The following is a 72089-nucleotide window of genomic DNA, read 5'->3' on the forward strand; positions in this document are numbered from 1 at the left end:
CCGGTTTGCTGGTGCTGCGGGGAACCGGGCCACCTGCAGCAACAGTGTGCCGCGATGGAGGTGGGGGCGGTGGTGTGGATCCCCGACGCGCCAGAGGCTGCCCTCGATCAGGCCGGAGCGTATCGCATACCGGTAAGTGTACAAGGGGCGACATATCAGGCGTTGCTGGATTCGGGTTGCAATCAGACCTCGATCCGCCAAAGCCTGGTGCAAGACGAGGCATTGGGGGGAGCACAAGGGGTGAAGGTGTTGTTTGTGCACGGGGATATTCACAGCTACCCCTTGGTGTCGGTCCACATACATTTCAGAGGGGACAAATCCATAGTGAAGGCGGCGGTTAATCCTTGCCTTACCCACTCTTTGATCCTGGGGACTGATTGGCCGGGATTTTGGGGGTTGATGGCACACCTAGTAAAGAGTGGGTCCTGCCAATTATCAGGGGAGGGTCCCGGTGTCGCTTTGGCTGGAGCTGTGGTCGCAGAGCCGTCTACGTCATCTCCGTGACAGAGTGAGGAGCCCCCGGCCCCTCCTCTTTCTGTTGGGGAATCCCTCGCGGATTTCCCACTGGAACAATCACGGGACGAAACTCTGTGACACGCGTTTGACCAAGTGAGAGTAATCGATGGTCAAACGCTCCAGCCGAACGCCACCCCGTCCTTCCCCTATTTTTCCATTTTAAAGGATAGGTTATACTGAGTGATGCAGGACACTCAGATGAAGGAGCGTGTCACCCAGTTGTTAGTTCCAAAGAGCTGCCGGGAATTGGTATTCCAGGCGGCTCACTTTAATCCCATGGCGGGACACCTCGGGCAGGATAAAACACTCGCCTGGATAATGGCCCGATTCTATTGGCCAGGGATTCGCGGTGACGTCCGTAAGTGGTGTACGGCGTGCCGCGAATGCCAGTTAGTAAATCCAGCGGCCATTCCAAAAGCGCCCTTGCGCCCCCTACCATTAATCGAGACCCCGTTTGAAAGAATTGGGATGGATCTCGTCGGGCCATTAGATCGGTCAACATGAGGGTACCGCTTTATATTGGTTTTGGTGGACTATGCAACGCGATACCCAGAAGCAGTGCCCCTTTGCAATATCTCCGCACGTAGTATTGCAGAGGCCCTCTTCCACGTCATCTCCCGGGTCGGAATCCCGAAAGAGATTCTGACTGACCAAGGCACCTTGTTTATGTCACGAACACTGAGCGAACTGTATGGGCTACTGGGTATTAAGCCGATCCGCACCAGCGTGTATCACCCACAGACGGACGGTTTAGTGGAACGGTTCAATCGCGCCCTCAAGAATATTATCAAAAAATTCGTAAGTGAGGACGCACGTAACTGGGATAAGTGGCTCGAACGCTTGCTGTTTGCAGTGCGAGAGGTCCCCCAAGCCTCCACGGGGTTCTCCCCGTTTGAATTATTGTATGGGCGTAAGCCGCACGGCATCTTAGATGTACTGCGGGAAAATTGGGAGGAGGGACCTTCACAGAGCAAAAATGAAATTCAACACGTTATGGATCTGCATGCAAAACTCCACACGCTCACCCACCTAACTCAGGAGAATTTGCGGCAGGCCCAGGAACGGCAAACCCGCCTGTACAACAAGGGCACGTGCCTTAGAGAGTTCACTCCGGGAGATAAGGTACTCGTCCTGTTGCCCACGTCGAGCTCCAAATTAATCGTCAAGTGGCAAGGGCCCTTTGAGGTCACACGGCGAGTCGGGGATGTCGACTATGAGGTTAGGAGAACGGACAGGGAGGGGGTGCTACAGATCTACCACCTCAATCTGCTGAAGCGCTGGAATGAGGAGGTCCCCGTGGCGTTGGTGTCGGTAGTTCCGGAGAAGGCGGAGCTGGGGCCGGAGGTCCAAAAAGGGTCATTGGCATCTCGCACCTCTCCGGTCCCCTGTGGAGACCACCTCTCCCCGACCCAACTCACGGAGGTCGCCCAGTTGCAGGCCGAGTTTTCGGATGTGTTCTTGCCCCTGCCCGGTCGCACCAACCTCATAGAACACCACATAGAGATGCCCCCAGGGGTGGTAGTGCGTAGCCGTCCTTATAGACTACCCGAACACAAAAAAAAGGTGGTTCGGGAAGAACTTCAGGCCATGCTCGAAATGGGCATTGTCGAGGAGTCCCACAGTGACTGGAGCAGCCCGGAGGTCTTGGTTCCCAAGGCCGACGGCTCTGTCCGGTTCTGTGTGGACTATAGAAAAGTCAACGCGGTGTCTAAATTCGACGCGTACCCAATGCCTCGTATTGATGAGCTGCTCGATCGACTAGGCACGGCTCGCTTTTACTCGACACTGGATTTGACAAAGGGATATTGGCAGATCCCCTTGACTCCATTATCCCGCGAAAAAACGGCCTTTTCCACACCGTTTGGCTTACACCAGTTCGTCACACTTCCGTTTGGGCTGTTTGGGGCGCCTGCTACGTTTCAGCGGCTGATGGACCGAGTCCTCCGGCCCCACGCCACCTATGTGGCCGCTTACTTGGACAACATCATCATTTATAGTAATGACTGGCAGCGGCACCTGCGACACCTGAGGGCCGTCCTTAGGTCGCTGAGGCGGGCGGGGCTCACGGCCAACCCGAAGAAGTGTGCGATTGGGCGGGTGGAAGTACGGTATCTGGGCTTCCACTTGGGTCACCGGCAGGTGCGTCCCCAAATTAATAAGACAGCAGCGATTGCGGCCTGCCCGAGGCCCAAGACCAAAAAGGGGGTGAGACAGTTCCTGGGGCTGGCTGGCTATTATCGTAGGTTTATTCCTAATTATTCGGACGTCACCAGCCCGCTGACTGACCTCACTAAAAAGGGGGCGCCAGATCCGGTCCAGTGGACGGAGCAGTGCCAGTGGGCTTTCTCTGAGGTAAAGGCTGCACTGTGTGGGGGGCCACTTTTGCACTCCCCTGACTTTTCTCTCCCTTTTTTGTTACAGACGGATGCGTCGGACAGAGGGCTGGGGGCCGTTTTGTCCCAGCAGGTGGGGGGAGAGGATCGCCCAGTATTATACATCAGCCGGAAGCTGTCAGTGCATGAGGGGTGCTACAGCACCATCGAGAAAGAGTGCCTGGCGATCAAGTGGGCGGTTCTCGCCCTCCGTTACTACCTGCTGGGGCGCTCTTTCACCCTCTGTTCAGACCACGCGCCCCTCCAGTGGCTCCACCGCATGAAGGATGCCAACGCGCGGATCACCCGTTGGTATCTAGCGCTCCAACCTTTCAACTTCAAGGTGATCCACAGGCCGGGGGCGCAGATGGTCGTGGCGGACTTCCTCTCCCGTCAAGGGGGGGGGGAGTCGGCTGCGGGCCGGACGGGCGCCCGGCCTGAGTCGGGCGGTGGGGGTATGTGGCAGCGGGGGTGTGGTCAAGCTCTGGTCTGTGACAGGAGGGCGGAGTTGGGGGAAGGTAAGTGGCAGAATCGCTTCACCTGAGTGTAATTAACCTGTGTTTTGTGTGTGTTCTCCCCAGTAAACCGCGCCCTATTTAAGGAGGGAGAGTGAGAGCAGAGGGGAGTTGTTGCCGAGAGGAGATTACGGCGTGATTGTGTGTGTGAATCTCCGAGGCTGGGTTGAGTGTTAGACTGAAAAGTTTAGCAATAAAAACCATAAATTGCACCCTGATCTCTGTCCTGCTGTCTTCTGTGCTCCACCCACACGTTGTTCGCGCTACACTGTTCTTGAGCCTGCTGGTTTTGGCCCGGAGACTCCGCAGTCTCCTCCCTGACAGCAGCAGGCTGAAGAGGCTGTGAGATGGGTGGGTGGGGTCACCTGCAATCCTGATGGCTTTGCGGGTGAGGCGGGAGTTATAAATATCCATTCAAGAAGGGAGAGAGACACCAATGATCCTCTCAGCTGCTCTCACGATGCGCTGCAGAGACTTGCAGCAGGACACGGTACAGGCGCCATACCACACAGTGATGCAGTTGGTCAGAATGTTCTAGATGGTGCCTCTGTAGAAAGTGTGCATGATGGGGGCCGGGGCTCTTGCTCTCCTCAGTTTGCGGAGGAAGTACAGACACTGTTGGGCTTTTTTGGCCAGTCATGCAGTGTTGTTGCTCCAGGACAGGTCTTCAGAGATGTGCACACCCAGAAACTTGGTGCTGCTCACCCTCTCCACTGCAGCACCGTCGATAGATAGTGGAGCATGCTGGGTGTGCTCTCTCCTGAAGTCCACAAAAATCTCCTTCATCTTCTCCACATTCAGATGGAGATTGTTGTCCTTGCACCACATGGCCATGTGGCTCACCTCACTACTGTAGATTGTCTCATCACCATTGTTGATGAGACCCACCACAGTCGTGTCATCTGAAAACTTGATGAAGAGATTTGAGCTGGATGTTGGTGTGCAGTCGTGGGTCAGCAGAGTGAAGAGGAGGGGGCTTAGCACACATCCTTGGGGGGCCCCCGTGTTCAGTGTGATGGTGCTGGAGGAGTTGGTGCCGACCCGTACAGTCTGTGGTCTCCCCGTCAGGAAGTCCAGCAGCCAGTTGGGTGAGGGCTGAGTGGAGGGCAGTGGAGATGGCGTCATCGGTCGAACGGTTGGACTGATATGCAAACTGGAAAAGGTCCAGAGCGGGGGGGAGGGCAGACTTGATATGCCGCATGACTAGCCGCTCGAAGCACTTCATGAGGATGGGAGTGAGTGCAACAGGGCGGTAGTCATTGAAGCAGGAGGGAGACAGCTTCTTCAGGACCGGGATGATGGTGGTGATTTTGAGGCATGTGGGGACAACAGCCTGGCTCAACGAGATGTTGAAGATGTCTGTAAAGACATCTGTGAGCTCCTTGGCCCAGTCTCTCAGGACATGACCAGGAATGTTATCAGGACCCGGGGCTTTTCGTGCATTTGTTGTCCTGAGAGCTCTCCTCACGCTGTCTGGGGACAGCATCAACACCTGGTCACCGGGAGGTGGTGGGGTCTTCTGTGCCGTGGTGCTGTTGTCTGCCTCAAAGCGAGCGAAGAAGTCGTTCAACTGATTTCAGCAGAGACGTGGAGTTGTCACAGGTCTGCGGCGAGGGCTTGTAGTCTGTGATGGTCTGAATCCCCCGCCACAGGTTCCTGGTGTCTCTGCTGTTGTTGAAATGGTCAGCAATGTGCCTGGAATACTGTCTCTTGGCCACCCTAATGCCTCGTGACAGATTAGCCCTAGCTGTCCTCAGGCCCACCTTGTCCCCAGTTCTGAAGGCGGCGTTCTGAGCCCACAGGAGCGTATGGACTTCCCCTGTCAGCCATGACTTCTGATTGGCCGGAATGGAGATGATTCTGGTGACCGTAACATCATCCATGCACTTCCTCATGTAGGCAGTGACGGTCTCCGTGTACTCCTGGAGATCTGTGATGTTGCTGTAGGTGGCCACCTGTCTGAACATGCTCCAGTCAGTGGTGGAAAAACAGTCCTGGAGTGCCTCTGAGGACCCCTCTAGCCACACACGTATCTGTTTTGTAGCTGGTTTGGTGACTTTAACCAGTGGCCTGTATGCTGGCATTAGCATAACAGTGGAGTGATCTGAGGCCCCAAGGTGGGGGAGGAGTAGGGCTTTGCAGGCGTCTTTATGCATGGTGTAAACATTGTCCAGAGTATTGTTTCCATGTGTGGGAAAGTTGATATGTCCATAGAGTTTTGGAAACACGCTTTTGGGGTTTGCATGATTGAAATCCCCAGCCAGGATGAGGAAAGCATCTGGGTGGGCTGTCTGCTGCTCACTGATGTGCTGATAGAGTTCATTCAGTGCTTCACTCCTGTTGTTATTGGAGCCGGGAGGGATGTATAATGCTACCAGCAATATGGCTGTAAATTCCCTTGGCAGGTAGAATGACCGGCACTTAATAATCATAAACTCCACCAGTGGTGAGCAGTATTTGCAGACCACGACAGCATCACGGCACCAGACATCACTGATGTAAACACAGAGTCCTCCGCCGCAAGTCTTCCCCCCTCGACTAGTGCTCTGTCTGACCGGTAGCATGTTAGCCGGGCTAGCTGAATGACACAGTCTGGGATGCTGTCATGAAGCCATGTTTCCACAAACACAAGGACATAGCACTCACTCACAGACTTAAAAGATGAGCGGAGCAGGCAGACATAATCCAGCTTATTGTCCAGCAAGCGTATGTTGGCCAGAGTGATGGTGGGGATAGCCGGACGGTGAGGGCTAGCTGCTAGCCTAGCTCGGATACCTCCGCGCTTGCCTCTCTTCTGCTTCCACATGTTCCGCCTGTGGCGCTTCCACTGCGGGCTGGATGCAGGAGTGGGGGTCAGTGATTGATTGAGCAGGCCTCAGGAGCAAACCATAGCTACATAGCACTTCCGCGTCCGCTGGATTTATATCCGTGAATATAGTTCTGCGGATGTCGAGCAGAAATTCACGGGAGTATGTGCGCCTTGAGACTGATGGACGCGACAAAGACGAACAGATACACACTGTTTTAAAACACAAAAAACATGAAAACACTGTTCTGTCAGGACAGAGAGGAGCTGCTGCATGTGTGCGTGCCGCCAAAATCTGGTCTTTCTTCAGCCCACATACAAACCCTGTGTAATGGGCTGCCTGTTACCACCCGCTCATTCAGGAAATGGTCTCCGGAGACCAGCGAGTCTCTTAGGGACTGTTTCAAGTGTACGGACTGGAGTGTGCTGCTGGAGCCACAGGATAACAACAGAGATGTGAACATTGACAGAAAAGTGGACATCATAATGGACTACAGTCACTTCTGTAGGGATACTGTGGTTTCAGTAAGGACTGTTCACTGCTTTCCCAATAATAAACCTTGGCTCACCAGTAACATCAAGGAGCTCCTTAACCAGAAAAAAACAGGCATTCAGGGAGGGGGATAAGGAGAAGCTCAGGTGTGTGCAGTGGGAACTGAAAAGGAGCTTGAAGCAGGCAAAAGTGGATTATAAAAGGAAAGTGGAGAGTAAGATGAAGCAGAATAACACCAAAGAGGTGTGGAGAGGAATGAAGAATATTACTGGCTACTCAAAGAAGAACAGCCAGGTCTTGAATTCAACCTGTTTTATCACAGGGTTGATGGAATGGCCAATGCCCGCCCTGCTTTATCATCTGTCCTCCTTCCCACCACTTCAGCTGCTGCTTCTACTTCACTGACTCTTGTATACAATGGCTCTCCCACCATCACTTCAGATGCTGCTCCTGCTCCACTGTCCACTCTACTGTCTCCTGTATGCAACAGCTCCCCTACCAATGCAGCTGCAACACCCACCACTTCTGGTTACCTGCCCCCATCCTTCACAGTTGATGAGGTAAGGGTGGAGCTTGGGAGACTGCGTCCAGGGAAAGCAGCAGGCCCAAATGGTGTGTGTCCAAGACTCCTGAAGGACTGTGCAGCCCAGCGAGCTGAGCCCCTCTGGTGGCTCTTCAACATGAGTCTATGACTAGGCAACATTCCAGTGCAGTGGAAAACATCCTGTCTCGTACCGGTGCCCAAAGTAGGGCGACCAGTTGAGATAAACGATTACTGCCCAGTGGCCTTAGCATCCCATATTATGAAGACCCTGTAGTGTCTGGTTCTCCACCTCATGAGGCCAGAGGTCACTCATGTATAGAGAGAAGTGATAAAACTAAAAGAAGCTGTGCTACAAGCCTGGAAACCCATTAGAAAAATACAACAGTTTGGTGATGTCACAGGGTCACCGGCTTGATGCAGTTATTGCAAGCAAGGGTAATGCAACCAAATATTAAGTGTTAATTACTTTAATTTACCTAAAGACCATGAGTTTGTATACTTTGGCACACCAGTGGTGTCATGTTCTTGTCTGTTTAATACATCTATATGTAAATATCAGGAAATGAAAGCTGAAATATATATTAAGGACTGTTTTATATATATATAAATAAAGCAATATTTGGGAACATCAAGTGGAGTAGAAAAAGGCTGTTCATGAAAGTATGTTTATTAATGCAGAGTCTGTTTGGAATATTTGCAGAGTGATAATTAATTTAATGCACTTTCTAAACCATGGATAAAACAGAGCATAAATAAATGGATTAATGGTTGAATTAAGATAAATTATGAAAATGATTGTATGAAAAGTTTCTTGCTGGATTTCAATAACATCACCTAATAAGCTGTAAATAAAATATGGAAGTAAACACACCAGAAATACAGAAACTAAAATACCGAGGACTTTAGCTGCTTTTCTCTCAGATTTCATCGAGTGCGATGTGATTTTCTGTGTTTTAGACCGTGTGTGATTATTAAGCTCTCTGATTGCAGTGGCATGTTTCTTAGCAATCACAAAAACCCGAGTATACAATATGATTATGACAGAAAGTGGAAAGATGAATGGAAATACAAGATCAATTACGAACCAAACCTCATTTAGAAAGTAAAAACACTCTCCAGGACACAGTAAAAGATTCATGAAGTTTCCATTGAAATATAAGAGTGCCAAGTTATAGACCATCAATACACCCCAGTCAAAAACAATTACAACACGAGTGATCCTCACAGAGACATGGTTCATGTAGAGAAAGGGGTTTGAGAGAGCCAAATATCGATCCACAGCAATCAGAGCAATATTATAGATGGACACGACTGTGAGGAATCCATTAATCAATAAAAAACTGGTACAGAAATCTCTCCCAAATATCCAGCATGACTCGATTATCCAGATCAACATTGGCGGCATTAGAAAAGCACCAACGAAGAAATCCGACACGGCCAGAGAGAGCACGAGTGTGTTTGTTGGTGTGTGAAGCTGCTTGAAGTGAAAAACAGAGATGATGACAAGCAGATTTCCACACACTGTTAGAAGAACCACACCAGCTGAACACACGTACAGTAAGATATAAACTGCAGGAGATACAGATCTCTCTGGACAGGAGAAATTCACACAGCGATCAGATTGGTTAAACTCCATCAGATTTATGAATACAGCATTTCACTAATGCCTACAGAGCTAAAAGAAACCCCTCATGTATCACATGCTATGACTGTAAACCAGTGTGTAAGGTCACAGTTGAATAACTTATGGGTCACGCAGCTCTGGTGCTTTTATAGTATAGAAATAGATTACGCCCCCTGAGTTTGAGTGACAGCATAATACATATGAGGGAATATCATACCTTGCTTGAACAAATAGGCATAGTAGGCATTGTCAGGGTTGGGAGGTTACTTTAAAATATATTCCAATACAATTACTAATTCCCTGGTTAAAATTGTGGTCAGTAACCTCATCCAAGTATCACAATATTCATGTCATTTGATGAGTTTTTGTCCCCTTTTCTGCTTTAAAGACACAATACTGGTGAAATTTCCTCCCAGTGAAAGCATTTCTTTCACTCCAGGCCATGATAATGAATTGGTTCCTGTAAGATTAGCTGTGGTTTCACTCAAGACCAGAGTGGTGTGACAATAAAGTCGGAGTATACATGCATTCAGCTTGTGTAACAGCAGAAAATCGTGAATACTTTGGAGATAGCCATGTGTATGTCTGTGTTGTGAAAAGCCATGTCCACAGAAGTATACTCCGCCCCAAGACTCATGAAGTTTTGTAATGCATGTGTGCATGTTCACTGGCAGTATACTGTTCATTTTAAAACCTATTTTGAAATTGTAATTCTGCTAATAATCTCCATTTTTACTAAATGTGTCTATAGCTTCAGCAAAACACAGTTATGTTTTTATATCTTAATTAAAAAACACCAAATTATATGTTATGCAGGTTGTGGACACATACTGTACAGTGGTGCTTGAAAGTTTGTGAACCCTTGAGAATTTTCTATATTTCTGCATAAATATGACCTAAAACATCATCAGATTTTCATACAAGTCCTAAAAGTAGATCAAGAAAACCCAGTTAAACAAATGAGACAAAAATATTATACTTGGTCATTTATTTATTGAGGAAAATGATCCAATATTACATATCTGTGACTGGCAAAAGTATGTGAACCTCTAGGATTAGCAGTTAATTTGAAGGTGAAATTCGAGTCAGATGTTTTCAATCAATGGGATGACAATCAGGTGTGAGTGGGCACCCTGTTTTATTTAAAGGACAGGGATCTATCAAAGTCTGATCTTCACAGCACATGTTTCTGGAAGTGTATCATGGCACGAACAAAGGAGATTTCTGAGGACCTCAGAAAAAGCATTGTTGATGCTCATCAGGCTGGAAAAGGTTCCAAAACCATCTCTAAAGAGTTTGGACTCCACCAATCCACAGTCAGACAGATTGTGTACAAATGGAGGAAATTCAAGACCATTGTTACCTTCCCCAGGAGTGGTCGACCAACAAAGATCACTCCAAGAGCAAAGCGTGTAATATTTGGCGAGGTCACAAAGGACCCAGGGTAACTTCTAAGCAACTGAAGGCCTCTCTCACATTGGCTAATGTTAATGTTCATGAGTCCACCAACAGGAGAACACTGAACAACAATGGTGTGCATGGTAGGGTTGAAAGTAGAAAGCCACTGCTCTCCAAAAAGAACATTGCTGCTCATCTGCAGTTTGCTAAAGATCATGTGGACAAGCCCGAATGCTATTGGAAAAATGTTTTGTGGATGGATGAGACCAAAATAGAACTTTTTGGTTTAAATGAGAAGCATTATGTTTGGAGAAAGGAAAACACTGCATTCCAGCATAAGAACCTTATCCCATCTGTGAAACATGGTGGTGGCAGTATCGTGGTTTGCGCCTGTTTTGCTGCATCTGGACCAGGATGGCTTGCCATCATTGATGGAACAATGAATTCTGAATTATACCAGCAAATTCTGAAGGAAAATGTCAGGACATCTGTCCATGAACTGAATCTCAAGAGAAGGTGGGTCATGCAGCAAGACAACGACCCTAAGCACACAAGTCGTTCTACCAAAGAATGGTTAAAGAAGAATAAAGTTAATGTTTTGGAATGGCCAAGTCAAAGTCCTGACCTTAATCCAATGGAAATGTTGTGGAAGGACCTGAAGCGAGCAGTTCATGTGAGGAAACCCACCAACATCCCAGAGTTGAAGCTGTTCTGTACGGAGGAATGGGCTAAAATTCCTCCAAGCCGGTGTGCAGGACTGATCAACAGTTACTGCAAACGTTTAGTTGCAGTTATTGCTGCACAAGGGGGTCACACCAGATACTGAAAGCAAAGGTTCACATACTTTTGCCACTCACAGATATGTAATATTGGATCATTTTCCTCAATAAATAAATGACCAAGTATCATATTTTTGTCTCATTTGTTTAACTGGGTTCTCTTTATCTACTTTTAGGACTTGTGTGAAAATCTGATGATGTTTTAGGTCATATTTATGCAGAAATATAGAAAATTCTAAAGGGTTCACAAACTTTCAAGCACCACTCTCTCTCTCTCTCTCTCTCTCTATATATATATATATATATATATATATATATATATATGTCATGGTCCTACCTGTGGGTTTCCTCTTGTCAGGTAACATCTCCACTCCTCTCCACTCAGCATTACCGGCCATGCCCGCATACACTTCCTCTTAACTCTCAGTGGCTGTCATTGGCTGTTGCCCATCACCTGCTCCTCCTCTGTATTTAAGCTGCTGTCCTCCCTAGCTTCAGTGTCAGATCGTCTTCTAGACGTCGACTCCGTCAACTCTTCAGTCCTGGTAACCTGACCCTGCATTTCTGTCCCTTATCTTGCTACCTGATCTGTGACTCTGTGTTCCAGCCTGTTCCCTACTCCTGCCTGTTGTGCTGTCTTGTCTGTCTGCTGAGGGACTGCTCGCTGGGAGACTGCCTGAACACCTAGTGCTATCAGCTTACAGCCTCACTGCTCTGACAACACTTGATCCTGTCTGATCTCTGCTGCTAAGCAGGGTTGAGCCTGGCTAATGCTTGGATGGGAGACTGCAGACATCACCACCATGCTCCCACCAGCCATCCCTGCCTCTCAGTCCTCCAGCCACTGAACTTCACACATGCACATCTTCCCAACTCCCTTTCCCCCTGTTATCAATAAAACTCAAACATTTAACTTGCGTTCTTGGGTCCTCGTCTGTTTCCCCTGACAGAACGATCTGACCATCATGGACCCAGCGCCCTCCCCAACCAGCATGGTGACTGAGCCTGAAGTGACTGCCCTGCAGCGACTGGAACGTACAGAGGGAGAAATAAACCGGATGGCTGGCGACATTGCATCTCTGTGCCAGCTTGACCACCAACAACGACAGCAGTTCAACCAACAGCAGCAGCTTCAGCTAACCCAGGTCCTGCAAGTTTTCACCAACCTCACCACCCCACCTGCTCTGGCTCCCGGTGACCTGGAACCGAAGATCGGTAATCTGGAACGTTTTAATGGTGACCCAAACCAGGTCCGGCCATTCCTGACCAGCTGCTGTATCCAGTTCTCTCTGCAGCCCAGGACCTTCTCGATGGAGGGAGCCAAGATGGGGTATGTCATCACTCACCTGACCGGCCGGGCTTGGCTGTGGGGGACAGCTGAATTCGACCGGCAGACCCCGGCCTGTGTCTTCTTCAGTGCCTTCGCCGAGGAGATGTTAAAGGTGTTCGACCTGGGCTTGTCAAGAACAGAGGCGTCATGAGCACTGATGAGTATCCATCAGGGCAACCGGACAGTGGCGGACTACTCCATCGACTTCCGCACCCTGGCGAGGCGCAGTTCGTGGAACATGGAGGCGCTGGTGGACGCCTTCCTCCACAGTTTGGCGGACTACGTCAAGGACGAGCTCGTTTCCCATGAGCAACCCCCGACTCTCGATGAGGCCATTGCCCTCGCTGTACGCATCGATCACTGTATCCAGATCCGCAGATGAGAGAAGGGGCGTCCTAGTCAACCTGCCACCCGCACTCGGGGTGAGTCTTCCGCTGCCCAGTTCCCGCCTGTCATGCCCCAAAGCCAACATAATCAGTCTGAGCCCATGGAGATCGGCCGCACCTCCTTCACCCCCGAGGAGTGGCAGTGCCGCCTAACCTCCATCCGTAAACCCCTGCTCTGCCTTCAGCTTCCCGACACCGCTTGTGCCCTGGCCACCCTGGTGGACTCTGGAGCCGAAGCTAACCTCATGGACACTGAGCTCGCACGGCAGCTGGGTGTGGGGTGCCACCATCTTACTCCACCCGTTCCTGTACAAGTGCTGGGTGGACATTGTCTCGGCACTGTTACACACATCACAGCCCCCGTGACAATGCTGCTGTCAGGTAACCACCAAGAGTCCATCCAATTCCACCTCCTACACTCACCCAGCCAACCACTCATCCTTGGATACCCGTGGCTCCGTCTACACAACCCCCAACTCGACTGGGAGACTGGCACCATACGAGAGTGGGGAAGGGGCTGCCATCAGACCTGCTTGAAGGGAGCTGTCCTGCCAACCAACCAGGAGACCACCAGCTCAACCCCTGACATATCCAAGGTTCCTGTCTGCTATCACCACCTGAGGGAGGTGTTCAACAAGTCCAAGGCCACATCGTTGCCCCCACACCGACCATACGACTGCGCCATCAACCTCCTGCCAGGCACCGCACCCCCTAAGGGCTGTCTCTACTCCCTGTCAGCCCCGGAAAGAAAGGCCATGGAAGACTACATAAACGACTCTCTGGCTGCCAGCCTAATCCGTCCATCATTCTCTCCTGCCGGAGCTGGATTTTTCTTCATGGGGAAGAAGGATGGTTCTCTTCGCCCATGCATAGATTACCGGGCTTTGAACGACATTACAGTTAAGAACCGCTACCCTCTGCCACTACTCTCCTCCGCCTTTGAACTACTGCAAGGGGCCACAGTGTTCACCAAGCTAGATCTCTGGAACGCTTACCATCTGGTGCGAGTGAGAGAAGGCGATGAGTGGAAGACTGCGTTCAACACCCCGACAGGACACTATGAATATCTGATCATGCCATTCGGTCTCACCAATGCCCCAGCAGTGTTCCAGGCACTGGTAAACAACATCCTCAGAGACATGCTCAATAAGTTCGTTTTCGTTTACTTGGACGACATTTTGATCTTCTCTAAAACCCTGTCTGAACACACCCACCACGTACAGTTGGTCCTGCGCCGCCTGCTTGAGAATTCGTTGTTTGTGAAAGCAGAGAAGTGCGAGTTCCACGCTCAGTCTGTCTCGTTCCTGGGATATGTGGTTACCGAGGGCAGCATACAAATGGACCCTGCGAAGGTGTTGGCAGTGACGTCGTGGCTGGTTTCAGAGAGCTGTAAGAAGCTGCAGCAGTTCCTGGGGTTCGCCAGCTTCTATAGGAGGTTCATCCGGGGCTACAGCACCATGGCAGCCCCACTCACCGCACTGACCAGCATCAAACAGCCCTTCAAATGGATGGCAGCAGCTGACAAAGCCTTCGAAACCCTCAAGGCCCATTTCACTTCAGCTCCCATCCTCCGGATGCCTGACACCGAGCGGCAGTTTGTGGTGGAGGTCGATGCTTCGGATGTGGGAGTCGGGGCTGTGCTTTCCCAGCGGGCAGCTGAGGATGGAAAAATGCACCCCTGCGCCTTCTACTCTCGAAGACTGACCCCAGCAGAGAGCAATTATGACATCGGCAATCGCGAGCTACTGGCGGTCAAGCTTGCCCTCGAGGAGTGGCGCCACTGGTTGGAGGGGTCTAAGGTTCCGTTTGTGGTCTGGACAGACCACAAAAACCTGGAATATATCTGGACAGCCAGGAGGCTAAACTCCCGCCAGCGCCAGTGGTCACTATTCTTCACCCGCTTCAACTTTGTCCTTTCCTACCGTCCTGGCTCCTGCAACATCAAACCGGATGCACTCTCCCGGATGTTTCAGAGGGATGAGGCTTCCAAGGAGGAGTTAACACCCATCCTCCCAAGCCCCTGTGTCATTGCTGCCCTGACCTGGGACATCGAGGAGCAGGTTCGAGAGGCCATCAGGGACCAGCCAGGCCCCAGCGCTTGCCCCTCCAACCGTCTCTACGTCCCAGCCGACCTGAGGTCTCAGGTGATTCAATGGGGACACGACTCCAGCCTGGCCTGTCACTCCGGGGTCACACGCTCTCTCCATCTGCTGTCTCAGCGATTCTGGTGGCCATCGATGAGGAGGGACATCCAGGATTTTGTGAGAGCCTGCCACACTTGCAACCAGCACAAGTCCCCCAGTCAGCCCCCAGCCGGGTTACTCCAGCCCCTGCCAGTACCCATGCATCCCTGGTCCCATGTCTCCCTGGACTTTGTTACTGGTCTTCCTCCATCGGAAGGTAATACGGTCATCCTCACCATCGTGGACCGTGTAGGTGTAATTAATGATTTTGTGTATTTAGGATTGGATAAGTGATCAATCTTTAATAATTACATGAAATCAGTCTCATTAAATTTGAAGGTTAATAAGTAAAATGAATCAATCCTATTGAATCATTTAATTTGACTCATTTGAATTGAATCATACCATAGAATCAGTCTCATTTGAATTGTTTGAAGTGAATCATTCAATGAATCGAATCAGTGAATCATTTAGTGAATCAGTGAATCATTTAGTGAATCAGTGAATCATTTAGTGAATCATACCATTAATCCTGGTAAATTACCAGACAGCTAAAATGGTATCTTCCAAATTATTATTGATCACTTACCATATTACAAATTATCTACACCTTTCCTTGAATTCTTTGCGATTGGGCCACCTCAAAAGTATTAGAACAGTAGATGAATACACACAGCTTTGATAATAAATGAATTTATTATACAAAGATCAAAAATGGATAATCAGTTGGAATATATACAGTGAGGTGTGTGTATGTGAATGTGTGTGTGTGTGTGTGTAAGAGAGGGAGAGAGAGAGAGAGAGAGAGAGAGAGAGAGAGACACCTTGGGTCTCTCTTGAAGTTGGAATGTGTCCGTGCAAGGACGAGCCAGGGTGTGTGGAATGTTTATCTGCAATCTTGGTATGTGTGTGTGCATGGGGGGAAGGCCCTATGGCCTAGCTAAAGTGTGTTTGTTATCTGCAATCTTGGAGGAGGTGAATCCTCATGATTTAGTGAGCACGTGTTTTCTAAGTAACAAAGGAATTCCACACTCATAACATTATCAAACTCACTGAAATATTAATAAGGTCAAAATGTATAATAAGAATGAAATTGAGGGTTTTAGTAAGGAATGAGAGAGAGAGAGAGAGAGAGACATGCACAAACTTATGGATTAACCAATTTTAAATCAACAAACAAATGACAGAGAACCAAAATTCAGTGTACACTTCATTTAACTTCATATAACTTCACATTAAGTGTATAACTAATTCCTAAGACTTAAACTTCTGCCCAATGCCTTTCTTACTGCAAAAGTCTCGCCTTTTGTAGGAAGCACAGTCTTACTGGAGAAGTGGATCTCAGAGAGGAAGTTTGTGCTTCGGTGAGGAAGAGAGAAGTTTTCTCTGGAGATCTTCGTAGTTGATGAGACGAACAGTCTTTGTTCAGTACCGTGCATGGATTTAAAAGAAAGAAACTGCTTTCGCTCGCAGTTGCGTACGCTTTAAAAGAAAAATAATACTTGCAAACCAGTTTAAAAACTCGCTTGAGTTGATGATCGTGTGTTTCCGAAATCTAACTTGATCAGGGTTAGATAGAGAAGAAAATGCGCGGTTTAGACGTCTGATGGTGAGTACTCTTCTTCTGGTCAGTCTCGCTTGGAGTCCGACGTGAAAGAGCGAAAATGGCTGGATTCCAACTCTTTTTCTTGGAATGCTGAAAGATGTGATGTAAGTAATCCTGCCCAGGCGTGACGTAGTCAACGCGGAAGTTGGCTGGGAGTTGTAGTTCTTAGACACAAGATGGCGGCATGATACCTACAACCGCTTCAGTAAGATGACCCACTTTGTGCCTCTCCCTAAACTGCCAACTGCTAAGGAGACTGCCCGGGTCATCTTAGAACACGTCTTTCGGGTCCACGGCCTGCCTAAGGATATCGTTTCCGACCGGGGCCCACAGTTCTCCGCCAGTTTCTGGAGGGAATTCTGTCACCTCCTCGGGGCCACTGCCAGTCTGTCGTCCGGGTTTCACCCACAGTCTAATGGCCAAATGGAGCGCATGAATCAGGAACTGGAGAAGGCACTTAGGTGTGTGGCTTCACGCAACCCCCACACCTGGGCTCAACATCTGCTCTGGGTGGAATATGCCCACAACTCCCTCACCAGCTCTGCCACCGGACTCTCCCCCTTCCAGTGTGTGTATGGGTATCAACCACCTCTGTTTACCAGCCAGGAGGGAGAAGCCACCTGCCCGTCTGCTCTCGCCTACGCCCACCGCTGCCGCCACACGTGGGCCCAGGCCCGCACCGCACTCCTGAAGTCCAGTACCAGCTATGCTACTGGGGCTAACCGGCGGAGGACCCCGGCACCCGTTTACCATGTCGGCCAGAAGGTATGGTTGTTGGCTCGAGATCTACCACTACGGGTGGAGTCACGCAAATTGGCGCCTCACTACATCGGACCCTTTCCCGTACAGAAGGTCATCACTCCCACGGCAGTTCGGCTGCTACTGCCCAAGACCATGAGGATACATCCCACCTTCCACGTCTCCAAACTCAAACCGGTGCACGAGAGCCCCCTGGTCCCGGCAACACCGCCGCCTCCTCCTCCACGCTTCATTGATGGTGGACCAGTCCACACGGTCCGGCGACTGCTCCGCTCGCAATGTAGGGGTATCCAATACTTGGTAGACTGGGAGGGTTATGGTCCTGAGGAGAGGGCATGGATCCCTGCTGGAAGGATTCTGGATCCGGCCCTCATTGCCGACTTCCATCGGCTACACCTTGACCAGCCCTCCATCCGACGGGGTTGACGTAGGGGTTCTCACCATGCGGATCCACTTCCGGACCCTGCCCCTGCTCCAGTGCCCGAGCCTGACACTGAACCGAATCCTGGGCGGGGGCCCTTGGATGACGAGTCTTCCGACAGTGAAGATGGTGCGGAGGCTATGGACACTGACTGGTCAGAGGAATTCTGACCCTCCACCGGTATTCCCCCTCCTCCCACCCGTCTTGGTGGATCTGTGGTTAGGGACTTCTGGAGCCATCCCTTGAGGGGGGGGTTCTGTCATGGTCCTACCTGTGGGTTTCCTCTCATCAGGTAATATCTCCACTCCTCTCCACTCAGCATTACCGGCCACGCCTGCATACACTTCCTCTTATTAACTCTCAGTGGCTGTCATTGGCTGTTGCCCATCACCTGCTCCTCCTCTGTGTGTATTTAAACTGCTGTCCTCCCTAGCTTCAGTGTCAGATCGTCTTCTAGACGTCGACTCCGTCAACTCTTCAGTCCTGGTAACCTGACCCTGCATTTCTGTCCCTTATCTTGCTACCTGATCTGTAACTCTGTGTTCCAGCCTGTTCCCTACTCCTGCCTGTTGTGCTGTCTTGTCTGTCTGCTGAGGGACTGCTCGCTGGGAGACTGCCTGAACACCTAGTGCTGTCAGCTTACAGCCTCACTGCTCTGATAACACCTGATCCTGTCTGATTGCTGCTGCTAAGCAGGGTTGAGCCTGGTCAGTGCTTGGATGGGAGACCGCAGACATCACCACCATGCTCCCACCAGCTATCCCTGCCTCTCAGTCCTCCAGCCACTGAACTTCGCACATCCTCCCAACTCCCTTTCCCCTGTTATCAATAAAACTCAAACATTTAACTTGCGCTCTTGGGTCCTTGTCTGTTTCCCCTGACATATATATATATAACTATTATTGTTGTGAGAACCAGTAAGTATGCAAATCTGTCGAACAATAAAACAAAGTGCTTATCCTGAGAAAACCTGCCTTATAGATTAAGAATAAGTGTGGAAAAGGATGACAAACACATTTTTAGAATAAATCATTGTGTGATGGTAAGTGTGTGTCTGTGTCTCTTCATGCAAACTGCCACACAACCATCTGAAATACCATCCAAAACCACTTCAGCTACAGCAAAGGAACATGCCGTGATCTTAGACACAGTATTTGACGCAGTATGATCATACGTAGGAGCCATGATCAGGATATTATCTTGATACTCTTTAATGCAGTAGTATATTGATTTTACATCACAAGATTTTTAAAATTAAAAAGATTACAAACACAATTAATTGACTGTGTTTGTAACAGGCTTCTTGTACTTGAGTCCAGGACTCAGACTCGAGTCTGATTCATGCCCAAATTTTAAGGACTCGTGACTTGACCACTGATGACTCGGACTCGTAAACTGGATATGAGGACTCAGATTTTTTCTTCATTTTTTTGTAACATGCCATAATTTGGCATATTTATATCTGCATTCATTTTTATACAAATTTTGTGCAAGATAATGCACATTCACCTCTTCATACGTCATGTTCAGGAACAAACTAACGTTAATGTGCTAAAATGCCTGGAGAGACAGCCCTAGGATTGTCCGCTTTGCTTATACAGACTTCTCGTGCAGTGGGAAAAAATGCACTGCTATGTGTTCCATATGTAGAACAACTATCGAGGAGATGACGGGGACAACCTCGAACTTCAATTGTCATTTGGCAAGACTCCACCCAGAGAAGGAAGTGACACACTGTGGATGACACATTGCTCTGTTGATAGTGGGGCTTGCTTGCTGACCGATGAACTGACTAGTGTTAACCCTCTCTTGTTATTTGCCCTGTTGATAATGAGCACAGCTTGTATCAGACTCAATTCAAAATTTTCTTGAATGACTTGGACTTGACTCAGACTTGAACGCTGGGGACCTGAGACTAAACTCATACTCAAGGTTTAGTGACTCGACTACAATACTGATGACTACTGTGCTCTGACTAGGATGTTGCTTCTTGGTCTGGGTCTCAGAATAACACTCGTGTCTTTCATGTTTGCCTCTCTCTGCCATTGCTGGCAGTTGTGTAGACATTGAACCTGAGTTCGTGGTAATGCTGTCTCCAGCTGAGTTCACAACCGTATCTGCTTTGTGCCCTGAACTTACCATGTTGCAAATACAGATTACTCATGGTGCACCCATATGATGCCTGCAATAGAAGTTCGGTGTACAAGGCCATCATGTGCTCTGAAGCCTGCGCCTCGTTGTTCCATGCTGTTTGCGACACACAGTCACTTTAGCACACGAGGGCCCTCAAGGTATTGTGAGGACTAAACAGAGATATCATGATTTGTACTGGTGGCCAGGTATGGCCATAGCACACATCAAACGATGCCAGTTTTGTGACAAAACAGCTACTCCTGCTGCTGATTCTCTACAAGTGGTGCTGATCCCATCTCACCCATGGGAGAAGTTGGCTATGGATGTAGTTGGTCCATTTGAAACAGCCCCATGGGACTCTAGATATGCACCTCACACTGATGGATTAGTACAGTTAGTGGCCAGAAGTGGCCTCACTGCCCCAATTACTACTCTTAAGGTGATCAGCTTCATCACGTCAGTCTTTAGCAAATTCAGTAAGCTGAGAACTAGTGACAATGGATGTCAGCTCACATCTGCAGAGTTCATCACAGTTATAGTTTATTAATACTGAAGTAAATAATAGTGGTTTTGAGAAACTTAATATAAAGTATTATTTCTTGCCAATAATTACGGTCAAGCATTCACATAAGGGGAATGATGCCATAACCAGTTTGGCTTTTGTGCTTCATTCAGCTGTTTATTCATAGCACATTCACAAAAGAACAATCCGTGTGCAGTATTTTGCAAGTTAAAATCATTTTTGTGCACTTCTGGAACCAAGAGTAAAACAGAGCATAGATTACAGGATTAATGGATGAATTCAGATAAAACAGAATTAAAATATTATTTACAATGACGGAAGACGATGCTGTAGTGCTCATTAAAGTGCAGATGTAATATGGCACCAAACATGCCAGAAACACAGAAACCAGAATACCCAGCACTTTAGCAGCCTTTCTTTCAGATTTCATTGCATCCGTTACATTTTTGGAGACAGTGAGGTTGTGATTAAGTTCTCGTATAGCGTTTGCATGCCTCCTCGCAATAACAAAGATCTGGAGGTATAAAATAAGCATCAAACCACAAGGAACGATAAGGATGAAAACAAGGTCGATTAACGAGCCGACTTCACTCAAAGCATTGACCAGACATTCACCGGGACATAGTAGTAAATCAGTGAAGTTTCCGTTCATGTAAAAAAACACAAAGTTGTACAAAAATGAAGACACCCATAACAACCATATCAGTGTGTGAACAACTGTAGATGTGACATCTGTCAGGTACAGAAATGGATTGCTTAAAGCCACGTAACGATCCAGAGCGATCAGAACTATGTTTCCTACAGACACACTCGTGAGCTGGAAAGTCATAAAATTAAACAGGAGGCAAAAAATTTGTCCAAACATCCAACATGACTCGATCAGCCACGTGAAGTGGAACGGCATCACAAAGAGGCCGACCAAGAAATCTGATACAGCCAGAGAGAGCACGAGCATGTTGGTCGGTGTGTGAAGCTTCCTGAAGTAACACACAGCGATGATGACGAGCAGATTTCCACACACTGTTAGAAGAACCACAGCAGCTGAACACACGTACAGTAAAATATAAACTGCAGGAAATACAGATCTCTCTGGACAGGAAAAATTCACACAATGACTGGACTGATTCAACTCGGTCAGATTCATTGATCTAACTCACAGGCATAAACAAAAACCAAACGAATAAATAAATAAATAAATAAATAAATAATCTGCCAAGTCGTGCAACACTTTCGTTACCATCTGTATACACCTGCTGTCTCACATTTATATACTCTGTACTTGTAAACACCACCCCAAATTTACATCTTACTGACATCATCATGTTTACATCACCTGGGAATACAATTAGAGATGTGAGAACATTAACATCATTGTTTTTGCTCCAGAATTTTGAAATATGGCATAAAATGGTACATAAATTACATTGATAGCTAATTTTATGACCAATAAAAGGTAGACTGCCTTTCAGATTTTTCAAGTATAGGGCATTAAAAGAATTTTTCCTGACATCCAATTATTTTTGTTTAGTGGACTGAAAGCTACTGAATTTGAAATCACAGACTTCCAATTTTATTACTTTAAAAAAATAATAATAAATAGAACAATTAATGGTGGCGGCACGGTGGTGTAGTGGTTAGCGCTGTCGCCTCACAGCAAGAAGGTCCGGGTCCGAGCCCCGTGGCCAGCAAGGGCCTCCCCGTGTCCGCGTGGGTTTCCTCCGGGTGCTCCGGTTTCCTCCACAGTCCAAAAACATGCAGGTTAGGTTAACTGGTGACTCTAAATTGACCACAGGTGTGAATGTGAATGGTTGTCTGTGTCTATCTGTCAGCCCTGTGATGACCTGGTGACTTGTCCAGGGTGTACCCCGCCTTTCGCCCGTAGTCAGCTGGGATAGGATCCAGCTTGCCTGCAACCCTGTAGAATAGGATAAAGCGGCTACAGATAATGAGATGAGAAGAATTAATGAATTCAGGGCCATGTGGCCTTAAATTCTCTGCGATTTTTTCACCATGACCCAATTCAAGATACTATGTCATGCCTCACATCACGTGGTGGGCTTTCCTCGTTCGCTCAAGGCATTGTGGGATACAAATTTGAAACAGGAAAGAAAAATAGAAGACGTGAGTGTGCGAATGAAACGTGAAAGACCGACTGCAGTAACGGAAAACGAGAAGAAAAGACGTTATGTTCTATACAAAGGAAAGGAAACGCAGGACCAAACTAATAAATAAATATTGGCGGTCAGCGAGCACCTCAGTGTGATCAGCTGTTCGTTTAGCGACAGAATGATGGAACTGTCAGTGCACGCTCAAAGGGAAACCTGTAGATGGCAATAATGCAACATTGTGGATGCCAACTGCCATAAAACCCAAAAGAAGGTAAACCTGCGCATGCGCACACGGACTTCCTCTGTCTGCTTGACTGTGCCAAGCGAGCGAGTTCATGCTTATTATTTGCTTTATTCCCCTCAAATTAAATAACTTCCCAGCCACAGAATGGCCTGATATTTTGTGAGATATTACAGAAGTAGAAGTCTACCTTCTTCTGAAAAGACCAAACAATTTATATCTTATCGACATTCGCCTCACTGAGACAGCACCGACCTTGGTTTAGGCCGTTGCTGAGGCAACATTTCCACCTGAAGGTCACTGCCAGGAGACACACTTGCATTCCTTCTCTAACTTTCCGCGGTCACCATTTTTACCCCCAGTGTGACAAGCGGGTGCGTGACCAGCGCCTTCATGGCTGCAGGAGCGGACGGCTGCTTGCTTGCGCTGGATTACCTCCTCCCCTCCCCCTGATTCCCCCCCTCAAGTCCCTTGTTTAAAAGTGTACTTGTGTTGTTGTGTGCTTATGCAAAGGTTTTTTAAATGTTCCCACACTGTACTCCTGACAGGAGCATAGTGGAGGAGTGCTCTTTTTTTCCTTATCTCTCATGCGTTTCCTTTTTATCTTCATCCCTGTCTTCCTGTCCTGTCTACCCTATGTCAATTGTATGTTGTATATGTACGGACAGGTTGACGGCTAATTTCGCTGGTACATGTGACTAGTGACAATAAAGGGCATCATCATCAGAAGTAAACATGTATCACAATGACCACATTTCAGACAGAACTAAAGTTCACAGATTTTATGAAATTGAAAGGCTGTCTAGCTTCAAGTATGACTAGAACCCCCAACAATCATATTGACCAGGACTGCAAGATGAGAAATAGCCTTAGCTCTAGCAAAAAAAAAAAAAAAATTACAGGGTAAGAAAAACGGCTGATGATCTTTGGTGTACAGTTACAGAATTTGATTCGTAATTGTCCAAAGTCAGCATTACTTATAAGAGCCATACAGTGGCATGCAAAAGTTTGGGCACCCTTGCTGAAAATGTCTGTTACTGTGAATAGTTAAGTGAGCAGAAGATAAAATGATCACCAAAAAGGCATAAAGGTAAAGACAAGACATTTCTTTAATATTTTCCACAAGATTACATTTTAATTTCCATCATTTACAGGCATAAAATACCAAAAAATGAAAAGGACCTGAAGCAAAATTTTGGGCACCTGACATGGTCAGTACTTAGTAACACCCCCTTTGGCAAGTATCACAGCTTGTAGACACTTTTTGTAGCCAGCTAATAAATCTTTCAGTTCTTACCTGGGGGATTTTTGCACATTCGTCCTTGCAAAAGGCTTCCATCTACAAGTTTCTTGGGCTGTCTTGCATGCACTGCTCTTTTGAGATCTATCCACAGATTTTCAATGATGTTTAGGTCAGGGGACTGTGAGGGCCCGGGCGAAACCTTCAGCTTGGGCCTCTTGAGGTATTCCATTGTAGATTTTGAGGTGTGTTTTGGATTATCGTCTTATTGTAGGACCCATCCTTTTTTTAAACTTCAACTTTTTTACAGATGGTGTGATGTTTGCTTCCTGAATTTGCTGGTATTTATTCAAATCCATGATTCCCTCGACCAGTGAAATGTGCCCTGCGCCACTGGCTGCAACACATCCCCAAAGCATGATCGATCCTCACCCGTGCTTCAGAGTTGGAGAAGTATTCTTTTCCTGGAATTTGGTACCCTTTTTTCTCCAAGCATACCTTTGCACATTGTGGCCAAAAAGTTATATTTTGATTTCATCAGTCCACAGGACTTGTTTCCAAAATGCATCAGGCTTGCTTAGATGTGCACTTGCAAACTTCAGACACTGAATTTTGTGGCTCGGACGCAGGAACGGTTTTCTTCTGATGAGACTCTCATGAAGGTCATATTTGTTCAGGTGTCACTGCATAGTAGAACAGCGCACCACCACTCCAGGGTCTGCTAAATCTTTCTGAAGGTCTTTTGCAGTCAAACAGGGGTTTTTATTTGCCTTTCTAGCAATCCAACGAGCAGTTCAGAAAGTTATCATCTTCCAGGCCTCACCTTGATCTCCACTGTTTCTGTTAACTGCCATTTCTTAATAACATTACAACCTGAGGAAACAGCTACCTGAAAACACTTTGCTACGTCCTTGTAGCCTTCTCCTGCTTTGTGAGCATCAATTATTTTATTATTCAGAATGTGAGGGAGTTGCTTAGAGGAGCCCATGGCTGTTGATTTTAGGGACAAGTTTGAGGAATCAGAGAATTTATACAGCTTTGAAATCTGCATCATATGACCTTTCCTAATGAAGAATTTGAACAAGCCACAGCTCAATAAGCTAATTAAGGTCTGGAATCTTGGTAAAAGTTACCTGAGAACTCAAATGTATTGGGGTGCCCAAACTTTTGCATGGTGTTCCTTTTCTTTTTTCACTCTCCAATTGTACAAAAAAAAAATCCTGCATAAAACACTGAAAAGAAATGTGTCATCTTTACCTTTATGCCTTTTGGTGATCAGTTCATCTTCTGCTCACTTAACTATTCACAGGAACATTTTCAGTAAGGGTGCCCGAACTTTTGCATGCCACTGTACATCATTCCAACAATAGGTCACATTTGTTAGAAAACATGTTAATGGCAGAAGTGATAAAATAAATCAAAGCTTCACTGCAATACTGCAGATCCAAAAATTCAAATAATGGGGGTCACAGGAAGTTTTTCTACTGCATTTTGGAGATAATTTACCAATTTCTCAATAGTAAAGTTGTGTGTAATGCAAAAAATGTTCCACTGGATTTACAAAGTTTCAGAAAAGCTGATTTTCTTTGTACTCATGCAATGCTGAACACCGTTGAACACTCCCTGTTGAGTGTGAATTGTCGTCTCTGTGTGTCAGCCTTGTGATGATCTGGTGACTTGTCCAGGGTGCGCCCTGCCTCTTGCCCATAGTGAGCTGGGACAGGCTCCACCTTACCCACAACCTTGCATAGGAAAAGTGGCTATGGATAACGGATGGACTACCGAGTGAATATCATGGTTTCCATTAGCTGGTAATCCCTGGTTTTTGGCAGTTTACTGTTAGCAAAAAACACTCCAATGAATTTAAAATAATATACATATATTCTGGTGAAAATCTCGTCTCATCTTCTTCTGCTTTATCCGGGGCCGGGTCGGAGGTCTGGTGAAAATAGTCTGGTAATAATGCTCATACACAGGTTATGGGGGAGTCTAACTTTTGGAACAGCTTCCAAATTGCTTTGTGGAGGCAGAGGTAGGATCGAGTGCTGGTCTGAGAACAGAGAGAAGCAGGAATGACAGATTTGATTATTGAGCGTGTTGAAGTGAATGGTGGAAGGCATGAAAAAGGAGAGGAAAGAGTACCTAGAGCCAGAGAAAAGGTGGAAGTCATGATCCAGGGCCGTGTGTGGCATGAAAACCATGGTGTGTGCACGTGTCTCTCTCAGAGTGAGACCATAGACTGACACATCAGACAAGGGGCTGGTGCCATTTTGTCCCAGGTGGAGGAGGGGAGAAGCCAAGTACAGCACTATAGGGGAGGAGTGTCTGGCCATCAAGTGGGTGGTCCTCACTCTGTTACTACCTGCTGGGATACTCCTTCACACTTTGTTCTGATCATGTCCCACTCTAGTGGCTCCACCACATGAAGGATGCCAACGGATGGATCACCTGTTGGTATCTGGGCCTTCAGTTCCTCAAGTTTGAGGTGATCCACAAGCCAGGGGCACAGATGGCTGTACTCCACGTCCTCCCTCACCAAGGAAGGGCGCGGTCTTGTTGCATGCAAATTTACACACTTGGTAGTATAACTAGGTTATGAACAAACCCCCCCCAAAATTGTATTTTAACAAATTCCCAGTTTCTTGTGTAAACACTCATGGATTTAAACACAAATCCATTCCTATTAGGCTTGATAAATGAAGCCTGTTACTGATCGCACGATCACAAACTCACACGAAAAACTTTGCTTTAAACCAATTTATTGTACAAATCATGGAAAGTAATAGATTTTATTTAATAAAACTGAAAATATGCAAGAATGAATATCAATATTATTGAAAAACTGCAACTCCGTACTGCATGTTAAAATAATTCAAAAATGCTTAAGGCTGTGTTTTAAAATTCTAAACAAATAACATGAATAAAATCTCTATAAAAAACAATTACAGTAAATCGAATTCATAATGTGCAAATGATTCACACCAAATCCTTTTTTTTTTTTTTTAAGTGATGCGATTTGTTACAATAAGCATAATTAAAATGGCGGTCTGACGATTGAACAAACTTTTTGGCAAGAGAATTTAAATCCCAATAAGAAATGAAATGACTTTTTGACTCGTGTGTGTGTTCAATGTCTGAATGGACTGTGGGAAATGGCACATGATGTTTGTCTCTCAAAAAAGCTGCATATTTACATTTTCTAAATGGAATGCATCTCATCTCTAGCCGCTTTATCCTGTTCTACAGGGTCGCAGGCAAGCTGGAGCCTATCCCAGCTGACTATGGGCGAAAGGCAGGGTTCACCCTGGACAAGTCGCCAGGTCATCGCAAGACTGGCACACAACCATTCACACCTACGTTCAATTTAGAGTCACCAGTTAACCTAACCTGCATGTCTTTGGACTGTGGGGGAAACCGGAGCACCCGGAGGAAACCCACGCGGACACGGGGAGAACATGCAAACTCCGCACAGAAAGGCCCTCGCCGGCCACGGGGCTCGAACCCGGACCTTCTTGCTGTGAGGCGACAGCGCTAACCACTACACCACCGTGCCGCCCAATGGAATGCATGCGAGTGTAAATTTCCTTCTAAAATCAGAAGGGGGAGGGATATGGAATCAATTTTGTGCCAAAATGTTCATACAATACTTTTGAAATAAACAAAAACGACAAATCAAAATACAAAAAGTAGTCAATTTTTTTAGACTGGCAAACAAATTATTCGTGTAATCGTGCAAAATATCAGTCTGTTACTCTTCAGAAACCTTTTTTTTTTTGTTCCGCGTCTTTCTCAGTTTTGTTTGACGCAATTTATTTTGGTTGCGATTCCAGCTCTCTCGTTTGCGCTCCCTGACTTTTTGCTTGCAGTTTTGGCACAAACTTCCCGTGTGGGCGGGCTGTCCAGGAGCGCATTCCCATTGGGTAACTTGTGTTTGACTGACAGCTACGCTCAGCCATTTCCTACTCGGATTCTGGCGGACTGTTTGACGAGTGAGCGATCCATTGACGGTAAACAAGGATCGAGTGGACTTCAGTGGCGACTATGATACTGAATTAATTCAACAAAGTGCAAGTACGGGACAAATGTGTTGTATGTGTTGCAGTAGTACACAAGTTCACTCGATCCTTGTTTACCGTCAATGGATTGGTCACTCGTCAAACAGTCCGCCAGAATCCGAGTAGGGAATGGCTGAGCGCAGCTGTCAGTCAAACACAAGTTACCCAATGGGAATGCATTCCTGGACAGCCTGCCCACACGTGAAGTTTGTGCCATAACCGCAAGCAAAAAAAAAAAAAAAAAAAAATCAGGGAGCGCAAACGAGAAAGCTGGAATCGCAACCAAAATAAATTACGTCAAACAAAACTGAGAAAGACGCGGAACAAAAATAAAAGGTTTCTAAAGAGTAATAGACTGATATTTTGCACGATTACACGAATAATGTGTTTGCCAGTCTAAAAAAATTGACTTAATTTTTTTTTTTTAATTTTGATTTATCGTTTTTGTTTGATATTTCAAAAGTATTGTATGAACATTTTGGCACAAAGTTGATTCCATAGAGGGAGTGTTTCAAATTTAGCCTTTTCCAGACAAAATGTGAACAAAACCAAATTACACATTTCTTTTTTATATTTCATATTACATACATTTTTAAAATACTTACACCCATATCCATTGTTAAGTATCAAAAGGCTGAAGAGGTCCCTAAAGAAAATGCCTGGCAGAATTACAGTAAAACGACAACTTTAGTAGAAGTCATGTATTATTAATTATTATTATGAACTTGCATTAGCTGTAGTGTTGCAAAGGGCTATTTAATAAAAGATTAACTTGAAGATAAATTGATACATTTCTAGAGGAGTCATACTAAAAAGTTGACATTTCATATAAGGCGCGTTTTATTCCCCCCATTTGCTAAAAAGTATACTAGCGGTTTTCTACTCACTGAAACCCAAAAACTATAGCGCAAAATGGGCAGAGAAAATTTTACAGCATTGCCTCGGTCAAATGGACAGTCGTATAGAATTTTTCCCCCCCCAAAGTCAGAGGCTAACAGCGTATCAATTTGCATACTTCTGTTAGTACACTTCCACAATGTGCACAAAAACGTACCTACTTGTGTAGCATGTGAATTTAGACAGGGTAGTGGTCTCTCAAATGGACCACAGTAAGTTGTGCACTTCTCGCAAAATTCTCTGTTGAAAATTATCTGCCTGCTCACGTCTTTAAAAAAAAAAAAAAAATTAAGTTTCCTCGTTTGAGTTCCACAAATGTGGACATTACGATGACGTGCCCTCCTCCAACCGGCTGGAAACTCAGTGCACCACATGTTGCCATACTTTTCAGTGTGAACACACTTATGCACTCAAAATAGCAAGTACAGAAATGTGCGAATTAGGACACAGTGAAACCGTTTCAAACCAAAGCCTTTTCTCCTCAAAACGTCACATCTTAATATAAATTTGATTACATTTCAAATTGATCAAGAACATTTGTAAATAATTGAAATACACATTCCTTAAACTCATCTCAAGTTCCAGTTTCTTAGCACTAGTAATTTTTTTTTTTAATATACAATTATACAAGGTTCCCTTGGTGTTAACTTAAATTAGCAATTAAAGGCTAATGGCAGAATCAATCATCCACCAACAGCACTGGTATTCATTACCAATTGGTGAAATTTGCATGAAGCACAAGGTACATTGAAATTAAAGCAAGAATGGTGGAATCAATTTTAACAGTCAGCAATTAGCATGAAGATACCAAAGTTTTAATCATTAATGAAGAATAATAGCCTGAATCTACTAGCAAAACGCACGTCATTAGAAGATCCGTTTAATAAAAATTTAAATATGTTGAACTAAATTTGGAGTGTGTTAATTGTAAAGATTCTCATGTGTCAAAACATATGGCGTTAATATTAAAGCAGAAAAGCTAGCATGATATGTTGAACAAATGCTAGAACTTGTGATTTTTTTTTCTCTGTTTAGGAACACTACCACAAAGCAGAGCCTTGAAATAAAAAAAAAAAAAAAAAAAGTTACAGATAGTATCCACCAACTAGCGTGACTTCCTAGCTTAGTAAGTAGTGCTACTTGCTAGTTTCCAAGTTAATTCATTAATCACATGGAATTAATAAAAAAAAAAAAAATTACTTGGCATTCCAGAAGTATAGGAATGAGATTTATTAAATGTTGAATAAGTTAAAATTGTCGCGATCTGGAGACTCAAACATCAAATAATGGCTAATCATTGCTTAGAAAGATTACATTTTCTTCTATATAGTGGGTGATGTCACCATGACCTCACTCTTGTGAACATTTTTTTTTTTTTTAATTAAACCAACCTTTTACATAAACCAGAATAACTGGGGGGGAAGCCCAGGGAAGAAACTCCGTTTGGTTTTGCAGTGTTCACCTGTGACGATTCAAGTGAATTTAGAAGAAGAAGTTTTATCCTTTAAGCGAACCCCAGATGATGAGGGACACGATCACAATCAACACGGCCAGGATTACAATCAGGATGCACATCTTTTTACGAGACTTTTGCTGTGGAAAAACAAATAAAATGATTAATATACAAACTGTTAACTGATTGCTTCAGTGACCAAATTTAAGACTGCTTCATTATGCCAATTAAAATTAAAAGCTAGGATCAACCAATTAAGTTATGCTAGCATTAGCCAGGGATGAAAAAATAACAAAGGAAACAAACAAAAAAAAACCCCCCACAAATCAAAAAGTTGCTTTAAAACCATCACATCATACCAATTACACAAATCATGCCAATAGTATACTACAAGGACGAGTTGTGAAATGTACCATCAATGTTTCTTACCTGTTGAGATCAACACTTATCCTGCCATAGTGTTTTCTGGTCATGTAGTGGAAGTTCATTATGTCTATCTATTATAGATATTTTAAGTTTGATTCTTAGACAAGGATTTTTTAAACTTGTTACCTTGTTAACAGTTTCGGCGAGAATCTTCCGCCTTCTTCATTCACACTTTCTGAAGAAGGCGGAAGATTCTCGCCAAAACTTAACAAGGTAACAAGTTTAAAAAATCCTTGTCTAAGAAACGAACTTAAAATATATATATTTATATATTTATTTATTTTCTGGTCATTTGGTTCTTCTGTCTTTTGCCCCAATTACTCAGACTGTGCATCTCCTGACTACTGCCTGTACCCTGACTTTGATCTTCCTTCACATTTTGGATTCATTTGCCAGTTTTAATAACACTCTGAATCTGCAAATCACCACTACCACCTGACAAAATACTTTGCCAGCACATGGAGGATTTTGAGATTGGGGACAGGCCCTGGCCCCTCATGGTCACCTTGTCAGTAAGCAGAGATAGCCATGATCAACACCCAGCTAGTGCAACTCTCCAGCATGCCAACACCTACACAGGCTACTATGACAGCACTTTCTCTGCTCCATTGCTGACCCTGACAAACATTCAGGTTATACAAGAACCACCTTTATTCGTCACATGCACACTTCAAGCACAGTGAAATTCATCCTCTGCATTTAACCCATCTGAAGCAGTGAACACACCAGTGGGCAGCCACACCAGAGCGCCCGGGGAACAGTCAGGGGTCCGGTACCTTGCTCAAGGGCACCTCAGCCCAAGGCCGCCCCACGTCAACCTAACTGCATGTCTTGTGGGGGAAACCGGAGCACCCAGAGGAAACCCACACAGACACGGGGAGAAAATGTAAACTCCACGCAGAAAGGCCCTCACTGGCCGCTGGGTTCGAACCCGGAACCTTCTTGCTGTGAGGCGACCGTGCTAACCACTACACCATGCCGCCCGTATTCAATATCACACTTCATGCAAGGGTTTCATGCTTCAATGCTCCTTGTATTTCTCCAATCAAGAGGGAATGATGAGAACTAAAATCAGTGTTCATTAACTTGGTCACTGATGAGACCTTCACCTGGGCTATTGCTGTTGGGACCCTTGGAGATCTATTATGAGCACTTCTTGGAGCTCTTTCAGCAATTTCCCACCCATTCTCCCAAGGGAAAGGAAATAGGCAAGCAAGTCCTCAGGTTCTCACAAGGCAATCAGAGCACCGCTGAGTTCGGATTAGAATTTGGCCCTCTTGCAGACAGCAGTGGCTGGAATGAGCCAGCACTAAAGGCAACCAGTCATCAGGGATTGAACCCCAACATTCTAAAGGAGCTGGCTTGCCTTGATGTTAAAAATCCTTCAACTCCCTCATCAAGCCCTTCATCTTTACCGCTTACTAAAAGAACAGGAAGGGCAAGCCACAGAACTTCTGTGCTGCTGGAAATCTCTAGGCGTGAACCCATGCAACTCTGACAAGCTAGCTGATGGATGCGGGATACCAAAGGTCATCACAAACTCAAGTTGTGCTTTTACGGTGGATATCCTCAGCACTCAGTGTCATGCCTAGTCCAAGCCTTTTCCAAACTGCACAAAGAGCAAACCAGTCTTCTCACTCCAACACAGTCAGTATCCCCAGCATTATTATGCACCAAATTTTTGATATACCTGTGCAGATATGCTACTCGGAGGGTTTTTCTACTGTTTCAGCATGGATTGACTGGAGTAGCTGGAAACTTCAGTGACCTTTCTCTCTCACTCATTACAAACCTGAACCTGCCAACTCAACCATACAATCTCCTGCCTGTCCAAGCCTTTGATATGAGACCCAGTGGAGGGGTTGTTATATAAAACTCCTTGAGAAGGGGTATGGTACAGAGTCAGCTCCCTTTATCAGGAACAAATCTCCCTCCTCATCAGTCACCTAGAACTTTCTCCATCATGCTGGGATTCCCCCCGGATGCACTTTCATGACCCACAGATCTTTTGGCCCAAGAAAGAGATCCTCTACTGGTCCCAACACTGTCTGCAGGCCACTACACTCATGGTAGTTCAGAATCCTGAAGCTGATTCTGGATTCAGTGCAGAAATACTGAAGTATAAAGACCTCAAGGAAGTCTTTTAGCAAAAGACCAAAGCTAACAGCCTCCTTCCTCATCAGCCTTATGACTGTGCCACTGAGCTCATGGCTGGTGCTATGCCACCTTGCAACTGTGTGTGCCCTCTCTCAGTTAAGGAAACCCAAGCCATGAATAGGTCACAGAGGCCCTGAAACAAGGATAATGCTTCATCCTTCCAAATCACCAGCAGACTCTCTCTTTTGGGGGGGGGGGGGGAACCCCAGGCCGTGCATTGACCATTGTGGATTAAACCAGGTCACAGTGACATATCGTTTTCTACTACCCTTAATCCTAGCAGCACTGGAACAGCTCAAAGAAATCAAGATCTTCAAAGTTTGATTTGCCCAGTTTATACAATCTTACGCAGATCCGGGAAAAGGAGGAGGAGTGGAAAATGGCCACTAAGTAGCGAGCCATGCCGTATAGGCCATCTTGCATACCCGATGTTCCAGTGCCTCATAAACGAGGTCCTTGGAAAAGTTAATCAGGGACATCCTCATCCACTTCCCTTTCTGAGAGGAACATGATCACTCATGCCAGGAGGGTTCTTGCACAGCTCTTGAAGAACCAGCCGGGGGAAAAAATAAATAAATAAAATATATATATATATATATATATATATATATATATATATATATATATATATATATATATATATATATATATATATAAGTTCCATGCTACCACAATATCATTTCTCTGCTACATCAAACAAGAGTGTGTGTGTTCTCATGGACCAGGATAGTCACTGCTGTCACCAAGTGGCTGACCCCTACCACAGTGAAAATCACTGAGGTTCCTGGGGTTTGCCAGATTCTACCAATTTATCAGAGGGTTCAGTTCCATCACCACACCCTTCAAGTTCCTACTCAGGAAAGGGCCCAAAAAGTTACAAATGGAATCCCTGAGTGTACCAAGCATTTCAAAAACTTAAGTTTTCATGTCAGCAGCCATCCTGAAACAGCCAGACCCTTCCAGGCCATTCATCATGAAAGCAGACACTTCAAAGACTGGTGCGAGGTGAAGTCACAGAGGTATGGAGAGAAACCTCAGCTTCACACAGGTGCTTTCTTCTCAAAAGAAACTGTCCCCCACTGAGTGCAACATCATCATTAGCAACCAAGAAGTCCTAGCAGTAAAACTAGCCTTGGAGGAGGCCCAGCACCTGCTTGTGATTTCCACTGATCACAATAACTCCTTGGAATACTTAAAGACTCAACTCACAACAAGCCAAGTGGGGCCCTGTACCCCCCCCCCCCCAAGGTTCACAGTCACCCTCTCTTTCCACCCAGGATCCAAAAATACAAAAGCGGACTCCCTCTCACACCTATTCCCAGCCCCCTCCCAACAAAAACAGAGCACATCTTGCTACCAACCTGTTTTTGGGGGCTTGTCAAACTTCCAGGTTGGAGGAGATTGTGATCACCCCAGGATGGAGAACCCCCAGTCAGTCAAAACAGTTAAGATGTTTGTGTGCCCACAAAGAGCAGACTCATCACCTGGGCATACACCTTGCCTGCCACTGGTCAAGCAGGTACTCACAAAACCCACCAACTTATACAGGGCAAGCACTAGTGGCTCTCCAACATCCAAAAGGTTCATCTCTTCACTATACCACTTGTGCACAGTCCAAGGTACCACCAGTAAACTCCTTCCACTCCCCAAACCACAACACCCATGCTCTCACCTAACCCGGCATTGACACTGCTTCACACAGAGCAGCCTATAAATATGGCCATGTACTATAACTCCCAGAACCGAAAGCAGCCTACAAACATGGACACCGAAAATCGCAACATCCAAGACGACATTCCCGTTCACTATCTTACCGATTCCACACACCCAGACTCTCACAAGGAGTCCAATGGACAATCATCACAACGAGAAGTATATGCTCAGTGTTTCTTACCTGTTGATACCTACAGGTATGACTGTTACATAATTTTCTCATGAATTAAACGTGCACTGTAAATAACCAATATTTGTAATGAGCTAGAATTTGATGGCATTAACTAGAACAGATGCTTTTTTTTGTACATGATCCCTGAAGTATAAATATAAAATTACTGATTGAATACATTTTTGGGTTGATATTTGTGAGGAATGCAGCCTTGGCTAGAGAGAGATTATGAAGTCTTACTTCTAACTACTGATGAGGAGTTACCTGGTAATTCGCAGCACTGGAAAGCTGCTGTGTTGCAGACTGAACGTTCACCTCAGCACTTTCCACATTGGCCTCTATGCTGTCTGAGAAGGAAAATCACACCATGACAAGTATTACCAAAAAAAAAAAAAAAAACCCATACAAAACAAAAAAATGTTTATTTTGCAGCATTAGGACCTGAATTTGGGATTAAATGTCTTGACTACACAATTATCCGCAATATTAAATTGGTGGGACTCCGTATAGGTAGCAGAATCACTGACCTATTAAAATGAAACTATTCAGACACTAATGCTTGGTGGACAGCCTCCTCTTGACTCAATTAAGCTTGGGTGTTCTTTAACAATGGATTTAAAAGGTCACTAAGGGATGTTCGTGTGTTTTTTTTTTTTTTAAATAACAACCCCAGACTTGCTTTGATCGCTGCCTGGTCTGCATGATGCTGTTGGTGTGTTCAACATGTTCTGGGTTCCAGGATCAAGTGCAAATATATTTAGAAGCCTAACTGCACACGAGTCAACTCCTTCCAACTAATTACGTACCTTCTTATGGTGACTAATTCCAGTTTTCTGGATCACCTTCACTGAAACTGGACAGCTGAAGATTGGGAAAACATTACCTGGGCCCATTTCCTTCATCTATCCAGCGCTCGAAACTAACGGTGTCCCGACGTCCCGGGGACCATAAAAAATGTCATCGGGACACAAAATTATCATATCTGGGACAATCCCGGGACAATGGAAAAAAATAGATCTAGAAAAAAAGTTCTACATTAATATTATTTACAAAGCCGTAACACATACGTAGACATTCACCTAATTTGTCAATTTTAATTTTAAAACGTGAACAGCGAAAAATACATCGTAGCTACACTTTCGATGCACCTGCATCCGTAGGCTACAGAGCAGCGCTTCCTGTTCTAGAATCTTCGGCCGGTGTCCGCATTATATGGACTTGGAATGGAATTGCTACCGCACACGCTGCGCCGACTCTTGCCAGAACAAAAATGCTGAAGTGGTTGAAGCGGACCGACCGCGGGGAAGAAACTGAAAGCCCAGACATAACGTCTCCGGGACCTTCAGGATCCAAAGTGTCATCGCCTGGTCTGCAGGCAACGCTAGCAACTGAATGAACTTAATGAACACTGTTAGACACGTTATAAAATACAACAGGAATGATGTGGATGATATTGACGGAAGATACTGTTCAACAGAATAAGTGAGTTTTCTTGGTGTCTTTCTAGTTCAGAAAGTTTAGTCAGTCAGCAGCACAACTAGGCTCGGACCTGCCACTATGCTGATGTTGCTAACATTTGCACCCGGCAGCGAAAGTTCATAAAAATGGATAACGGAAAGTTCATAAAATGGATAACGGTCATGGTGAAAATGATAAGTTGGCCTTATAAATGCCAACAGATATTCAAGGTATAAGTAGATGAAATGAACATAAAAGGGGTCTTATTTTCAACTAAAGTGTACTGCAGATGTAGGGAGTTGAAGCATTTTCTGAATGAGCTAGTTGGCCCCTTTAAATAAACGGGTATCTATTTCATACAGTGAGATCGCCAAAGTTTAATAAACTGAAAATGCAATAACTGTAATTTTGAAGTAGATGATGTATAGGACATGTGTCACTTGTGTCTTGTGACTTATTGTAAAACTGATATAAAGGGTTCAAAATCGCATAGTTACAAATATAATAGTAACTTCATATGATAATATTAACCACTGGTTATTTCAGAGAGGAAAAAAAATGGGGACACTATTGCTTCCATTCGGGACAATACAACAGAATTCGGGACCACTGGGGGACACAAAGAAAAAAAAAGTTAATTTCGAGCCCTGATCTATCCATTTTCCATGGTAATTGCATGAATGAGCAGTTGTACAGATGAGTACATGCTCAAGCATTTTGCTTGGAAAGTAACCTTTCATTTAACTGCAGATAAAGGAACACACTTAAGAGGAGCCGTTCGTGTCTCTTTTGGTCACTAATCTGATTAGTATAATGCGACATGTCGTCTAAAACGAGCTTGATACCCCTGATTATGTGCGTATACTTCCTGAAAAAAAATGATTCAACTCGAACACACTTCATAAAAGGTTTCACTAGAACTTTAGCGCCCTCTTGTAGTAAGTTTTAATATTTTTCCAGCTCAAGCACACATTTAAACATGCATCAAGAACTTGAGTTTAGGGTTATATTTTTCATTGCAATATGGCAAAGTTCAAGATTTTGTTCAAACAGGGTCATAACGTCAATAGTATTTACAGTCCCACTACACACATACAGCAAGTCAAAGTTTAGAGGAAACAAAGTTTCTACCGTGTTTACCTCAAGACGTTCTCAGAGGACTTCATTAAAATAAAAAGTTGACATTTTAACACCTTTAATTGTTGTGTGTCAGCTCAGTCATAAACACACACAGGTGGGATTTCATCATTCATCAGTGAAAGATTTTTAACCGCTCTGTGCTTCAAGTGTAATGTTTTGACCTAATGGGTGTTAATAGGTGTGAGCGTGTGTTGTAATACACCTGTAATCTTGCATGTAATATTTCCTGTCTCGTGTCTTTGGCCTCTGACTGGCAGTTTTAGTGACGTTACACTCTTATGGCCAGAGGTTGCATAATATGGGAAAGAGAACATGTCATGATTAATGTATTGGATTGACCAAATAAATTGTGCAAAAATAATAAGCCCCCCCCCCGAATAATCTCAATAATAAAATTATGGACCAAGAGGTCATTTGCATATTGCAGGCTCCTGCAATCAAAATCCAGCCATATTAAGAAGTTCTATACACCATACTGCTTGTTTCTATGCAAGTATAACTTTCAGCTGACGAAAAACCTATAAAAAGCTACTCTACTGCACTTCATTAATCATTAGCATGAGAATGACTGCAAAATAAACACCTGCTTATCACTGGATTTTCATACCAATACATACAAGTGTGATTGCTATGTGAGAGAAACCGACAGAAACTTTCTTGGTCTCAATGACAAAAATGTACCTCCAGTGTATATCAGATTCTTATGAACACTGAAGTCTGTTGCACTGCACAAAGTGTTGGCACCCCAGCAGCTGTTTTAATAGAGTCTTTATGCAAAGACAGCTGTGTGGCCAGCTACAGCAACTCCTGCTGTGCTCATGCCAAACCAAATTAAAAAAGGGCAGGAAAAGGAAGGGAGGGAACAAAAACACCCCTTCAGGGTACCCGCTGGTGCTTATCATTGACTAACAATCTATCAGTAATGAAAAAATTACTAATCCATCACCAGAGTGACAAAATGTATTTGTTATCTTTATCAATGTCATCTTTTCCAGAAATCCACTTCTAGAAAAGCCAGAGTATAAAACAATGAGCACATGCTTGTGACCAATATTTAAAAAAAAAAAAAAAAAAACTACATAATGACCAAATGAGCGCCAAGCTTTTGACCAATCGCAGTGTGTCTTAATTGGCCTGCTGTGGTGGTGTAATCATCTTTGCATGAACCAAACAATGGCGCAGTCTATGCTGATGGAGTTTTTTGGGCGGGCTTCTTCAAGCACTGAAGATGATTTAAGGGCCGAAACGGACACTCAGAGCCCCAACCATCCCCGAGCACATCAGACAGGATTAGTAATACAGGGGTCAGTAATACAGCAAAAAAAAAGCCAAAGTGCAGTCAGCCAGCAAGCAACTGAAGGGCTCTATGTTTCAGAGGGGGCGACGTGTTGAGTCCCCATGGCGGACTGTTGGAATCTGCATTTGTTTAGAAACGACTCCACAAAAAACATTCCTGAGCGTAAATCTATAGGGGTGTTCACACGGCAACTTTTACTCCGGTGTAGCACCGGGGCTGCCCCGGTAGAGCGTTCACACAGTACAAAGTTATACCGGTGTAGCCCCTGAAAGCTGCTTAAACCGGTGCAAACCTAACCCTGCTCGGGAGGTGGTTTAAGAAATTTACTCCGGAGTAAATGCTAGTTTGCGGGGCAGCACCAATATAAAATGGGACGTCTGAACGCTACAGGGGTAGACTCGCTACGCGTGAGGAGAGTTGATGACATACGGGCATTGCATAATTTGCATCCTGGTATTTTGCGCTTCCAAAATGGCGAATATCAACAACAGAACTGCGTGTCTTTCAGTGTTGCCAGATTGGGCGGTTTTAAGTGCATTTTGGCGGATTTGAACATATTTTGGGCTGGAAAACGTCAGCAGTATCTGGCAACACTGGTGTCTTCATCCACGTTGTTTTCCCGGCGCTTGGTGATGCCATGAGAACTGGGAAAAGGAAGTACATTTTCACGCATGTGCATATTTCATTTCCGTATTATTACTATCGTATAGCACGGTCGCAAAAACTGCCATGTGACCGCAAGTGGGGCTGCACCGGCGCCAACACGCTTCTCTCTAGTAAGCAGGTTTGTGACGCGTGAACGCTCCACAAAATTTACACCGGTGTAAGATATATCGCAACAAAATACATCGGTGCAGCATCGATGCAAATATGTGCCATGTGAACACCCCTTTTTGATCCTCTCTCAGATCTGCACTGAGCTCCTTGGACTTTCCCATTGTACTGCACGTTGGTCAATCCAATGAGTGTCAAACCCTTTCTGCTGTGCACAGAGAAGCTACCAACTGGAGTCAATCATCTCTAACAGGAAGTTAAGATATTTGGGAACTTTCAGCATCACTGAATTAATAATCCAAGTGGGCATATGTACCGTATTTTTCGGACTATAAGTCGCACTTTTTTTCATGGTTCGGCTGGCAATGCGACTTATACTCCGGTGCGACGTATATATGTTTTTTTTTTTTTTCACCGCGGAATAACTGGAGCTGATGCTGAGTCTGACGACAGCCACGCAGAAGAAGAGGAAACGGCGCTTCATCTGCCGCTGGAGGCAGAGTTGTTCAGAAGCGACACCGAGGATGAGGAATTCAATGGATTTGCTGATTTGGAGTGAAATCATCAGCTTGATAAACTTGATTGACCTGTGTTTTATTATTAATGATAGGCCTATAGTTATTTAAATAAGTTATGTAGTGATTTTAGGCAGTGCTTAATTTGTGAAGCGGGAGGTCCCGGAACGCAGGAGGTGGGTGGGTCCGGCGACTCAAAAAAAAAAAAGGCGGGGGATGGTTTACTATAACTTTACGCACATGCGCTTATTGTGTGTGTGTAAAATAATAATAATAATAATAATAATAATAATAATAATAATATCAGACATTATGATCTTAGAAAATGCTTTAGTGACAAACAGTTACAGACAGTAATATGTCGTGATATTATATTATAAAATATTAATTTTTATTAGTCTATATATTAAATTATATATTACATTTATCTTCTAAAATAACAGACTGTACTCATCACAACCGGTTTATTTCACCATTGGAGATCAGATCACACAAGACATGAGTTAAATGACTCATTTTAAGGATTTAAGTAGGGGATTTAAAAGCGGTTGTTGTTTTTTTTTTTTTTTCACTAGACGGTTGTTTTTACTACCGTACCTGTCTTTGGAGATGATATACCTATAGCCTACTTGACCTCTGATTTGATGAAATAAAATTCGACAAAAAAGAATGACACTCCTCGATGATGACTACAGCTTTAATAACACAGATGAAAGAGCCATGGGGCGATAATAAGCCCTACCGGTAAAAATATTCTAAAAGCAAACTGATTAATGCATCAGTAATAGGTTACTAATATTAGTTATAATAATAATATAGGCTATTAGTAATAACGATAGTGATAGTATTAAAGATAGTAGTAGATATTTAAAATAATCAGACTAGGCTACTTACAGGGCAAAGGGCGCGTTATCACTGCTCAGCTGTTTGTTTATTAAATAAACAATGCAGTCGCGCAGTAACCACGTGCCGCTTATCAGATACAATCACAGATTCTATGGATAGAATAACCCTTCAAAAAAGTGCGACTTATAGTCCGGTGCGACGTATATATGTTTTTTTCGTCTTCATAATGCATTTTTTGGCTGATGCGACTTAAACTCCGGAGCGACGTATAGTCCGGAAAATACGGTATGTGTTTTTGCCATGTGTCGATTTCAGAAAAACCAAAATAAATTCTTTTTTTTCCTTTTAAAGATTGGACAACATCTATCATTCTACCACAGAAAAAGAGCAGTTCGGGGGGGGGCTCCGAGTGCTCAATACTGCCATGACGTTCGTGTGTGTAGACAGCAAGCCAAATTTCACTCATACCCAGTAGAGAATTTCTTCCAGACACCATAGTTGATTAAATTCCTGTTATCTGCTCAGTGTTGTGCCTAGGTTTTGTAAATAGACCTGATAAAAAGGGATATCAACTGTAGGAACCATACATCTGTACCTGAAAACACTCGCTCTATAAATCTCACAGGGCAATACATCTGTGATCTATTGGCAATTTTAAATGAATGCTACAATTATATTAGTAGAAAACCCATTATTAATATAGTATTAACACAACAGATGTGTGTGTTGCATGTGTATGCTATTGGTTCTTACCGATCATATCTCCCTGTTCGTGCACCATGACAGCCAGATCTTTGAAGATTTCATTGATGTCTGTGATGTCGGACTGAAAACAGCAGCATACAGGTAAAACATTAAGCAAACACAATAAAAAAAAAAAAAAAAAAAGTCACTAAATACCATTTTTTCAATCTCTAATCCATATGTTTTTCATGATCTATATCAAATGAAAACATGCCTATATTAATAAATCAAACACCAGTTGACGTAGTAGGCCAGTTCACATATCTAGGGAGTAACTTTTCAAATGATGGAGATGCAGAGACCGACCTAAAGTGCCAACTTGGTAAAGCAACCACAGCTTTTAGCCGATTATAAAATCAATCAGTGTGGTGGTCATCAGGGGCGCAGATAGGATTTTTGAACTGGGGGGGGGGGGGGGGGACTGAGCTGTCAGCAAATGATTTCATTTTGTGTATACATGTATGTGTGCGTGCATATATATATATATATATATAAAAAAAATATACACTACCGTTCAAAAGTTTGGGGTCACTTTGAAATGTCCTTATTTTTGAAAGAAAGGCACTGTTCTTTTCACTTTAAACTAATCAGAAATCCACTCTATACATTGCTAATGTGCTAAATGACTATTCTAGCTGCAAACGTCTGGTTTTTGGTGCAATATCTCCATAGGTGTATAGAGGCCCATTTCCAGCAACTCTCACTCCAGTGTTCTAATGGTACAATGTGTTTGCTCATTGCCTCAGAAGGCTAATGGATGATTAGAAAACCCTTGTACAATCATGTTAGCACAGCTGAAAACAGTTGAGCTCATTAGAGAAGCTATAAAACTGGCCTTCCTTTCAGCAGATTGAGTTTCTGGAGCATCACATTTGTGGGGTCGATTAAATGCTCAAAATGGCCAGAAAAATGTCTTGACTATTTTCTATTCATTTTACAACTTATGGTGGTAAATAAAAGTGTGACTTTTCATGGAAAACACAACATTGTCTGGGTGACCCCAAACTTTTGAACGGTAGTGTGTATACATGTTATTTCACCTCCCTCACTGCCATCACCAGGAACTACCTGCAGGCCAGGACAATGATAACATTTTAACATAGCCTATGGAAATCCAAAGTTTACACATTATCACGCACAGAAATTGCAAAACTAGTTTTAAAACCGCTAAATTCCAACTGTTAAACATAGCGAGAGGCTGGGCTACGTGTGTGTGTGTGTGTGTGTGTGTGTGTATAAACCAGTGCATCCTGACTTTCTAACTATGCCTGTGTGTTGCGTGAGCGGCAGTCCGTCAACAACTCTTCGCAAAGTTTCCTTATGAAACAATATGCTCACTGAAATTATGGCAGGGAACGCCAGATTAAACATTAAAACTGCCTTCTGAGCACTGTATCTACAGGCTACCACCGAAAGAAGGAGGCTACCAGAAAGGCATCTCTACTCCGTACGATTTTACTTTCACTACGACATTACTTTGAACAGACTATCAAAAAATTGCAAGGTGATATGATAAAGTAAGGCACAGTTTACTTAGTCATTTTTTTTTTTTTGAAAAAACGATGCAATCGTTTTCTGCCTTTTGGCACCCTTCATCATGCCGTGTTGGGGTCCTGAACTAGGAGGAGCTGTCCCCGATATGCCTGTCAAACTTGTTGTGGGTAACCATAGCAACCAAGCTCGAGCTCGCAACCTGTGCAGTCTGCGCAGTTGCAACTATGTATGTACTGCTGTGCACCTCAATAAACCGAATGGTAATTAGTCTTTCGATTTTTCCGTGAGGTTTGCCTTATGCAAAGAAAGACAGCATAGACGTTTTTTCCTCCCTATAAGTGGGGGGGACCGAACAAGGCGAATTTAAATCTGGGTGGGACGAATCCCCCCCATCTGCGCCCGTGGTGGTCATCCAAATCATTCGGTATCTCTACCAAAGTTAGACTATATCTTGCAATAGTTGTACCTACAGCAATCTATGCTGGTGAAAATTGGAAAACGAGAGTGAAAATGGTTCACAAGTTAAATGTGTTTCATAGAAGGTGCCTTTGAAAAATTCTAGGTATACACTGGACAGACCACATCACTAATGAAGTTGTTGGGCGCACAAACACAAGGGACTTGTACGACATTGTTACAGAACAGAGACTACACTTTGCTAGCCATATTTTAAGACTTCCAGAAAACAGACCATCGAAAACTGCACTCATCTGGACTCCAAGAGGACGTGCCACCCACCCAAAAAAAAGCCCCATGGAGAGCCACATTTAAAGATGATCTCAAGAGATGCAACATTAAAATGGAGCTCAATATAGTCTCTTGCAGCCAACAGAGAAAGATGGAGAGAACTTGTGATCCTTTGCCCATCCCAGGGCCTGAGGAGCTAACTAACACGTCTTAGGTGTTGAGGTCACAAAAGTGACTCAGTTTTACACAAAATCTATTTATTTAAAATCAAATGACTTCGTAGCATCTAGATGCTGACTGTGTAAATCAGAATACATTGAGTGCAGAACACCAGAATTTGGTCAAAGAGTTAATGGCTATGATAAAGCACATGTTCCTGATAGGCCCAGCTGAAAACAATAGTGATAATGTGGGCCATTCTCAGAAAATGTAACAAATTCAGTTTTAAACAAAGTTTTGTTTTTGAATTTTGGAATCCAGGATACTAATCAGGTAAATATGAAAAAGTTTGAGATGTCAGGGAAATTAACAGTCTTTGCTGTTACCCCCAAATGATAAAGATAAATGCTGCTGCATGTTGAAAAAGTTGAGTTGGCCAAGTAGCAAGTTAGGATGGAATAATGAATGCATAATTTGTCGCTTTTTCTGCACTCAGTGACCCCAAAGTGCCATGAGATATGTCTTTACCGTTACTCTACAGGGTAATAGTAAAGACAACAACTGGGCATAATTTTTTTTTTTCAAAATACTGATCTCTTGCTTTGTGAATTCATGAAATGAGTTTGTCTATTAAATATATTTACAGGGATAGTATTTTTATGACGAATGTAGTGTTTGCCAATGCTTCAGTTTAGTGTTATAGCTAAACGCTAAATGCTACAAAGACAACATCAAGACCAACCTAAAGAAGTTCAACATCACATCTAGTAACTGGGAGGATTTGGCCACGGACAGACATAGCTGGAGGAAAGCAGTGCATGAGGGTGCAGCACACCATGAAAACGAACTCCACCGTGCCACACAAGCAATGCGGCAGCGCCGAAAGGATCACATGGAAAAGGCTCCAGCAGTACCCACCACCTCTACTTTCCCGTGCCCACACTGCACCAAAATATGTGGATCAAGGATTGGTCTCTACAACCACCTGAAGATCCACAAGTAGAAAACCCTACTGAGAGGACAGTCATACTCGTTTCGAGTGACCGCTGATTGATAGCTACAGGAACATTTACAGTGGTGCTTGAAAGTTTGTGAACCCTTAAGAATTTTCTATATTTCTGCATAAATATGACCTAAAACATCATCAGATTTTCACACAAGTCCTAAAAGTAGATAAAGAGAGCCCAGTTAAACAAATGAGACAAAAATATTATACTTGGTCATTTATTTATTGAGAAAAATGATCTGTGCGTGGCAAAAGTATGTGAACCTTGAGGATTGGCAGTTAATTTGAAGGTGAAATTAAAGTCAGGTGTTTTCAATCAATGGGATGACAATCAGGTGTGAGTGGGCACCGTTTTATTTAAAGAACAGGGATCTATCAAAGTCTGATCTTCACAACACATGTTTGTGGAAGTGTATCACGGCATGAACAAAAGGAGATTTCTGAGGACCTCAGAAAAAAAAAAAAAAAAAAAAAAAAAAGTGTTGATGCTCATCAGGATGGAAAAGGTTACAAAACCATCTCTAAAGTGTTTGGACTCCACCAATTCACAGTCAGACAGATTGTGTACAAATGGAGGAAATTCAAAACCATTGTTACCCTCCCCAGGAGTGGTCAACCAACAAAGATCACTCCAAGAGCAAGGCGTGTAATAGTCGGCGAGGTCACAAAGGACCCCAGGGTAACTTCTAAGCAACTGAAGGCCTCTCTCACATTGGCTGATCTTGATGTTCATGAGTCCACCATCAGGAGAACACTGAACAACAATGGTGTGCATGGCAGGGTTGAAAAGAGAAGCCACTGCTCTCCAAAAAGAACATTAGCAAACTGCAGATGAGCAGCAAAGATCATGTGGACAAGCCAGAAGGCTATTGGAAAAATGTTTTGTGGACGGATGAGACCAAACTAAAACTTTTTGGTTTAAATGCGAAGCATTATGTTTGGAGAAAGGAAAACACTGCATTCCAGCATAAGAACCTTATCCCATCTGTGAAACATGGTGGTGGTAGTATCATGGTTTGGGCCTGTTTTGCTGCATCTGGGCCAGGACGGCTTGCCATCATTGATGGAACAATGAATTCTGAATTATACCAGCAAATTCTAAAGGAAAATGTCAGGACATCTGTCCATGAACTGAATCTCAAGAGAAGGTGGGTCATGCAGCAAGACAACGACCCTAAGCACACAAGTCGTTCAACCAAAGAATGGTTAAAGAAGAATAAAGTTAATGTTTTGGAATGGCCAAGTCAAAATCCTGACCTTCATCCAATCGAAATGTTGTGGAAGGACCTGAAGCGAGCAGTTCATGTGAGGAAACCCACCAACATCCCAGAGTTGAAGCTGTTCTGTACGGAGGAACGGGCTAAAATTCCAAGCCGGTGTGCAGGACTGATCAACAGTTACCGCAAACGTTTAGTTGCAGTTATTGCTGCACAAGGGGGTCACACCAGATACTGAAAGCAAAAGGTTCACATACTTTTGCCACTCACAGATGTGTAATATTGGATCATTTTCCTCAATAAATAAATGACCAAGTATAATATTTTTTGTCTCATTTGTTTAACTGGGTTCTCTTTATCTACTTTTAGGACTTGTGTGAAAAGCTGATGTCTTAGGTCATTTATGCAGGAATATAGAAAATTCTAAAGGGTTCACAAACTTTCAAGCACCACTGTAAATTCCTCGGAACTCACATCAGTGAGGATCTCACCTGGACACACAACACACAGCAGACCATCAAGAAGGCTCAACAGAGACACTTCTTGAGGAAGCTGAGGAAATTTGGACTGTCCACAAAACTCCTCAGCAACTTCTACAGGTGCACAGTGGAGAGCGTCCTGACAAATTCCATCACTGTGTGGTACGGGAACTGCACAACTCAGGATAGAAAGGCTCTCCAGCGTGTCATTAAAATGGCACAGTTCACCTGTGGAGCTGTCCTCCCCCCACTACAGGACATTTACAACACCCGGGTCACAAAAAGGGCACAGAGCATCATCAGGGACCAAACACACCCACAACACAGACTATTCACGCTCCTACCATCTGGTAGACGCTACAGGAGTGTGAAAGCAAGGACTACTAGACAAACAGTTTTTACCCCCAGGCCATCAGGCTTTTGAACCACGGATTATAATCACCACCTACCTCTATATTTGCAATTTTGCACAAGACATTGCACATTATATCTACCTCCATGTTTGCATTTTTTTTTAAATTATGTTCATTTTCGTTTATTTTTATATTTTGCATTGCATATACACTTTATATATATTTTTTTAATTAGTAAGCATAGTTTGGTTTGGGGGCGGCACGGTGGTGTAGTGGTTAGCGCTGTCGCCTCACAGCAAGAAGGTCCTGGGTTCGAGCCCCGGGGCTGGCGAGGGCCTTTCTGTGCGGAGTTTGCATGTTCTCCCCGTGTCCGCGTGGGTTTCCTCCGGGTGCTCCGGTTTCCCCCACAGTCCAAAGACATGCAGGTTAGGTTAACTGGCGACTCTAAATTGACCGTAGGTGTGAATGTGAGTGTGAATGGTTGTCTGTGTGTGTGTCAGCCCTGTGATGACCTGGCGACTTGTCCAGGGTGTACCCCGCCTTTCGCCCGTAGTCAGCTGGGATAGGCTCCAGCTTGCCTGCGACCCTGTAGAAGGATAAAGCGGCTAGAGATCATGAGATGAGATGAGTTTGGTTCGGGCAGTTGCAAAATAAGAATTTCATTACCCAATAATAAACTGCTGTGTCTGTTACTGTGTATATGACAAACATCTTGAATATAGAAAACAGCAGATTGAGTAAAAGAACAGATACACAAACTATGCTAAATTAGCTATAGAAAACTAGCAAATGTCATGTAGATACGGTTATGGGACTCATATACCCAGAAGAGAGAGACACACACACAGACACTCGACTTATCCTTCAATCCTGCATTCATATGAGCAAGTGACTCATCATTGCCTCAGAAGGCTAATGGATGATTAGAAAACCCTTGTACAATCATGTTAGCACAGCTGAAAACAGTTGAGCTCTTTAGAGAAGCTATAAAACTGACCTTCCTTTGAGCAGATTGAGTTTCTGGAGCATCACATTTGTGGGGTCGATTAAATGCTCAAAATGGCCAGAAAAATGTCTTTCTATTCATTTTACAACTTATGGTGGTCAATAAAAGTGTGACTTTTCATGGAAAACACAAAATTGTCTGGGTGACCCCAAACTTTTGAACGGTAGTGTACATATAGAAACTAACAATGTTGTTGCTCGTGGGCGTGGCCTGTGGCTTTTTAAAAGTTTGTCTACTAGAAAGTCATAGCACAAGCGTGCACACAGACGTGTACATGGCAAGAAGAAGAAAGTGAACCAAGACTGTACAAGAACAGTATTTAATGCAAATACTACATCATACGTTCGGTGGAAGCTTCTGCCTCAGGTTTAGCATAAGCCACCAAATCTGCACGTGTAAATACATCTTTATTTAAAGAAAAAGATGCTAAAGTGACAGATCTATGCTATAAAATTGATTACTTGTTTGATCTGCTGCTACAGTGCACAACTAAAGCTCTCACAAAGCCATACCAGTTTAATTTCTGATCACACTCCTGCTTTATGCATTAATCAAAAATATATGATTTTATCGTACCTCCAGCTGTCTGATGGCTGTTTCTCGCTCCTGAATGAGATGCAAATCCTCCTCAGTGATGCCTTCATCGTAGCTCTGTGTCTGAGCCTGGGCCTCACTACATTAACATAACTTATTATTCTCATGTAATACTGTAAATGTCGTAAACCATGACAATTTTTAGCTTTAATCACTCCAGAAACAAAATAGGTTTCCAAAGCTTTTTGGGGGAACAGGAAGTTGTTTGTCGCTCTATATTTGGAGTCTCTGACCTCTCAAAAGGTGAAGCATTTCCTCCAAAACCATCACCAAAACCACTCTGCAAACAAGAAAAGCAGGTCACATGATCATTACAGAACGACGCTGGCGGTGCATGTTATACATTACAGAAATTTAATACACGTGTACATTTGGGACGATTTGACTATTGGGGTAAATCAGTCACATGAGCACAAAAAATTAAAATAACTTCTGATAGAATTGTTATCCTTTAAAAGGTTCAAACTAATGTGGCTAAATAACTAGCAAGTGTTAACCATGTTTCAATAACATTTTCCAATATAACAATTGTGACCATACTGAACGGCGATACTGAAACACCAGATCGATATCAGATCAGATTTATGTACTGGGGAAACCGAGAACCTTCAGTTCTACAGACTCGTCTTACCGAAACTCTTGAACTCGCTCGAACTCTGGCCACAAACTCCTTCTCTTTCTGTGCAGCTTGTCTCTGAGTTTTCTGCAAAAATGCCAGCGCGTTGGAGAAATCGTTGACAAGCCGCTCTCTCTGAATCTTCCTCTGTCGCTATTTTTAGTAAAGACAAAAAAATAATAAAGTTATTCTATAACTACTGCAGTGGTTTAAAAAAATAATCCATTTATCACCACTTCATTTTGACCTGATGAGATAAATCTTATGTATAAATTTTACAAAAAAAAAGTATTAAAAACTTCACAGGACGAAAGAAAAGAAACAAAGTGCTGAAAAATGAGCCAACATTCAAAATCACTGACATCTGACTAGATTTATCTGCACATACAGAAATTTTTTTTTAAAACGTAATAAAATTCGAGCTGAAATAAGTACAAATTAGGAGGTGACTTCAAATTGAAACACTAAATTAAAAATTAAGGAAAATAAAAGGAAAAAAATGTTTGCTATGTAATTTTTTGTACTTTTAATTTTTTCTTCTTACATAAAAAAAAATTAAAGAGAACACAATAAAAGTAAAAATACAAAACGAAATTAAAAAAAAAAAAAAAGTCAGTCATAGGATTGTAAAAAAAAAAAAAAAAAAAAACTAATTAAAAAAGTTTTTTTCCCATCCAAGATGGCGCCGCAGACAGCTGCCACGGGACTTTGCTCTCTCGTACTTTCTATGTTTTTGTGTAATTGTTGTGTTAATTCTTCTCCGTGCTTCATGGAATGCTGCGCTGAGGGTTTTTTTTTAATGCCTACACATTCCGGTCCTGATAGGAGCGAAATGTGTGGGTGTTTTTCCCCTCATCTCTCAGCCTCTCCCTTCCTGACTAGCCTCTCTCCTGCTTTGCTTCTGCGGACTCGTCTCGTCTGAGAGACCCTTCCTGCACTGTTCTCCGAATCGAAATTATGGATTTGATCAACTGGTCACTTCACGAAATTGACACAATCTTCTCGACGAGAAGTCTGGGGTTCGGGGGAACCTGCCTGTCCTGCCGGAACGTTTGCAGCCGGATACACCATGGATGCCTGGGAGAAGTGGCGTGTGGTGTGCTTGGCGATTCTTTCCGTGGAGGACATTGAGGATATTTACCTATTCGGAACCATGATCACAGGATTTTTGCTGATTGGACTTGGCATTGCCCTGGTGTATCGAGGAAATCATAACGGGGGCAGCTGTTCAAAGCCCCACAAAGCTGCCCGACATGATTGAGGCGGTGGGCAGAGCTGTCGGCACTCAGAACTGTGGCTGTTCAGAACTTGAGTCGCAACACTGATAACATCATGGAGAAGTTGATAGCTTTGCAGAGAGAAATGGATCATTTTGGTGGCCAGAATGGACAAGCGGGTTAAGCGAAAAAGGACACGTCTACCCATCTTAAGTCTAAACAAATTCCAATCTTATCTTGGCTCTCCCAGCCAGCACTGCCTTCAAGGCTGTCGCTGTAGAAACACGATTCTCCCCCTGGAGTTCACTGCAGTGAGACTCTGTGGGGTTTTTTTTCTATACTTTCTTTCTGTCTGTACTACGAAAGCCAAGTTGAACCGGAGTCAAATTCCTCGTGTGTAACATACCTGGCAATAAAGTGCTTCTGATTCAATAAAATTTATAAAAAAAAAAAAAAAAGTCACTTTACCTGATCATGAGTGACTGGTAAGGAGCTGAATTCTTTCAGACATTTATCTGTATCTTTAGCCAGCTGATTTGCAGACTGCTGTTCCTGCTGCCTGTGTGTGATTGAGACAGAATAAAGACAGATTAACAGAAATCGTGTGCGTTTTGCATATTGAGAGGTGTGTCGTCACTCACAGTTGCTGTCGGAGATCCGGCGTGTCTCTCTCTGTCCCAAGTTGGTTCACTAGCCTCTGGATTTCATATGCTGGTGGAAATAAAACCAGTAAACATACACACATTAACACCACCCTGAATTTAGAGTCTCTTGAAAGCTCGCTCTTTGCCATCATAAACCGTGATACAATTTTAACCATCATATGATCTGTACTTACTCTGCTGTGTTATGTTCTGGATGTTTGACCCAATCGTCTGAGCGAGTAAACGTGGGTCCTTTGATCCAGACATGATGAAGACCTTCTACACCTTTAAACAGACGTGTTACAAAATCAGAAGACACGAACTGAACATCAATACTGTAATCGTTATTAGCATCGAGCTTATTCGCTTGCATCAGTAAAACCATTTGCAGCCCATAAGGTTCCTTTAATGAACTTTAAAGCTGGACTGCCTTTCAGATTTTTCAGGTGTATGCCATAAAAAGAACTTTCCCCGACACCCAATTATTTTTGTTCAGTGGACCGAAAGCTACCGAATTCTTGTCACAGACTTCCAATGTTATTAGTGTCTTTAAAAATAGAACAATTAATGCATTTATCTCCACGTGGCCCTAAATTCTGCGCTATTTTTTCCTGCTTCACCATGACCCAATTCAAGATACTACGTCATGCATCACATCACGTGGTGGGTTTTCCCCGTTCGCGCAAGGCATTGTGGGATACAAATTTGAAACAGGAGAGAAAAATGGAGGACGTGAGCGTGTGAATGAAACGTGAAAGAGCGACTACAGTAACGTCTTTTCTTCTCGCTTTCCATCATGTTATATACGAAGGAAAGGAAACGCAGGACCAAACTAATAAATATGGGTGCTCAGCGAGCACCTCGGTGTGATCAGCTGTTCATTTAGCAACAGAATGATGGAACTGTCAGTGCACGCTCGAAGGGAAACCTATAGATGGCAGTAATGCAACACTGTGGATGCCAGCTGCCGTAAAACCCAAAAGAAGAAGGTAAACCTGCGCATGCGCACACGGACTTCCTCTGTCTGCTCGACTGCGCCAAGTAAGCGATTTCATGCACATTATTTGCTTTAATCCCCTCAAATTAAATAACTTCCCAGCCACAGAATGGCCTGATATTTTGTGAGATATTACAGAAATAAACATATCACAATCACCACATTTCAGACGGAACTAAATTTCACCGATTTTACAAAATAGAAAGGCTGTATAGCTTTAAACTGCCATGTTCATGACAGAAATCCGCGTTTATTAGTCATGCAATGATGCACTCTGGTCATGATTCGATTCAAGTCACAATACTGGCTTCACACTTTGATTCAGTACGATTCTCAGAATATTTTGCGCAAATTTGGAAGAAAAATGACTGAAGAGAATTTAAAAAAAAAAAAGACACACCATATCTTAAAACCACGAGTGTTTAACTCCCCACTCACATCTGTATTGCAGCGTGCCTTGCCAGACGGCAGCAGGTACCGTTTTTATGATGGTCTTTGGTATGACCCGACCACGAGTAGAACTCACAATCTCCCAAACTCTCGCGGTTACCAGAGGACTAGCCCCCCCCCCACTGTAACCCTAGCTATGTAATAGGCGAGATGCCGAGGACTATAGAAATGGAGATCGGTGCCGCCCTATGCACCACATGGTGTGGGAAGGACTTTGATTTGAGATCTTAAAACTGAATAAACATTTATAAATTCTCTCCAAACATTTGACTGAATAAACAAAAAAGTCTCTGACCGGAGGGAAAACCATCAACTGAAACAGTATAATAAGCACCGAACCAGGCTCTGTGGCATCATTTTAACTGGAATTAGAGCTCCAAAGGTGGCTAAAGTGTCTGTTCTGCGACCTCAGCCTCAGGTAGTGTAGACTGCAGGGGCATGATGACGATGGTGTCATTTGAAAGCTCCTGATGAGCTTGGTTTAAAGATTATAACCTAAATCAGGTCACTGCATAAAGTGTACTGTGCATCAGTCATCATGATCCAGAGCCATTGTTCTGCCGGCTATCTATATTTTCTCTCCATGGTTCGCGCTGATTGGGCCCTCTGCTGTTCAAACACTGCAAAAATGACGATTACACCTTTTCCACCAACAGGGAACAGGTCACACTGGTTCACACACCAAATTCGTCCAAAAATAAATTGGTTCGGAACCTGAAAAGTTGGTTCCCAGAAGGAACCAAGAGGTCACTGATCGTTCCAGCATGAACAGTGACATCAGTGGACACGTCTTTAGTCTGGAAAAGCAGCAAAGCGCAGCAACAGAAAAGGATCTTCTACATCTTCGGGGGGGGGGGGGGGGGGGGGCAGAATTTTTTTTAAATAACAGAACAAAAGCTCGCAGGTAATCAATTAATCAATCAATGCACGCCACAATCTTGCTACTTCAGTTTACTCCTGTTGTGCCATGCCCTCCGTTCATGATACGTCCTTGATTATAAACAGGGGTTGGTCTGCTGGCTGGCACCAAGCTTCAAAGAATCCTGGATGGAATCAGTTCAAGAACCCATACCCTGCTGCTCAGAAAGGGGTGTGTGAGTGATTAATCATGCTAATGGGTGATCAGTTTAAAATTTGGCAGTAGGCATGTTGGAACTCTTTAGTAGAGCACACTTCATATATCTATATAATCCATCACCAGCTTGCTAGGGCTGTCACAGCTTCCCAGACAAACCACCATTCTCATTCTCCCTCACACACACAGTCTTTGGACTGTGGGGGGAAACTGGAGCACCCACAGGAAACCCACATACACAATCACGTCCTTGAATTTGGCTTAAATTTCTATCCAAGGTAACTTACAATTGAAGCAGGATAGAAGTGAGCTATAGTAAGGGTTGTGCCCTACAATGGTAGCATGGTGGTGGTGCTGGAATCGCAACTCGCAAACCTCCATTTTAACCACTCGCCATCATGTCCTACTTCAATAACCAGTGGTGGAAATTACTATTACAACTACTGTTTGGATAGATTTAGACTCGTACCCCAAATCTTAGACCTACAAAGGTGTAGTCTTCTCTCACTCGGTCAGTGACCGTACGCCATCTGTTACTCAAACGGATTCAGTTTAACATCCAATCAAGCAGCAGTGGAGAAAAATTGTACCTTCAGGAAAATGTTCCAAACCATCACCTGTATGGACCTTCTCGTGCTACATAATAATGCAGTTCGCACTGTAACTCTGTGCGAGTGTAAAACCCACAGAACTCAGTGTGGAGGTCAAGGATGAGCACTCCTGGCAGATCCACCAATCAGGAACCAGTGTTACAGGAAGCACAAGAGGAATTCTCTAAAGCCAATATCTCACTGGGCTGCGAAAGCTTGCGAACGTCATTTGAGAGTGTGTTTCAAAAGTGTCTTGAAACATTTGCGAGGCTTCTCAATTTCCTCGCAAAGTTTCGCTCCTTCGTCGCTGAAATTTTGAACATGTTCAAAAAATTCGTGCGACAAAATTTCTCTCAAAATAGCCGCAAATGCGTCGCAAAGCCGTTGCTTCCTCGACTCCCCTGCCTGCTGAGGGAAAGCCGGGCTGCGACAGCCTGCGACACAATAATTGCGGTAAAATATGCGAATATCAATTCGGTGCGATTCCAAGTGAAAATTGTCACTATTTTATCGCAACTGTTGTGTCTCCAACTAGCTGCAGCCCAGTGAGTTACTGGTTTCATACCCCAAATATTATGCTGTGTTCACACTACCGGTACGAAAGTGGTATAACTGTATCGATACAAAGTATAGCGGTACAGTTTAGTGCATCTGTCCACACTAGCGAGAAATGTTTGCGGTTTTCTTTCACGGTAGTTGAAATGCGCGTGTGCGAAATGTTTCCGTGGTTACCGAGTAACTTCCTTCCGAGAAGATGGCGGATGAAACACGTGTGTGCTTTTTGTTGTCAATGTACAGTCTATTTCTGGTGGTCATTTATTCAGTCGAATCGTATAAAACGCACGAGGCAGTTGAGAAAGAAACAAAGAAAACAAAATCTCCCTTTCTCCCCCCTCACTTTCTCCCTCTTCCCTTCTCTTCCCCTCCCCCCTATTCCTCCTTTCTTTGCTCCATGTAGCTCCACAGTCGTTTTGAGCCATTTCGACATTTTATTTACAGCTGGAAAGTACGTGTGTATTGCCGGAAGAAGTAGGAATGGTTCATTGCGCATGATATTTGTATCGATACAGAGCCGCTTCATCTGTCCACACTACAGCGAAGCGCTACAGTACCGATACTGTACCGGTACGAAACCCATACATTTGTGGGTTTCGTACCAATACAGTTATACTGCTACAGTACCGGTATAGTTGCTAGTGTGGACTAGGGGTCGACCGATAATCGGCCTGGCTGATATATCGGGCCGATATTCTGCATTTTTAGGGTTATCGGTATCGGCCATAATTTCCACCAATATGCCAATAACATGCCTTTTTGCAGCCATTTCGTTCCTAACGTGACTGTCACTGCATGTCCTTTCCTGCACTCACCTCTCTGAGTTCAAGAACATGGTCCCGCCCACCACAACATCTGATTGTTTGGCACAAGGGATATAGCCAATCAACACGCGTAGCTAAACGCTGTGAACTGTTTCAAGGCGACCGTATGGGCACTCGGGCAGAAGCAGATCCCACTTCAAGGTAAGGACACGCTGCTTTTGCCGCAGTAAGTCACAAACACAGAAGTTGCAAAAGCACATCATCATTATATGTTTACATTCTTCATCTACTACTCGTTAAAATTGTCCATTTGCATCTGTGTAGCCAGGCAAACTTAGCTTACGGAAGGAAGCACTTGAATTAGCCTACAACCAACTAGTCTCGCTGAAACTACATGTAATGTTGTCCATAGTAAGCAGTCCCCAGCATAACGTAGGCTGCAGTCATTTTTAAATCCCCGTCTGGAAACGTTGTGAATGTGTCAGTAGTTCTACTCGAACAGTAGAATGACAGCCATACAGAGAGGTGGTCAAGGGAAGACGAAATAAAACGTAGCGTTTGTGTTCTATAGGCTAGCGCAAGCCTACTGGCTATTTGTTATGGTGATGAGTAAACTTCGCGACGTGACTCGTGCTCAAAAAGCGCATTGCACTTGTATACGTTAGGTAACTTTATAAAGCGCTATTTGAACATTTAAACAAGCCAGGTGTGATATGGTGCTTTATTTATCATTTTATTCTAACTGTTTGACTTTATTGTACAAATGCTGCTGGCATCTCCCTGCACAAAATTTCATGTTCAATTTTACAATTAAACATACATTTCATGGATATGAAGGTCTGGGTCAGTGTGTGCTATATGTGAATTATAATGTTTACATTTATCGGTTGCCAGCGTCCCAATTCCATAATAATCAGTATCGGTATCGGCCCTGAAAAAAACATACCGGTCGATCCCTAGTGTGGACAGGTGTTGTGGTACGAAAGTAGTTTCGTATCGGTACAAAATCCCTAGTGTGGACAGGGTATTAGACCTACAAAGGTGTCGTCACTGGCCGAGTGAGAGAGGACCGTACACCGTCTGTTACTCGAATGGATTCAGGTTTAACATCCAATCAAGCATCATCAGTGGAGAAAAATTGTACCTTCAGTAAAATGTTTCAAACTATCATCTGTATGGACCTTCTTGTGCTACATAATAATGCAGTTTGCATTGTAGCTCTGTGTGTGTGTGTGTGTGTAAAAGCCACAGGACTCAGTGTGGAGGTCGAGGATGAGCACTCCTGGCAGATCCACCAATCAGGAACCAGTGTTACAGGAAGCACAAGAGGAATTCTCTAATACTGCAGTAATAATAATAACATTGTTGCATGAACATTAAGGCTGGTCTCCAGTCATGTCGCAATCCCAAAGTTACACTGTTGCATCAAGTTCAAAGGCAGAGGTCAAGGTGGGGCAGCAAGAGATTAAACAAACAAACAAACAAACAAACGGTGTGGCTGTTGTTGTTATCCTCACTCTGTGCTCAAGTGAGAGACATCTGGATTACTAAAGGCACCCAAGAAAAGTTAAATAAAAATAAAACGTCGTCATTACGAAATGCGGAAACACACACACACACACACACGCACAGATATTCACACTGTGCCAATGCCAGCTGTTTTACACCACATCACCTTCACTCGCCTGAAAAAAAAGAACTGAATCAGAACTCGAATAACATTAGGATTCAGTAAATTATTAATTAAACCGAATAATCAGAAGAATCAGCACTTTCACATCAGTGCTCATATTCTGTCCTTGTCTTTCTTTTTAACACCCCATAATATACACCTCTATCTCTAATGTTCATCACACGGTGAATAAATGCCTTTGATGGAATTTACCTGCTTGTTCTAGTAATAATTCTTTTTCTCTCTCCACTCCCGAACTGATTTCCTGACATCTAAAGTCGCAGCCCTTTCTCGTCACATGACTCCTCAGCCTCAATGCTGATTGGTGGGTTTGCGCCAAGCCAAAGCGCTTTTAAATCACTGAGAACGCCCATTCGCTTAACACTTCCGGGTTGTCAGACGACGCACGTTTGGATTTTCTAATCAGGGTTGCCAGATTCAGGGTTTTTTTTTTCTCTCTCTCTCTCTCTCTAGTTGGGGTAGTGTTGGTGCAAGGCGCAGTGCTGCATTCGAGGACAAATTGCAACTTGTAATAATCCGCCTACAACCAATAAACCACCCTCAGGGTGTTTTCACACCTGGTCCCCTTTAAAGGAACCAGACTCAGTCCTCTTTAAGTGGACCAAAAAGTGGACCAACAGAAAAAGAACTCAGTTCTTTTTGTGTTCACACTGTGAATTTATTACAAAGAGGACTGGGTTCTCTTTCTGTTCCAGTTAAGCTTTGATGGGGCCTCAGTCCTCTTTCTGTTCACACCAGGTCCTCTCGAGCCCTCAGGCCCCCAGTGCACAGAATTCTGGGTAATTTTCTCTTGAATCAAAATGTCTGCTGCCATGCTTGCCCTGCTGTATTCTTTGATCAAAATAGTGCGGATTAAGGAAAATAAATTTATTATATTTTATATTTATATATTTATAATATAGTTATATTATTGTGGCCGACTCATCAGTCAGTAAGTTCAGAGAACTGTAAAGCGGTTGTGGTAAGTTCCAAAAGGAAGTTGAGTTTCCCTGCTACAGTTACGTGACCAACTATGGCAAACGAAGAAGGTTAAACTACAGTGAAAAAGGCGAAGTGAACCCGGTGCGCTTTTTGTTCACAATGCGCAGATTAGGCGAACCGTACCGTTGATTTTTAGCGAACCGTACTGAGACCACCTCCTGAGGTGGTCTCAGTTCGGTTCGCTTTAAAGGGGTCTGGGTACGGTTGGAGTGTTCACATATGCGCAAAAAATGCTGAGTCATCGATCTGAGTTTGGTTAGATGGCTGAAAGGGACCAAGTGTGAAAACACCCTCAGCTTCCAGTTTAAACTTAACAACCACCAGTTTCTTCCCAGTCTACATACACAGTGACGCAGAGCATTTTTTAAGGATTTTCCACTAGGAGACCAACTGGTCTGGGCAATACAATCACAGGCCCCAGAGTCCATGCGGCTGCACCGCTGCGGCATATTCTGTGCAAAATGGTTCACCAATCACCATACAGACAAACACACTACAGTGACTACACAGCTATCAAGAGGAATTACCAAGCACAAATGTGATGTCAAAGACACTCAAAGTTACACAGTAATGACATCAGATTCTGACGTCAGCCATCTCAATAACCAAATTCCATCTCATCTCATTATCTGTAGCCACTTTATCCTGTTCTACAGGGTCGCAGGCAAGCTGGAGCCTATCCCAGCTGGCTACGGGCGAAAGGCGGGGTACACCCTGGACAAGTCACCAGGTCATCACAGGGCTGACACATAGACACAGACAACCATTCACACTCACGGTCAATTTAGAGTCACCAGTTAACCTAACCTGCATGTCTTTGGACTGTGGGGGAAACCGGAGCACCCGGAGGAAACCCATGCGGACACGGGGAGAACATGCAAACTCCGCACAGAAAGGCCCTCGCCGGCCACAGGGCTCGAACCCGGATCTTCTTACTGTGAGGCGACAGCGCTAACCACTACACCACCATGCCGCATGCTGTTGTGACTGTGCTACAAATTTACTCTAAAATGTTGCATGAATTCTTGGAGTTCATGGAATGTAATGGAGCAGAAGCAGTAGCACTCAGGCCTGTAACTGTAAAAGTGCACTTCAAGAAGCTTTTTTTTATGAGCTTTACACACTCTGACAGAACAAACTAAAGACCTGTCAGAGACGCATCCATTTTTTAAAATCCACTTCTCATATAGAACATCCTGAGGTGAGAAATGACATTCTTACATCTTGAAAAATTACCACTCACAAGGCACCACAAACGCAGAATTCCAAGCCCAGAGAACACGGAGCTGCACACAATGTGTTACTACATAATAACGGCTCGCTCATGATGCAGTTTAGCATCTCATATCTACAGAAATATGTTGCCCACAAGCTAAAACATGCTATTTTTGTTTCACTTCCTGTATTTGCGCCGATTCAGGATTGAACAGCTTTTACACTGCAATCAAACTGTGCTAGAATGTCCAAATTATCAGAGATTAGGAGTTATTGCCCGTGAACCTGATTTCCTCTGAGCTGTGCGCTTCACAGGGGCTAAATCACTCCCCGCGTCTCCTCAGTGATGTAGACTCGGCCTTAGCGGAAGTCTCCGGCGAGAAGCATCGATTGCAAGGTCCCATACAATCGAAACTCTCAGGTGAGTGGGGGAGGGGATTCCCTGCTGAGGCTGTGTGCAGTGTGCTAGTGTGAGCATGCAGCCTATGGGACATGGATAGTGTGTTGGAATAGCACTAATCCCATGTTTTGGAAAATTGAAAATGTTGTCTTGGGTCCCTCTAGGGTGTCACCAATCTATGTGCAAAGTATGGAGTATGTGCATCCAGCTGTGTTGATTTGCATAGGTGGACAGACAGAGAGACAAGCAGCCTTCCTTTAGTAGTATGGATATTAAAAATGGTTTTCAGCATGTTTAGAAAAAAATGTTAAGCCATGCTTCTTAAGAATTTGATATGAACAGGTTTTTCTTCACATGTAGACAGTCAACACCTTGAGGTTTCAAAAATGTGTTGGGATTTAGTTTTGATTATGGCAAGAAAGCTTATGGAAAAACATTTATCAAAAAAAGTAACACTCTACATGATGATAGGTTTTATAATGCTATTAATTGTCTCGTCTCGTCTTGTCTCATCTCGTCTTCTTCCGCTTATCCGGGGCCGGGTCGTGGAGGCAGCAGTCTGAGCATGGAAGCCCAAACTTCCCTTTCCCCAGGCACCTCAGCCAGCTCCTCGGGAAGAACACCAAGGTGTTCCCAGGCCAGCCGAGAGACATAGTCCCTCCAGCATGTCCTGGGTCTTCCCCGGGGCCTCCTCCTGAGGGGACATGCCTGGAACACCTCCCCAGGGAGGAATCCAGGAGGCATCCGAAAGAGATGCCCGAGCCACCTCAGCTGATTCCTCTCGATGTGGAGGAGCAGCGGCTCTACTCCGAGCTCCTCCCGAGTGACTGTACTTCTCACCCTATCTCTAAGGGAGCGCCCAGCCACCCTGTGAAGGAAACTCATTTCGGCCGCTTGTATCCGTGATCTTGTTCTTTCGGTCATTATCCAACACTCATGACCACAGGTGAGAGTAGGAACGTAGATCGACCGGTAAATCAAGAGCTTCGCCTTTTGGCTCAGCTCCTTCTTCACCATGACGGACCGGTAAAGCGACCGCATCACTGCGGAGGCCGCACCGATCCTCCTGTCGATCTCACGCTCTATCCTTCCCTCACTCATGAACAAGGTCCCGAGATACTTAAACTCCTTCACTTGAGGCAGGACTTCTCCACCAACCTGGAGAGGGCAAGCCACCCTTTTCCGGTCGAGAACCATGGCCTCAGAATTGGAGGTGCTGATTCTCATCCCAGCTGCTTCACACTCGACTGCAAACCACCCCAGTGCATGCTGAAGGTCCTGGTTTGCAGAAGCCAACAGGACAATATCATATGCAAAAAGCAGAGATGAAATCCTGTGGTTCCCAAACAGGATTCCTTCCAGCCCCTGGCTGTGCCTAGAAATTCTGTCCATAAAAATTATGAACAGAACCGGTGACAAAGGGCAGCCCTGCCGGAGTCCAACATGCACTGGGAACAGGTCTGACTTACTGCCGACAATGCGAACCAGACTCCTGCTCCGTTCGTACAGGGACCGGACAGCCCTTAGCAAAGGGCCCCGAACCCCATACTCCCAAAGCAACCCCCACAGAATACCATGAGGGACACGGTCGAATGCCTTCTCCAGATCCACAAAGCACATGTGGACTGGTTGGGCAAACTCCCATGAACCCTCGAGCACCCTATGAAGGGTATAGAGCTGGTCCAGTGTTCTGCGACCAGTACAAAAACTGCATTGTTCCTCCTGGATCCGAGGTTCGACTATTGGCCGAATTCTCCTCTCCAGTACCCTGGAGTAAACCTTCCCTGGGAGGCTGAGACGTGTGATTCCCCTATAATTGGAGCACACTCTTCGGTCCCCTTTCTTAAAAAGAGGGACCACCACCCCAGTCTGCCACTCCAGAGGCACTGTCCCCGACCACCACGCAATGTTGCAGAGGCGTGTCAGCCAAGACAGCCCCACAACATCCAGAGACTTGAGATATTCAGGGCAGATCTCATCCACCCCCGGTGCCTTGCCACCGAGGAGCTTGCAAACCACCTCAGTGACTTCGGCTTGGGTAATGGATGAGTCCGCCCCTGAGTCATCAGCCTCCGCTTCCTCAATGGAAGACGTGACTGTGGGATTGAGGAGATCCTCAAAGTATTCCTTCCACCGCCCGACAATGTCCCCAGTCGAGGTCAACAGCTCCCCACCCGCACTGTAAACAGTGTTGGCAGAGTACTGCTTCCCCCTCCTGAGGCGCCGGATGGTTTGCCAGAATTTCTTCGAGGCTGACTGATAGTCCTCCTCCATGGCCTCACCGAACTCCTCCCAGTTCCGAGTTTTTGCCTCCGCAACTGCCTGAGCTGCGGCACGCCTGGTCTGCCGATACCCATCAGCTGCCTCAGGAGTCCTGGAGGCCAACATGGCCCAATAGGACTCCTTCTTCAGCTTGACGGCATCGCTTACTTTCGGTGTCCACCACTGGGTTCAGGGATTGCCGCCACGACAGGCACCGGAGACCTTGCGGCCACAGCTCTGAACAGCCGCGTCTACAATGGAGGTAGAGAACATGGTCCACTCAGACTCAATGTCCCCCGCCTCCCTCGGAAGCTGGGAGAAGCTCTCCCGGAGGTGGGAGTTAAAGACCTCCCTGACAGAGTGCTCGGCCAGACGTTCCCAGCAGACCCTCACCATACGTTTGGGCCTGCCAGGTCTGTCCGGCTTCCTCCTCCGCCAGTGGATCCAACTCACCACCAGGTGGTGATCAGTTGACAGCTCAGCCCCTCTCTTCACCCGAGTGTCCAAGACATAGGGCCAGAGATCAGATGAAACGACAACAAAGTCGATCATCGACCTCCGACCTAAGGTGTCCTGGTGCCACGTGCACTTATGGACACCCCTATGCTCGAACATGGTGTTCGTTATGGACAAACTGTGACTAGCACAGAAGTCCAATAACAAAACACCACTCGGGTTCAGATTGGGGAGGCCGTTCCTCCCAATCACGTCCCTCCAGGTGTCACTGTCATTGCCCACATGAGCATTGAAGTCTCCCAGTAGAACAATGGAGTCCCCAGTCTGAGTACCTCTAAGTACCTCTCCCAGGGACTCCAAGAAGGCCGGATACTCTATACTGCTATTCGGCCCGTAGGCACAAACAACAGCAAGAGCCCTCTCCCCAATCCAAAGGCGCAGAGAGGCGACCCTCTCATTCACTGGGGTAAACTCCAACACATGGCGGCTGAGCTGGGGAGCTATAAGCAAGCCCACACCAGCCCGCCGCCGTTCACCATGTGCGACTCCAGAGAAGTGGAGAGTCCAGCCCCTCTCGAGGAGCTGGGTTCCGGAGCCCAAGCTGTGCGTGGAGGTGGGCCCGACTATCTCTAGCCAGTACCTCTCAACCTCCTGCACAAGCTCAGGCTCTTTCCCCCCCAGCGAAGTGACATTCCATGTCCCAACAGCTAGCCGCTGTGTCTGGAGATCAGGTTGTCGAGGCCCCTGCCTTCGACTGCTGCCCAATCCACACTGCACCAGCCCCTTACGGCTACCTCTGTGGGTGGTGAACCCACAGGAGATCAGGCCCAGGTCACCACTTCGGGCTGAGCCCGGCTGGGCCCCGTGGGCAAAGGCCCGGCCACCAAGCGCTCGCATATGAGCCCCAACCCCAGGCCTGGCTCCAGGGTGGGGCCCCGGCTGTGCCATACCGGGCGACGTCACAGTCCTTGATTGATTATTATTCATAAGGGGTTTTGGTGAACTGCTCTTGGTCTGGCCTGTCACCTAGGACCTGTCTGCCTTGGGAGACCCTAACAGGGGCGTAATGCCCCTGACAACATAACTCCTAGGATCATTCAAGCACACAAACCCCTCCACCACAATAAGGTGGCAGTTCTAGGAGGGGGCTATTAATTGTACCATTTTTTTTCTTCCATTTTATAGGTTGCTTTATTATGTCACGATATCTGCAAGATTAAAATTTACAAAAATTTTTTTTTTGCTTCAACTGGATAGTGAGAGCATTTCTTTCACTAGGCAATGAATCAGGCTTTGAGATTTGAGACTATTTTATTGTACATAGTCAGAGTATCATCATTGTTGTCACTGCTGAACCCGAACTTGAGGCGAACCATGTTTGGTTGACTTGGCCAGAATTGTAGCAGTCAGGTAGCCAGTTCCTTTATGCACACTCACACACGCCTATGGGCAATTTAGAGTAGCTAGTTAACCTAACATACAGACTCCACAGAGAAAGGCCCCAGTCAGCCATGAGGTTCAAACCCAGAATCTTCTTGCTGTGAAGCATCAGTGCTAACCACTACACCACCATGCTGAGTCAGAGGATAGGGTTACAGTTTCTACAGTAATAAAATTGAAAAGGAATTTATTTATTTAACTCCCTGGCTGCGCTTCCGAGACCCCACTTTGAAAACCATAGCTAGAAAACAATCCCTTGCAGCAATCCAAATCACAGACAAGGACATCATGTAAAGCACAATGACAAAAGCATTCGTACAGAGCTTTACCTGCAAGTGCACCTACACATCTTCTAAACTGCAGTACCCAGTATAACATCACTAATGATGGCACTTTCACAAAAAACTCCCCAAAACTTGCAAACACAGTCTTTATTTCCATTCCTACATTGCACATCCATTCTCCACATCAAATCAATACCTAAACTTCTTGCACGTTAATATCTTTCATATAAGGACAGATGAGAAAACTTACACACACATTCAGTGTGGCAACCTTTACAAATAATAGAAATAGTGGATTTAGTTCCATTAGCCATCGCAGTTTCTTCTTCTTCTTCTTCTTCCAGCTGCTTCTGTTAGGGGTCACCACAGCAGATCTGTTCCACACTTTATCCTGGATTTATGCAGCAGAACATAGAATGTGTGTGTACAATATGCAGGATATCCTCCATCGCAGTTAAACACTCAATCACAGCAACATGCATGTAGTCATTTCTTTGCAAATGTAATCAAGTGTTGATTTGAATTAGCTGGAAAGCCATGTGTTTTAGACATTAGATATACTGTGTAGGTTGAAGTGTGTGTACATTTTCTATAGCTAAAGCTATAAGAGTAAGTGGAAGTGGTTTAATAGCTTTGTCTGAAATACGTAACATTTACTTCTTTCTGATCCACCCATTGACACAGTCCTGTTTATGTTGCATGAGTTTCTTCTAGTGTTTGACACTTTGCCAAGGTGATCAAGCTCATTATGTGAAACAGGTTTGTGTGCATGTTTACGTAACTGGGTGAAGCCATGGCCTAATGGTTAGCAAAGCAGTTTTAGGACCAAAAGGTTGCCGGTTCTCTTCCCTGGACCAGCAAGAATAACTAAAGTGCCCTTGAGCAAGGCACCTAACCCCCAACTGCTCCCCAGGCTACTCTGAGTATATTGTAGATCGCTCTGGATAAGAGTGTCTGCTAAATGGCTTAACATAATGTGACATTTTATTTGGTAAAGGTTTTACACTGGATATGAGGTTCGAACTCAGAGCCTTCTTGCTGTAAGGTGACAGTGCTAACCACTGCACCACCCACAGTTATCACAGTTTATATTAATGAAATATGTGATTGTTGCAGACTTATGATACATTTTCTATTAAAGGAGCATAAGGTATGATTTTTTCTTTCCTTCCATGGCTCTTTTCTTTTTCTAGCATGGATTAAACCTTTTTTTAAAAAAATTTGTTCTGTACATGTTTCAGATTATTTGTACATGTATAGGAAACTTTAGAAAATCCACTATTACCTTATTTTTGCAAATGAAGCACAGAATGCCAATGAATTTCTAAACCAGGGATATGATATTGCATAGATAATGGGGTTTATAAAGGCATTACCGTAAAACAGACACATTACATAATTGATGATAACATTAGCATCTGGAACATTCTCAATATTCATAAGGCATATATACAATGGAATCCAGCACACCAAATACACAAACACGACAGTGCCTAATGTTTTTGTGGCCTTGATCTCTGATTTCCATTTTCTCTGGTTTAATCCAGGTTTTGCAGACTCAGAAACAACCTTTGCATGTCTCAGGGCAACTCTGAGGACTTTGACATACAGAATTATTACCAATAAACATGGAACAATAAAATTGAATATAAAGTCAATAAAACCCCAATTCTTGTTGATGGGAAAGGCGCATGCTTGGATGCAGATCACCTTTGATTGGCCTTGTTCTAAAGTTCCAATGTACATCATTGAGAGATTATAAGTGAGGGATAAGATCCAGACAAAACCCTCACACTTCAGCACCACTCTCAAGGACATTTTTGCAACATAATGGAAAGGGTGGCACAAGGCAAAATATCGATCTAAGGCAATCAGCACGATGTTGTAGATCGAAACATTGGCAATGATGGTGCTGATAAAGTAGTAGGCAGGACAAAGAAGTTCTGCGTAATATAAACAAACATCAATAAACATAATACACTGTAAAGGCATCATTAAACCTCCCACTAGAAAATCAGATATGGCCAATGACAGGATGACAAAGTTAGTTGCTGTGTGGAGCTCTTTGGAAATAGTGATAGTCACTATTACAACCATATTTCCACCAATGACAAACAGAGAAACCACGGAAAAAAAGAAAAATACAACCAAACTGATGTGATTTAAATGGAATAATTGGAAGTCAGAGGAGCAGCTTGTGTTCCACAATGTGATGCAGTGATCATCCAAATGAGCAAAGAATGTCTTGCTGGAATCTCCCATGAATCCAGAATCCTATTCCTTCATCCTCCTGTGTTTTAATAAACACAGACCCAAGCACACGGACCTTAGATCGATGTAAGCCTCTTTTTATCCGCACCAATATCACACAAACATCGGAGGTTGCTAAGGCGTGCATCAAGGGAACTGAATCACAAACAACAACTGAAGAATAACTTGTGCTATTTTTGTATATTATAATGCAATAATAATATCCACAATTCATTGGAAATTATGCTCTTGCGTGGCCAGGGCTGGAGCGGGCCCCTTTTTCAGCCCGGGAGTTTCATGCCCAAACCCGGCCCACTTTTTCCATGGAGGAGGACTTTGAATAAATGAAACAGCAGCTAGCTCTTACAATGCCTTTTTATTAATTATAGTTCAGGCATACGTTGGTAAGTTAACAGAAAGCACTTCACTTAAACAATATGTTTAATTCAAATTTAAATCAGATAAATATTTAAAAGGTAAAAAATGTGATAAAGATGAAAACGTATTTACCTTTGTACAGGAGCAATAATTTGTAATTAAAATAATTTGAAATTAAAATAGCACTTTTCTTCCCAATGCTCTATTGTTATTGTTTAGATTTACACTAAACTCTTAAGTAGCTTGACTACATGCATATTTAGTAGGCTACCTACAGCATCATAAGCCTCCGAAGCAGTGCACTGGTTTCTGCAACTTTATTAATAACGGGGTCATTGTCTATAGACATGAGAATTTCCTTCTCTGTGGACATTAACATGAAGGCCTCCAAGAATTCCTGAGACAGTGAGCTTCGTAGCCTATTTTTCACGCATTTTAATGCAGAGAAGCTCTGCTCACATGCAACCTGACTGCATGAAAGGGTCAACAGAAACTTATATGCCAGCCCAATTACATGGTAAGCATCTGTAAGGAGGTTATACTGTGAGAGGATCAGATAAACACAGATGGCCTCCTCGGGATCATCAGTAGCGTCAGAAGGGGTTTGCTGTTCCGACACTACAAAAACATTCCATTAATGAGATGCTATTTAATGGGAAATTTGGTCTCTGCATTTATTCCAATTGTGAATTAGTGAAATGCACACAGTGAACACACAGTGAGGTGAAGTACACACTAAATTATACCTCTAAATTATGTTTATTATTGTCAGCTTGAAAGTGGATATTTGTGATTAATGGTGTGTATTGGGCTCTACAAAATAAACTATGCTAAATTGACATTGGGGCGGCACGGTGGTGTAGCGGTTAGCGCTGTCGCCTCACAGCAAGAAGGTCCGGGTTCGAGCCCCGTGGCCGGCGAGGGCCTTTCTGTGCGGAGTTTGCATGTTCTCCCCGTGTCCGCGTGGGTTTCCTCCGGGTGCTCCGGTTTCCCCCACAGTCCAAAGACATGCAGGTTAGGTTAACTGGTGACTCTAAATTGACCGTAGGTGTGAATGGTTGTCTGTGTCTATGTGTCAGCCCTGTGATGACCTGGCGACTTGTCCAGGGTGTACCCCGCCTTTCGCCCGTAGTCAGCTGGGATAGGCTCCAGCTTGCCTGCGACCCTGTAGAACAGGATAAAGTGGCTAGAGATGATGAGATGAGATGAAATTGACATTGCAAATGTTGCACAATAGCCTTACACTGACAGTAGGCTACAAAATTATTTCCATATCTCTCTTTACTGGCTGCAACTGAGGTCTGTCCTCTGGGAAACAGGTCTGTTAATTTCGCACATTTGGCAGCATCTTCTTCCAATGCCTTTCTTCTTTTTGTCCTGGCCTTTTCGGCTCCACCTGGCCTCTTCCTGCCCTCCATCACCACTGACTGATGCTTCGCGCTATTCTGTTGCTATATTTAATTTTACCGCTCCAAAAAAGATGACTTGTGGGCCCAACCAACTTAAACATTTGGGAGGGGAGAATTCATCAGATGGTAGAACCCATCTAATCTACTGCGCTGTAGAGGCTGCGCTGTCAGATGAATGGAGAATGAATGCATAGTTAAATGGAGAATGAATGCAAGAAGAAGATTAGATAAGTGTCAAAATTATTTTTTTTCCATCCAACCGGCCCAAATTTGAGATTGACATGAGCTGGCCCAGCCCTGTGATGACCTGGCGACTTGTCCAGGGTGTACCCTGCCTTTCGCCCATAGTCAGCTGGGATAGGCTCCAGCTTGCCTGTGACCCCGTAGAACAGGATAAAGCGGCTAGAGATAATGAGATGAAATGAGATGAGATGAGCCAGCCCATTGGGAATCCTCCTGAATCTCCCGATTACCCACTCCGGCTAATCGTGGCAGCCAGTGAGAAACCACTTCCTGAAATATTGTACAAAATCATGCCACAGATTGAACCAGATATAAAAAAAGATACTTGAACTTTTAGAGCACAAATTTTGTGAAGAATAGTGGAAAAACATTCCAACCATATTCCAGCACTCAATACTGTGGCATGTTGCAGAAGATGCTGTTCGTAACTGAGGGCTGGGGCAGATATTTCCGCCTCTCTTAAGTCTCCACAATGAAAGCTGCATAAAATGTTAGATAGCAATAACTGGTTTCCTCAGTTTGTTGGACTCTGATCATGCAGTACAGTGGGTTTCAAAAGATTGAAGAGATGGAGACAGGCAGGTTAAGCCCAGTCCCACAATACCGATAACTACAACTATAACTATACAGTAACTACAACGATAACGATAACTATAAATTAATGGGTCCCCTGCAGTTTATGTGGTTGGTGGTCACACCAGACCAATAATAATACCTACAGCCCAGGCCTGGGTTTATCAGGATCAGTGAGGTTTGCTTCTGGAGTGATTTTTCCAGGCTTGGTCCTGATCTGATAAAACATCTGAGCAGTCAGGTAATTGTTTACATGTAATGCTGTCTGAGCACATGCTATTTTTCCCAGGCATCTTTGCCCATCGGTGGTGTAGTGGTTAGCGCTGTCGCCTCACAGCAAGAAGGTCCTGGGTTCGAGCCCCGGGGCCGGCGAGGGCCTTTCTGTGTGGAGTTTGCATGTTCTCCCCGTGTCCGCGTGGGTTTCCTCCGGGTGCTCCGGTTTCCCCCACAGTCCAAAGACATGCAGGTTAGGTTAACTGGTGACTCTAAATTGACCGTAGGTGTGAATGTGAGTGTGAATGGTTGTCTGTGTCTATGTGTCAGCCCTGTGATGACCTGGCGACTTGTCCAGGGTGTACCCCGCCTTTCGCCCATAGTCAGCCGGGATAGGCTCCAGCTTGCCTGCGACCCTGTAGAAGGATAAAGCGGCTAGAGATAATGAGATGAGATGAGATGAGATCTTTGCCCATCCTTGTTGCATCATGAAGTCATGGAATACAGATTCACAGAAAATAAAAAATATAATACAAAGCACGGATCTTTTATTCATGGATACGTGATTTTCTGTGAAATATCAATAGTAAATTCATGAAGTAAACATATAAATACAGGTAAGATATTTTATTTATGAACTTTGGCAGTCCAAACATTTAATTGTTTTAGACTTTGAATTTTTTTTATCCTTAATGCATCATCCTGCGATGCATCCGTAATAAAATCTGTAACTACTCTTTATTTTGTATCCTTTTTTATTATATTTCCATAATTCGTGACCTTTCTGTATTTTATCAACAACCACAGTGTGTGCATGGATTGTTTTGAAGTCCAAGCAGTACAGTATGACCCAGAATAATGTGCTACTACTTGGAAAAAAACTTCCATAACTATTCCGAAGTTGCCTTCATTTACTTCCCTGAGTGGCAGGACCAACTGATATGATAGTCAGGATTATAGTTGTGGGCTGACTGCTCCAGACTGGAACTAAATTCAGGAATTCTTATAGTGTTTTAGTTTCTTATAGTGTTTGATAGGGGCGGCACGGTGGTGTAGTGGTTAGCGCTGTTGCCTCACAGCAAGAAGGTCCTGGGTTCGAGCCCCGGGGCCGGCGAGGGCCTTTCTGTGTGGAGTTTGCATGTTCTCCCCGTGTCCGCATGGGTTTCCTCCGGGTGCTCCGGTTTCCCCCACAGTCCAAAGACATGCAGGTTAGGTTAACTGGTGACTCTAAATTGACCGTAGGTGTGAATGTGAGTGTGAATGGTTGTCTGTGTCTATGTGTCAGCCCTGTGATGACCTGGCAACTTGTCCAGGGTGTACCCCGCCTTTCGCCCATAGTCAGCTGGGATAGGCTCCAGCTTGCCTGCGACCCTGTAGAAGGATAAAGCAGCTACAGATAATGAGATGAGATGGGATGAGATAGTGTTTGATACTTTGGCAAGGAGATCAAGCTGATTATGGTAGACAGGTGTGTATGCATGTTTATGTAAACATGTTTATGGACATGGGTGAAGCCATGGCCTAAAGGTTAGTGAAGCAGGTTTGGGATGGAAAGGTCATCAGTTCAATTCCCTAGACCAGCAGGAATGGCTGAAGTACCCTTGAGCAAGGTACCTAACCCCCAACTGCTTGTTGTATGTCGCTCTGGATAACAGTGTCTGCTAAATACCTGTAATGCAACATGATAATGGCAGCACTGCAAATATTTAAGTCTTGAGTTGGGGAACCTGCTCAAATTTTTTTTTTCTTACAAACCTTCAGATTAGCAGTTAATTAAAGATTATGCTGAAATTCAGTTTTTCCTTGATTTTCACCAAACTCCTATTTCCCTGGATATAAATAAAGTTTATTGTGACATTATCATCTGAACAGCACAACAACAATGACATTGAAAGAGCATTAACTGTTGCTGACTTTCCATCACTGTATGCCACAATACCAATATAGGTCACATGGTTCACATTTGTATTTGTGTCCATGGCACATTCATACCTTTTTTCTTTTTTTTTTAAAGATAGACAAAATAGTACACTACACACATTTACATAAGTTTTCAGCACCCTAATCTAGAAAGGATCTATTCTGACACTGTTATTTCTGCTTTTTTACTTTCACTTCCTCTACTTGAATACTACTTACAGTGTTTCCTGTAAATGTTTTAAACCTGGCCCTGAAGCTATGCACAAATAGTTGTATATAGCACGTACCTGAATTTCAAAACAATATGAATGATGATTATGAAGACCAGTACAAAAATATGAAATTTGATCCATGTTATGGATATAAACATCAAAATTGCATTTTATGCCAGGAACAATTCTGCCCAGGAGAATCACTGAAGCACTAAGTTGCTTGAGCTTTTCAAGTGAAAAAGGTATCTTACAATGATAATCTTAAATGCCTTCTGAAAACGTGGATAGAAAAATCCATAGACCAGAGGGTTAAACATGGAATTAAAGTAACCAAACCAGATCAGTGCATCAAAAACATCAAGAGGGGTTGAATAGTTGAGAAATGGATCAATAACAAGGGTGAGAAAAAAAGGCAGCCAACACAAAAGGAAAACACCCATAACAATACCCAGAGTTTTCGCTGCTTTTCTCTCCCTCTGGTCCGATAATTGTTTTTTTGTCTCACCAGGTGTGAGCACAGCAGTTCTATCAGAAATTAATCTTGCCTGTTTTCTTGCAACATAAAAAATTTTAAGGTACAAACAGGTCATTATAGCTCCTGGAATATAAAAGTTAAGAAGTGGAGCGATAACA

At 44.3% G+C, this 72089-nt stretch overlaps 4 protein-coding genes across 4 annotated transcripts in view; all 4 read right to left on the reverse strand.

Moving 5' to 3' along the window:
* Nucleotides 1–7898: 7898 nt before the first annotated feature.
* Nucleotides 7899–8891, reverse strand: LOC132871456 (trace amine-associated receptor 13c-like). Its single transcript, XM_060905630.1, has one exon. The coding sequence runs from the start codon at nt 8880–8882 to the stop codon at nt 7899–7901; it is 984 nt and encodes a 327-aa protein (XP_060761613.1). The 5' UTR covers nt 8883–8891.
* An 11657-nt stretch (nt 8892–20548) lies between these two features.
* LOC132871465 (trace amine-associated receptor 13c-like) lies at nt 20549–21532 on the reverse strand. The gene has a single exon (XM_060905640.1). It carries the CDS (start codon nt 21530–21532, stop codon nt 20549–20551), a length of 984 nt encoding a protein of 327 aa, XP_060761623.1.
* Nucleotides 21533–30113: 8581 nt separating this feature from the next.
* On the reverse strand, nt 30114–57520 carry stx7l (syntaxin 7-like). Its single transcript, XM_060913564.1, has 10 exons — nt 57413–57520; nt 51291–51381; nt 51094–51163; nt 50921–51011; nt 49251–49388; nt 48853–48899; nt 48602–48698; nt 41634–41706; nt 35115–35197; nt 30114–30522 (listed from the first exon to the last, which is right to left on the reverse strand). Exons 2-10 carry the CDS (start codon nt 51361–51363, stop codon nt 30427–30429), a joined length of 768 nt encoding a protein of 255 aa, XP_060769547.1. The 5' UTR covers nt 51364–51381; nt 57413–57520; the 3' UTR covers nt 30114–30426.
* A 14136-nt stretch (nt 57521–71656) lies between these two features.
* LOC132875969 (trace amine-associated receptor 4-like) overlaps nt 71657–72089 on the reverse strand; it is a 12821-nt gene continuing 12388 nt past the window's right edge. The window contains exon 2 of the mRNA XM_060913138.1: nt 71657–72089. This exon is cut by the window's right edge and continues 639 nt beyond it. Coding sequence (XP_060769121.1) covers nt 71657–72089 — 433 coding nt within the window.

The sequence above is a fragment of the Neoarius graeffei genome, chromosome 2 (assembly GCF_027579695.1).
Source record: "Neoarius graeffei isolate fNeoGra1 chromosome 2, fNeoGra1.pri, whole genome shotgun sequence".
In the NCBI taxonomy this organism is placed as follows: domain Eukaryota; kingdom Metazoa; phylum Chordata; class Actinopteri; order Siluriformes; family Ariidae; genus Neoarius; species Neoarius graeffei.

What these genes read in the sequence shown, in the direction of transcription:
- LOC132871456 (XM_060905630.1), bottom strand. Translation starts at nt 8,882, where the DNA reads ATGGAGTTTAACCAATCTGATCGCTGTGTGAATTTCTCCTGTCCAGAG.
- LOC132871465 (XM_060905640.1), bottom strand. Translation starts at nt 21,532, where the DNA reads ATGAATCTGACCGAGTTGAATCAGTCCAGTCATTGTGTGAATTTTTCC.
- stx7l (XM_060913564.1), bottom strand. Translation starts at nt 51,363, where the DNA reads ATGTCTGGATCAAAGGACCCACGTTTACTCGCTCAGACGATTGGGTCA. An exon ending in AATGCTTCACCTTTTGAGAG is followed by an intron (nt 48,699 to 48,852) that starts GTCAGAGACTCC and finishes ATGTTAATGTAG; the next exon opens with TGAGGCCCAGGCTCAGACAC. An exon ending in CCAGTGCTGCGAATTACCAG is followed by an intron (nt 30,523 to 35,114) that starts GTAACTCCTCAT and finishes GTTTTTCCACAG; the next exon opens with CAAAAGTCTCGTAAAAAGAT.